General features: G+C 41.3%; 1 protein-coding gene across 3 annotated transcripts; it reads left to right on the forward strand.

Moving 5' to 3' along the window:
- Positions 1 to 3,177: 3,177 nt before the first annotated feature.
- On the forward strand, positions 3,178 to 20,082 carry MXRA5 (matrix remodeling associated 5). 3 transcript variants are annotated; one of them, XM_076358092.1, is made up of 6 exons: positions 3,178 to 3,365; positions 5,736 to 5,865; positions 6,183 to 6,573; positions 9,262 to 14,283; positions 14,934 to 15,834; positions 17,375 to 20,082. In XM_076358092.1, the coding sequence occupies exons 1-6, from the start codon at positions 3,178 to 3,180 to the stop codon at positions 19,284 to 19,286; spliced, it is 8,544 nt and encodes a 2,847-aa protein (XP_076214207.1). In that variant the 3' UTR covers positions 19,287 to 20,082. The 3 variants fall into 3 exon arrangements, with proteins under 3 accessions (XP_076214207.1, XP_076214215.1, XP_076214223.1); XM_076358100.1 differs by having other exon boundaries at positions 17,378 to 20,082; XM_076358108.1 differs by lacking the exon at positions 3,178 to 3,365 and adding an exon at positions 4,008 to 4,164.
- Positions 20,083 to 72,089: the final 52,007 nt, after the last annotated feature.

A 72,089-nucleotide genomic window follows, 5' to 3' on the forward strand; every position in this document is an offset into this window, starting at 1 on the left:
CACCACCCCCGCCCCCCGGCGCGGGCCCGCCCGCAGCCACCACCCCCCACCCCCCCCGCGGAGGGGCCGCCCACCCCGCAAGAGGAGCCGCTCCGCCGCGCCCTCCCCCTGCACAGCGCCCGGCGCGGGGAGGCGGGCGGAGCGGCGGAGCGCGGCGCCCCGGCACCCCGCGCCCCTCGTCCCCATGCCGCGGCGGGCGGCGGGAGGCTGCCGCCGCGGGAGCTGCGCGCCCAGGCAGCCCGGCAAGCGGGGGGGAGCCGCCGGCATCGCCCGCCCGCTCGCTCGCCCCCGGAGTTCCCGCAGCGCCCGGAGCGACGCGCTCGGCTCCCGCCGGGGCTGAGGGATTGCGGCGCCCCGACTTTCCACGGGAACGTGGGGCACCCAGAGAAGGCGAGCGCTCGGAGAAAATAAGAGTAATTAAAAAAACCAACACCCCAGACGGTGTCCTGCCCGGCTGCCGCGCATCGCTTATGCTTATTCGGGGGGACCCAACCGCGGCGGCGGATCCCGCAGGATGACGGGCGATGAGGAGCCCTAAGGCGGCGTCGAGGCTGGCCGCCGCGGGCTGCGATGAGCCTCGGCGAGCCGGTGCTGCAGGGGAGGCCGGGAGCCAGGTAGCCGCCTGCCGCCCGCCGTGCCGCCCCGCGCCGCCGGCCGCCCGCAGCCCCCCGGGGGCATGGGAGCGGCGGGCAGCGCCTGCTGAGGCCGCGGCGCCCGGCTGCAGGTAAGGAGCCCGCGCACGGCCGGTCGCGGCTGCCGGGGCCCGGCTGGGGGGCTGGGGTGGTTTGGGGTGGGGGCTCCCTCGCGGCTCTGTGCGGGAGGAGGAGGGGAGCGGCGCGGCTGCCTGGCCGGCGGGCGGCGGTCGGGCGCCCCGCGGGCCGTGCCGCCGTCTGTCGGCGGCCGCCCTCAGCCCGTCCGCTCCCGTCGCTCAGCCCGGCGGGGACATTCTTCCCTAATGGGAAGCATCTGCCCTCCGGTACGGTAAAAAGATACACGGGGGGGGGGGGTGAACCGCGCCTCCCCCCCCAGCCCCCTCCACCATGGCCGCGGCTGGCGCACGGCCCGGCCCGGCGGGAGGGGCAGCGCCGCGCGGGACCCGCCGCCCCCCCCCCCCCCCCCCCGCAAACCTCCCCGCGGGGTGGGCGCGGTCCCCGCGAGGAGCCGTGAGGGCAGCGCCGCCGCCCGAGGCCCCTCCCCCGCCCTGCCCCTTGCCCCGCCTCCCGGCAGGCCGCCGCCGCACCCGCCGCCCTTCCGCGGCCGCTCCCCGACGGCGGCGGCGGAGGCGGTGGCGGAGCCGCAGCCCATTGGCTGGCGCGCTGCGCGGCGGAGGTGGAGGCAGCCAATGGCGGGCGGGGCGGGGGGGGGGGGGGGGGGGGGGGGAGAGGCACTCGAGGGCGCCCCCGGGCGGCGGGGCGGGGCAGCGCGGAGCCGGTCCGGCCTTGCCCGGGTGTCTCCTGCCGAAGCTCTGGGAGAGCGGCTTCGGCTTGGGTGTCGAAGGCCCCGCACCCGGCCGCCGGGCGAAGCAGGGAGAAGCCCCTCTGGCCTGCTCTTCTCCAGCCCCTCGCCAGTCACTGCTATTTCCTCTTAACCTCGGCGAGCACCTCCTGTAAGGAAATGCGGTGCCCCCTCCCAGGAGGAATTGAAATGGATAGGGTGGTTTTCAAAGGGAGTTTTCATTAAAGAGAACATTAAGGAAAACGGCACCTGAATATTCTTAAGCAAATTAAAGGTATTTTTCTTGTAAAGAATGGTAAACATCCCATTAACGTGACCACAGATATTTGAGAAGCCTCTTCATCCCGATGAGCCTCTCCTTTGAACTGTAATGTTTTGCACATGATGGTCTTAGGAAAAAAAATGCGTGTCTCGTTGCTAGCAGATCTGAGAAAATCTGACTTTTATACTAAAAGCAATAACTAACGGAACTCATAATATCTAGTAGAACTGAATGCCTTTCCGTCGTTGTCACGCAGTTACACAAGAGCAGGAATACTAAATTTCTGCTACTACTAGTAGCCTGCATTCTTGTATGGCTTTAATCCGAAGAGCTCAAATTCTTCTGATGGTAGGGTTAAGCATAGGGACGTTTCAAATTCATTTCTCCAAAGTTAGGCTGCGTAATCTGTAATCAGGCATCTCCATAAATTATGTTATTTTCAGAAATGATTAGTGCTCAGGGTCAATAACAGTTGTGTTTTCTTGTCTGTTCTAGCACAGTGTGCATCTTTGAATGACTCTCCATGGTTCTAGCTGCCCAGGTTTAGACACGGAGTTCTGAAAATCCGAACTTGAGTGTTGGTAGACATGGCAAGATTATAAATATAAACTTCCTTGCTCACGTTTCCTCTGAGGTCTGTGCTTATGCTTCTAAATAAATTGTGGAGTTTTATCAGTTCTGATCATTCATAGCTCCTGTTCGGTTAAGGTTACCATGTAAAAGCACATCCGGCATCGCACGGCAGTGCGTGGCAAAGGATGGCAGAGTCCAGCTCTATGGCCAACCAATTCTTTCTTTCACTCACTTTCTCTCTCAATGATGCCGTTTCCCATATACATTGTGAACGGGATTCGTTCAGCCAAATTTTACCCTCCTGGAAGTTAGCAGCCTGCCTAAAAATTAGGTAGCTGGGCTAGGTGAGTTAGCTAATTAGGGACCTAATGAGGCTGATTGGTACTATTTCTGGGTATCCCATCAGGTAGATAGATACCCGATATTATTCACCTTCAAGTGACTATGGGTAGCTTTTTTTTTCTTCCGTTGACTGTAGAGGGAGCCATGGCAATTTGCTTGAAGCAGATGCTTCCCTTGAAGTTTTCTGGTTTTTAGGTGAGACAAGTACTACCCTTGGCTATAGAACAAACCTACAAAATTCATCACCGCAGGGAGACAGCATAACTTTAGTAGAATAGGTATGTAGTAGAATAGTGGAAGTGAATTATGGGGGGAAAGTTAACTTTGAGGTAGCAAATGACTTGGAAGAAAGAAAACCTCTTTCCGACTGAACTTTGCCTTGATTGCCTACAGACCTTCTGGGACGCTGCAGAGCATCGCTAGCTGTATAAAGCTTTTTAAAAGGCTTAAAAAAATCACCGTCTCTTCTCCCTTTTTTCCTCCCCCCCCCCCCCCATGTTTCCCCCGGACGACCCAGGAGGAGCGAGGCGAGGGGAGGCGACAAGATGGGGGAGCGGGCGGCGGCGGGGGCACTCTCCGTGGTGCTGATCCTGGGGCTGGGGCTGCCGCCGGGCGCCCTGGCCTGCCCCCACCCCTGCGCCTGCTACCTCCCCACCGAAGTCCACTGCACCTTTCGGTCCTTAGCAGCCGTGCCGGCAAGGATTTCGAAACATGTGGAAAGAATCAATTTTGGGTTTGTATGGCAGTTTGTAGCAAACAGTTTTATGTTCTTGGTGCGGAATCCTGGAATGCTTCACACACGTGCGGCGCGCCGGGATCTCTGCGTGTGCTTTTTAAGTAGAATTGCAGAGATGGGTGGTGACTTGCAGGCGCTGTATTTCAAACGCTACCATTACTGGCATGGAGAAAGTTTTAGTGTAGTCCTCGTGTTTCAACGAAAAGTTACTATTATTTTCAAATAAATATTTATAGCATGGTGTCAGTTCTTCTTGGCAAATAGTACGTGTAGTCTTTTATAGTGTATAAAATACTATATTGAATTAAACCCGCTATGGGATTTCTACTAAATGTTGAATGTTATACCTGATGTAAAAAAATATAGTAGGAGTAAAATTCTATAATGTGGCCAGGTAGCATTTTGGAGAACAATGAGATATAGCATATCTTAAAGCAATACAGTAAAAACAAAGCCATTCCATTGCATTTGGAGTTTCGTTTGTTTTCGAGGAACTTAAGCGCAATATAAGCAGACACCAATGTTTTGGGGAGAGATTGCTCAGGCTCCAACTCACTTTCCTCTGCCAGGGTATTGCCAACTCACATCTATCTGTCAGATTGTGAGACGAGAAGGCAGGGACAGTTGGTAGGCTGCATATCACAAAAGTGTTGCCTAGGGTCATTATGTGACGTGGCGTGGTGCAAGAGTCACAGTCCTCGTCTGCTTGATGTCAGAGCTGCCTCACTACCTGGTATGAACTCACCCTGACCGCCCCAAGGCCTGTCAGCTGCGATTGATCATGCGATGACTGACAGTAAGGACCTTGATTTTTTTTTGCTTCTCTGCAGTTAAAATGTCTATCCACCAGTACTTTATCCACCTAAAGCCTGATTTTAGTCTCAAAATGCCCTTGTATTCAGCAAATCTGTATTACAGCAATCTGTACTTTCATGCCATTTTTGAGTCAGAAATGCCTCCCTCTCCTCCCACATTCAAACTCACACATATTCACAGTCACCTCTCCCCCATACGTCAACATTCTGGGGCAAATTCCATCCCTAAATTGCTTTTGAAAATGGGATGCAGGCTTCTAAGTTATTTAGGCGTTTGGGCTGTTTTTTAATAAAAGTACATTGTTTGATACTGCTAGCATAGAAGCCCTTTCCTATCTTTGTATTTCATCACTACAAATGACATTGTCTGAGTTGTGTCCTTTCCCAGGAAGAAATAGTCTTAACTATCTGATGTTGCATTTCTTTCATTTTGGAAAAGAGCTTTTACCATATTTTTATTTTAAGATGCTATATATTTAGGAGGTAAAGATTATTTTCCTAACTGGAAATAATTTAGGAAAATTTCTTATTTAGAGAAGTTCATATTTTTTAGAAGAGCTGATGATAAAATAGGGGAATTTAATAGGATGACTGCTATAAGCCTAGTAGATCTATAGTAGGACTAAAAATATCAAAACAGTAGCCTAAATTTTTAGAAAATTCAGAATCTTCAGATAGATAGCATGGTGAGGATCTAAAAGTATTTCCTCCATATTCAAAGTATTTTAATTTCTCATTGTCTCTTCCCTTGCTTTCTAGAAAGTGTTAAAAAACGGGAAAAATCTTTAAAATTCAATGCTTACTTTAGAGACTTCATGCCCAGATTAGCTCACACGTTTAATTTTATGTCTACATATGGAAAAACCCAAATGTAGAGCTAGGCCGCCAAACTTAAGGCTTCCATATTGGCATATAAAACCTGACTTATTTGTCCAAAGTGAAATTGAATTGTTTTCAAAAGGTAGATTTTCTGTATTCCTTCTGTAAAAGGAGTTTCAAATTATACAATTGGAAGGTCAGTTCTTACATCTTATGTAATTAGTTGATGTAGCCAATTACATGTTGTAACAGTAAGTGAAGCAGGATGTGACTTCCTGCTTCTTGTGCTGTTTGGGAGATATCCATCTTTAATGTCCTCTCTCCAAATCTTTATTCATTTATTGTTAGATGCTGTTTTGGCAACACTGCAGCCCGTCTAGTTTGCCAGGCTCCATAGCATCACTGGTTGGCTACAGGCCATTAATTTATTACCATGCCATAAACTGAGCTGCATGGAAAAACATACTGACAGCTATTAGAACTTAAACGCCTATTTATTACTCTTACTCCTAAATTATAGCTAAAGTGCCACAAATTGAGTTAAAAGAAATCTTAATATAAACATGAACTAAGTATACTTGGCCTTGTAAAAATGTTTCAGTAACTTCTGGCCCTTTGACACTGCATTAAGATCCTGCCAATGTTTCCTGAAAGTTAGGTTATACTAATTTTACATTTGCAGTCCATGACAGTCAGTGCATAAAATGTAACTGCACATGTGATTTTTTTCCAGGTTTAACAGTATACAGTCTATATTCGAAAACTCCTTTGCAGGACTTACGAAACTGGAATTGCTCATGATACATGGAAATGACATTCAGAATATACCTAACGGTGCTTTGAAAGATCTCATGTCTCTACAGGTAATGCTAAGGTCTTCCTAAATTTCATAACTTCCATGAATAACAGAAGACAATAATAAGCGGTTTTTGTAGTGCCTTTCTTAGGATTAAGATACCATTTTCCCCCCAAATACACTGGAGATGTGTTAACTATGCCTATGTCATATTTGATAATGCCAACTAATATTCAGTTGTATTCTCCCTCTTTGACCAGCATAGCATTTTTCAGTGGTGCAAAGGATATTTGAATGCAGGGGGAAAACTTCTGCATGCTTGCTATTCTGTTTAGATTTAGATCAAAAACCGAAATTAATCTCTTATTCTTTTTTTTTTTTTAGGTTTTCAAAATTAGTTACAATAAATTGAAAGTCATAACTGGCCAAACCCTCCAAGGACTTTCAAGCTTAATGAGACTGCACATGGACCACAACAGAATCGAGTTTATTCATCCAAATGCTTTTAATGGATTAACTTCTCTGAGACTGGTCCACTTAGAAGGAAATTTGCTCCAGCAGCTTCACCCCAACACCTTTTCAACATTTATGGTCCTTGATTATTTCAAACTGTCAACAGTAAGACATCTCTACCTGTCTGAAAATGCTCTTAGGACCTTGCCTGCAGGGATGTTTCAAGGCATGCCGCTGCTGGAAAACCTTTACCTTCATGGGAATCCGTGGGCCTGTGACTGCAGTTTAAAGTGGCTCCTTGAATGGAATGAAGTTTCCGGAGGTAAGAGCAAAAATACCAATGCTACTTCAACTCATAATGTTAGATCCTTTTTTTCCTGTTCTGCATATGGATGGTTTTGTTATTTCCTGAGTATTGTTACTTATATGATGTCTATGTACACTATTATGTTCCGTTACCATTCTATAAATGCATGTATTTAAAAAGCACTGTAAAGAGGAAGCAGTTGTGTGTCACTAGCTGAAAATCTGTATTCGACAACAAAGGAATTAGCTGTTACATTCAAGACGCAAAAAGTGATAGTAAAGTTTATAATTGGAAGGAGGAAATAGGTTATAACCTGTTAGTGTGTTCCTTTTCACAGCAGAACACCTTTGACTAAGGGCTGGCAATTGTCCTCAACCAACAACGCTAGTAATTATGTGCTCTCGTGGAAGGTGGGAACATTGGATTTGAACTTGTTTGGCTAAGGAAGGAATGGAAATCAGGTTTCCAAATTCCTGGATGAGTCCTTTAACTTTGATGCTATTAACGTTAAGGCTGTTACATAATATTCATGCATTCTTCATGTCTATCTGTGTTTCTTCATTCACCACATCTTCCTCTTATGATGGAGCAAATCTATTTTAAGTATTTTCAGAGAACACCTACAATCCTGCAATTTTTTTCCTAGAATAACTGGTCTATCTTCTGTCAGGCTTAGATGTGAGATAAGTACCACACTGCTTAGGCTGAAACACTTCTGGCCATGTGCAGAAGCAAAATACTAGAAGCAAAGAAAAAAACCAAAACAGTTTTATAACGCCTCTATATCAGGAATATACTAAATGAGGGGTTTTTTGAATGTCGGTTTTCGATTTGGGCATCTCAGTTCACCAATGCCCCATCTCGGGTAGCTAAGTGCTTACTATAGTAGGCCAGAGGGACTGGTGTTACAGCAGAGCTGCTGCTAAAATATTAAGAGGGAATTGTCATTTAATTGCAACTGAAGATCTCTCAAACGAGTGCTGGAGTCACAAGATTTATATAATGATTTGGAGCACATATGGTGGATGATGGTGGGTCTTGTCATCATAGAATATGTAATTCATCGCAGTCTTGCACTTAGCTATAGGACAATACTTTTAAGAGTGCGTGATATTTGAATGTGTAGTCAGTGTTCCTGACTGAACTGTTACTTGAGGCATCTAACTTTGATATTTTTTCTAACGTACATTTTAATATTTTTATATACTCTCCTTGATCCAAATGAGTATGTGTATTGTGTACTTAAGTTGCACTGTAAGTTGTAACAATGAAATATTAGATGAACTTTCTTTCCTTGCGCATTGTTGCTTGTTAGCATTTTTGTTCGATTAGATTCCCTTTTTACACTACAACAGTAGTGATTATTGGAAAGAGAAGAGAATTTATCCATGCCATTTTCATGTATGACTGCTTTTGTATCTTTATATAACTACAACATTAACTTCTTTGGGAATTCTGTCCAGATAAGAGTTATAAAAGTGCTGTTTCATAGATCACATTAAAGTTCTTCAGACCAGTGTGGCCACTGCCAGGTTGATTGTGGGCCAGTTCTGTCATGAAGCGTGCTTTCCTTATCTTTGAAACATCATATTTGAATCTGCAAGTGATAGACTGGTTCAGTTAAATATTCCATTTGTAAGAACTTCTCAAGAAAATTGATTTGTCAGTCTGGCAAAGCATATATTTTTCAATTAAAAAATGGTATGAAATTTTGCCACTCTTTTCCCCTTCTCCTAGCATTCTGCCTTATAACCTACCCATATATTGTTCATTCATTCAAAGATCCCTCATTCCTCAGGAGTGATCAGCATGACACTTATTCCTAGAATAACTGGAATATGTTTTATTTACAACATGTTTCCAAACTAAGTATGTAAGGTGACATTCGACATTCTAGTGAGCAGAACAGTGTAATAAATATATAACTGTTATTTTGCAGATAAGAGTCTTTCTGGCATTGATAGAAAAGAGGAGTCAAGGCTATAATTTCCTGTCTTAGTGCTTCTTCTCTGTTTTAGTTTTTATTTTATCATTACAGAGTTTACAGTTATTTCAGAGGTCAGGGAAGAAGTGGCACTTTCTTTTTTTTTTTGCTGCTGACAAACAGCTTGTAAGTGCGGGAACTAGTCAGTAGATTTTGGTACCTACAGTAGAATGTTTTGTGTATTGCCAGTACTGTTGTTAATGAATAGAGAAAAACAAAAAGCTTCCTGGATTATTTAATGAGGAAGTCCAGCATTTCTCAGGTAAATGCTGCATTTTTGAAAGCTGAGAAGACCCAGTCCTCTTCACGTTAGATCCACAAGTTAGATGGGTAGGCTGTCACTGTACAGATGCAGACTTTTTGACACAGCATAGCTTTTTACTCACTTCTAAAATGTTGCTTTGAACTCTTCAATTTTATTGAAGCCATTTTATTCAGAGGCAGTGAATCTAATTTTCAGAAGGATGGAGTATTCCATCCTCTCATGAAATCAGAAGAAATTGTGGTCAGTTTGAGAATCAGGCACCCATTCGACTGTGAAAACAAAGAGGTGCTATTTTAAAAGCCTCGCTTTATGTGTCATGTGCCATAATGCGTTCCTCGTGCGGCCCATTTCACACTTTTGAGAGTTCTCTTAACTCTAGAACAGAGTTCTTCAGCTTACCTATCTTTTGTTTTCCCCTTTTTTTTTCCTTTCTTTTTTTTTTTTTTTTTTGCAGGTGTTTTAAAATGCAAAAAGGACAAAGCCTATGAAGGGGGACAGCTCTGTCCTAAGTGCAACAGCCCGAAACAGCTGCAGAAAGAAGATATTCAAAACTTGAAAGATATTTCCTGTAGGAATCCTGTCATTCAGTCCTCACTGAGGCACAATAGCAGCACTCAAGATGAAGAAGATGGTGACAGTTATGAACTCCCTCTGGAAGAGCTTCAGTCCTCTCCATGGAACATTACTCTAAATATGACTGATGAGCATGGCAATGTAGTCCACCTGAACTGTGAAATCAAAAAACCAACAGGCTCTACCAAAATTCAGTGGAATCAAATCCAGACTCAGGAGATTGATATAAATGCTACAATTTCACTGGATTTTGAGTGTCCAATGAATCGAGAAAACTATGAAAAACTGTGGAAGCTTATAGCTTATTACAGTGAAGTACCTGTCAAATTAGAGAGGGAACTTATGCTCAGCAAAGACCCTAAAATAAGCTATCGGTACAGGCAAGGCTCAGATTATGATGCTCTTTACTACACAGGTGTAAAAGCACAAATACTGGCTGAGCCTTCCTGGGTGATGCAACCTCTTATAAACATCCAATTAAACAGGCGCCAGAGTACAGGGAAAAAAGTGGTGCTATCTTTTTTTACTGTGTTTTCTCAGACAATTCATACCAAAGACACCGGGCAGCAGAGAAGCTGGGTAATGATAGAGCGAAACCAGAGCACAAGGACAGCGCAGAGTGTGGTGGAAGGGTCAGAGTGTCAGCTGAGCTGCAGTGTGAAAGCCTCTGAGAGCCCCTCCGTTCAGTGGCTCTTTCCAGATGGGACTAAACTGCAGGCACCAATTAATCAGAAAGACAGCAGGTTTTCCGTTCTCAGTAGTGGTCAGCTAATAATCAAAGCAGTGAGTTACACTGACAGTGGTTTGTACCACTGCATTGCCCAAGTGAGAGATGATGTGGACATAATGGCTTACAGACTTCTAGTGCAGCCTCCAGCTATTCAGGTAGCTGATTCAGATGTAGTGAGAGTTGAAAAAAATGTTGGAGATCCAATAGTTTTGCCGTGCAATGCAGTTGCCATCCCAGAGCCACAGGTGAGCTGGATTCTTCCAAACAGCCAGCTACTTAATGATTTATCAAACTCTTCAAAAGGATATATGTTGGACAATGGTACTTTGCTTATTCCAAAAAGCCACGTCAGTGATAGTGGCCATTACAGATGCGTGGCTGTCAATCAGCAGGGATCAGATCAGTTTGTTGTAAGGGTGACAGTAAATAAAATGGTGTCTGACAGGTCATTTAAAAGGGTAAAGCTAAAAAAGCGCCCAGGCTCAAAAAGTTCGTCAAAAACAAGAGGGCGGGTCATAGATGATGGAGAGGGATCAGGGGCAGGAGAGGTGGATGAGTTCCCACTAAGAAAGAACCACCTGAAAGACCGGGAGATATCCTTTAAACAAAAAAGTGACCAGGTGCCAGAGGCTCAAATTAAAAAGGGGAAGAAAGGCAGAAGGAAAATGAAAATCTGGAAAAGTACTGATAGAACCCAAGACAGCAATGTTGCTGAAGGCCGGAGGGTGTTTGAATCTCGAAGGAGAATTAATATGGCAAGCAAGCAGATTAATCCACAGCATTGGGCTGACATTTTGGCAAAGGTCCGTGGGAAGAATCTTCCTAGAACAACAACAGCTACAGCCATTTCTTTAACAACTGCACTGCCATCAGTCATGCAGAAAACTACTCCAGTCCCTCATCCGGTAGCCAGCCCTCCACCTTCAGAGGCAGCAGCTGATGTGGTAGATTCCTCTGCTGATGCATCACCTGTGGGTGAAGATGAGCCATTCTCAGTCACTGTTTCCCACAACACTAAAGCGTTTTCAGTCCAGTCCATATTAACAAGGTCAGAAACAGAACCCTTCTCCGACCACAGGGCTTTAGAAACACCTGCAAGTATATACTCTGTAGAAATCCCTGTATCAGGTCCATATTTGACTCCTGTGTCTGCAACTGTGCAACCCGAAGGCCAGCAGCATCTTGATGTCAGGACTGATAATTCAGCTGTAGTCAAAGAAAATACCCAGGCTCTAACTGAAGAGCCTCAAACCAGACAAATTGTAACAAACTTTCCTAAGATTCAGAGCAGTTCATTCACAGTGGAAAATGTAGATAGAACTGTATCTTCTACATCAGAGGAAAATTCTGCTTTTGCTGAGCTACCACTTGATGCTACTGTTCTAGCTGAAGCTCAGACTGTGGATCTTCATAGCATCTTGCAGACAAGCGTGAAGTTAAATGAAGTGGACCCAATGAGTGTTGACACCATAATTTTAAGACCTTCTCAGTTGGATGAGATCATTCCAACAGATTCTGCAGGCACTACTAGCATTCCTTCATCTGTTTCTCCATTTGTTACAGAAAAGAGCAATGACTTGATAGACCAGCACAAAGAAGTATCCACAGGTCAGACAAAAATGGCAGACTTAAGTACAAGTTTTCCAGCTGTCACATCCCTCAGGGTTCAAAGCAAGGAAGAACCTGAGACCCACAGGAATACAGTGACTCAAGAAAGCATGTCCAGCAGTTATGCAGAGAGTTTTCAGGGAGGAGAACATAAAAACCTGGCTACTCCAAAACCAGATCCCACATTCATTTTGCCAAGCACTAATGCTCTTCATAAAACAGCAGAGGGGGTAAAAACTGCTTCTTTCATCAGTAGATTCACCACTGTGGCCACAACAACAACACCCTATAGAAAGACCATGCCTTCACTTGTTACTCAGCATGCTAGAAAAAGGCCTTATGGGAGAAGAAGATTGAGGCCCAACAGAATCCGGCAAAGACCAAAGCCTTTCCCCCCTGTTGTTTTAACCACGGATGCAATGCCTGTCATTCCAAGGACACCTGAAGTTGAAGCTGTGACCAAAACTTCTTCTGCAACTCTTGAAACTCCTGATCTTAAAAACAATGTCAAAGTACAGGCTAAGGAAGAGGAGCATATGGAATTCACTCCTCCATTAGTTACTGATCCAGTTGTCTTAGAGAAAATTACCAGAATCAGAGAGGTGGTCACAACTTCCTTCTTTAGGCCTACTGCTTCTCCACCTGAAGCAAAACATGTGACACTCTCTACTGCTGCTGAAACCTTGGCACTTCCAGTGACTGCACCTATTACAATTTTATCATCATATGTTGTACGTGACACAGTTCCCACAAAAGAGTCAAGTGCACCGCTGAAACCAGAGCAAAGTGAAGTGCCAACATACCACTCATTAGACAATATATCTGAGGAGAAGGGCATTAAAGCAGATTCTAAAACTATGCATAGTAAGGCAGAACAATCAAGCACAACAACTTCTCCTGAGCGTATGAACAGCTTGATACTATCTACAAAACCAGAATCTCAAGAAGCGCCTATCCTATTTGACTCAGAAGTTGTGGTTAATGAAACAACGGCTGGAACTTTCCAGCTGATATATCCCACTATGACTGACTTAATTATTCCTGTTGGCACAGTGGGAGTTTTTAAGGGCCTCTCAGTTTCAAAAGAGCCATGGAAGCCCACAGTATCTTTAGAAACACCAGCAATAACTGAGCCACCTCAGCAGCATGAGATGATTACTTTGTCCTCCTCCTTCAGCACGACAGAAACTCAGACTTTTCCACTTAGAGAAACAAAGAAATCTGTTGCTTCTCAGGCTGGGACAAAGCCATCTTCCTTGGATAAAAAGGAAACTATGTCACATGTATTTCATCATGATCCCACTTTGCAGACAACTGAAAAGCCTCCAACTACATCCACTGTCTTTATTCCGTTTATAAAACTTGCCACTCTTCCCCCTTCCATTTCAAGCACTTCACATCCTTCTCTTCATTATACCACCGAGGAAAGTAATGCCTTCAGTCAAGAAAGGTTTCCAGAAGCAAAACAAGTTGAAGCAGATGGTGACAAAATGGTGGTAAGCTCAGGACGGAATGTACACCCTACTCCTTCCTCTAGCCAAAACAGGATTAGCATACAGTCGAAAGCGGAGCAATTCAAAGAGATGTATAGTAGCAAGTCAAACAACAGTTTACTGCTAAATCCAAACCTTCCCCATCCACCCACTGGAATGATACCAAGTCTAAACCAAAGACTGCCTGTTGTGCCTCCAAAGCATGTTCCAGTAAGAGGCACAGTGAAGCCTCCATATATTGTAACACAAGGTTCATTTCGCTATTTTATAACACATCAGCCTCTTCACTACACAAACAAACCAGAGATAACAGCATATGCGGCACATACCATCCAGGACAAAAAATCTTTTGCCTCTCATAGAGAAACAACTACCCCAACACAAGCCTCCCCATTTCACAAAACAAATCCATTCACTGCAAGCAAGTTCGGTACTCAGGGTCAGAACAGATACAATATTAACTCAAGATTTTTTGGAAATAATTATGTTCCAGATAACAGAGGCACAGTAGGGAGACTACCAAGTCAAGGGATCCCATATTATCCCAGTTCCAGAATGCCATTCCTTTTCAACAGAACAAGGCTATTCCCTCACTTAAGTAAGCATCCTAAACCAGCGGTCCCTAGTCAACTAGTCCCAAAAGACACAAATGAGAAGAAGGTTGCCCAGGTCTCCCCTACTAGGATTACAGTGCAGAAAGCTACAGCTATTCCAGTGCCTCCAATGCCTCACACCACAACTACCACATCACCACCAGCGATTTTGAAGATTACCCCTCCAGCCTTTCTCTCTCAGCGCACAAAACCACAGATATTCACTACAGTTCATCCTTTTAAAAATGTCCATCATCGTCATCAAAAAGTTCCATCTGTGCCTTATATGGGAGGCATTATGCCACACAATTCAACTGTAATTCAATCTTCCACTAATTTCAGGATACACGGAGAAAGACCTAAAATTATCACAAAAGGGTCTCAGAGTATCTCCATCCTTGCCGAAACAGATGCTTTTATCCCTTGTGATGCAGTAGGGGAACCCAAGCCTTTTATTACTTGGACAAAAGTCTCTACAGGTAAGACAGAGTAAAATGTGTTTCTCCACACAATTTTTTAAGGGTACAAATGGTTGTTGCATAGAAATGCAACATGATTGCAGGAATAGTCCAAAACACTGAAGAAAATTTATTTCTCTTTTAATCATTATAGATAAAATGTCACTAATTGCAACTAATCATTACAGGTAAAAATGACTTTGCAGCATTTCTTGTAGTAAAAGAAAACCTCTACCACCTAAAGAGTTTATTTTTTGAAGGAGGAATAGCAGCCAGCTCTGATTATTCACAGCAGTTAGAATTTATGATGACAAGACTTGTGAGTATGGGTTTGTTAACATTGCTGCCTTAAATATTGATGTGTGTGTCATCTCCATAAGCAAAAGGAAAAGAGAAACTACGTAAAGATTTAAGAGGAGTCCTAAAGCATAAAGCCCTTAAAAGTTCCCACACTGTACAGGCTTGCAAGCTAGTATGGTTAGTTCTGCAATAGAAACAAAGACCAATTTAAGCTGTGGAGAGTGTCAGAAGATGTCATGTGGTCCATCTGAAGTTGTAGTTTGTGTTAAATCAATCTAAAATCTTCCATAAGCATTTTTCAATGCAGTGATGTATGTCTTAAAAACAAACCTTTTGACTTTCCATTTCTTTCTTTCCTCTCACCTTCCCAGGAGCTCTAATGACAGCCAACACCAGGTTACAAAGGTTTGAAGTCTGGAAAAATGGTACCCTCCTTATCCGAAATGTTCAACTTCAGGATCGTGGACAGTATTTGTGCACAGCTCAGAACCTGCATGGCATAGATAAAATGATCATTGCGCTCACAGTTGTAGCCTACCAGCCCAAAATTTTACTTTCCCGCTACCGAGATGTCACGGTCTATTTTGGAGAGACCATAGCAATGGAATGTCAGGCTAGTGGGACTCCAAGCCCACATATTTCATGGATTTTCCCAGATAGAAAGATTTTGCAGACAGTCACCACCACAGAAAGCAGGATAATGCTTCATGAAAATCGAACCTTGTCTATCAAGCAAGCAACTTTTTCAGACCGAGGAGTTTACAAATGTGTAGCAAGCAATGCTGCAGGAGCTGACAGCATTGCAGTGAGGCTGCACATTGCAGCCTTACCCCCCATCATCCAGCAGGATAAGCAAGAGAACATTTCCTTGCCCCTTGGTAGCAGTATTAACATCCACTGCACTGCCAAAGCAGCACCTTCTCCCAGCATCCGCTGGGTGGTCTTTGATGGCACACAAATCCGACCTTCGCAGTTTGTCAATGGGAATTTATTTGTCTTTCCCAATGGAACTCTTTATATTCGCAATGTCTCCCCCAAGGACAGTGGGACCTACGAGTGCATTGCTGCTAACATGGTGGGAGCTGCCAGGAGAACAATACAACTCCATGTGAAGAAGCATGCCTCTAATGCTAAGATCACTGGGAGCTCTCCTCAGAGGACAGATGTAACGTACGGCAGCATCCTGCATTTGGACTGTAGTGCTTCTGGTGACCCCTGGCCTCGGATATTATGGAGGTTGCCTTCCAAAAGGATGATTGATTCCCTACACAGGTAAATTACTATTTGAGGTGTCACAGCTAAATTACAGTTTAGATGAACTTAGAGAAAAGAACATTCATATCTGTACAAGTTTCATTATTGACTTCTGTGAGTTTTGAATGAGGCCCCCAATCCTTATGGAAGAATTTGAAATTATGTCAAAAGATAGCCAAGTCATAACTTAGCATAATTTTCTTGAAAACAGTAGTACTCTTGAAAAGTCAGCTTCAGGTGTTTAGGATAAGCTGCCACTATTTGTCCTTTACAGCCACTTGTAAATGTAGTAAAAAGTGCAATGGCAAAAGTTAAGACATACAACTCGTGTACTGCTTGTTCCAACGTGCCTAGTTTGCATAGAGTTGCATAGATGTCTGCTCTTCCTCAGGAGAAATGGGATCACTGAATTTTGTTTATCTGTTGTACAAATCATTATACACTGTAAATAAAGGGCAAAGAAATCATCTTATAATGATTTAAGTAAGCATGATCTTTTTAACATTGTTGTATAAATAAATGTTACCTTGCAATAAGGTCTGTGTAAACCCAGTTGCGTATAAATGCTTAAAACAATACCTTCTCCAATGTTCATGATATCAAGTAAAATATCACTTCTCCAAAACTACAATAACTGTCCTAAGACTTTGCTGAAAACATAATTTCTGCTCTATAAATTATTCATTACTCACTTTTTGAGCACTATAGACAGATGAAAAATGTACTGAAATTAAAATGCACACTTATCAACAACTTTCTTGATAGCTGAATGTAGTCGTCATTTTTTTCATACTGACAAAAAATACATTTAGGTAGCCTGTAGATAGCACAAAATCCAGATTTCATTTTATGCTTCATATTGATAGCAACAAAATACTGGTATTTTTCATTTTCCCTCATGATCTTTATGTGGGCTGTTTTTCAAATACAGCAGATCTTCTTTGGGGAGAAAGCTGGGGCTACTGAGGAAATTAGTTTTGACCACAATGCACCAATTCCATAGTGAAGTGGAAAGGTATAATAGCTTTTTAGCACATTGAAAATATTTTTTTCCATATTTCAAAGCTTAGCAATGTTTGGCTTCTTTGTGATTTTTCTAAAGATTACCTGAGACCAGAGGAAGTTGCTCATGTTGATTTGTTTTTAGCTGAGGACCAAAGTGCCATACTCCATAGTTATGGTTCGTACAGGTTTGTGTTGCATATGTCGTTCAGAGATGCTGTATTTGAATGTTACAGAATACTGTACATGCAGTTAGAAGAGCAAAAAATACCACCATTTGGTATTTACGGTTGTTTACTGGTCAAGAACACCATTAAAGTCATTGAATGCAACAGAGTAGAATTGCTTGGTTACAAATAAGTAGAGTTATTTTTTTCCGTTTGCTTTTTGGTGGAGAATATCTTGGACGTTTCAGACCATCTAATTATCTAACAACAGCAATGCTCCTCTCCTTTTTTTCAATATTGTTGGGTTTTTTTCCCAGGTTTCACTCAATAATTAATAGCTACAATGTGATTTTGGAGCTCATGTTCTGTTCTTTTTTCTTTCTTTACAGTAGCTTGGAGACTAGAATCAAAGTATTCAGCAATGGGACTTTGGTTATCCATTCAGTTACAGATAAAGATGCAGGAGACTATTTGTGTGTGGCCCGCAATAAGATCGGGGATGACTACGTGGTCCTCAAAGTGAATGTGATGATGAAACCAGCAAAAATAGAACATAAGAGTGAGAATAACCATAAGGTCAAGTACGGAGGGGACCTGAAAGTTGACTGTGTAGCCACAGGTCTGCCAAATCCTGAGATCTCCTGGGGTCTCCCAGATGGCAGCATGATCAATACCTTCATGCAGTCAGATGACAGCGGCAGCCGGACAAAGCGATACGTGGTCTTCGATAATGGAACCTTGTATTTCAATGATGTTGGACTGAGAGAGGAAGGGGACTACACCTGCTATGCTGAGAACCAGATTGGGAAGGATGAGATGAAAGTGCGGGTCAAAGTAGTGGCCGAGCCTGCAACTATCAGGAACAAAACATACGTCATTATTAATGTACCTTATGGTGATGTTGTGACAGTAGCATGTGAAGCCAAAGGAGAACCCACTCCCAAAGTGACTTGGCTCTCCCCAACCAACAGGCCCATTCCTGCCCTATCTGACAAATACCAGGTATATAGGGATGGCACCCTCCTCATCCAAAAGGCCCAAAGATCTGACAGTGGTAACTATACTTGCGTAGTGCGGAACAGCGCTGGAGAAGATCGGAAAATCGTCTGGATCCATGTTAATGTTCAGCCTCCCAGAATCAATGGTCATCCCAGTGCAATAACATCTGTGAGGGAGACAGCCATCAGGGATAGCCGGAAACTTATTGACTGCAAAGCTGAAGGCATCCCTGCTCCACGGGTCCTATGGGCTTTTCCAGAAGGAGTAATCCTGCCAGCTCCCTACTATGGGAACAGGATCACTGTGCATCGCAATGGTACTTTGGACATCAGAGAGGTGAGGCAGACAGATGCAGTGCAGCTCATATGCATCGGACGGAATGAAGGAGGGGAAGCGAGACTGATTGTGCAGCTCCTCATCACAGACCATTTGGAGAAACCCTCCTTCAGAGACCCTGTCAGTGAAAGGATCACTGCCATTGCTGGGCACAGCATCAATCTGAACTGCTCAGTCCAGGGGAACCCCAAGCCCAGCACAAGCTGGATCCTTCCCAACGGCACTGAAGTGCTGAGTGGCAGCCGTCTCCACAGATTTTACCATAAGAGGGATGGGATCTTACACATCAGCAGCCTCTCTGCGGGGGATGCTGGGACTTACCGCTGTACAGCCAGAAACCCAGGAGGTTATGTGGAACGGGTAGTCTTCCTGAAGGTGGGACTCAGGCCAGAAATCAGCAACCAGTACAACAACCTGGTGAGCATCATCAATGGAGAAACTCTGCAGCTCCATTGCATCACCCAGCCAAACCAGCGGGCGCAGATCTCCTGGACGCTGCCCAATGGAATGGTCCTGGATGCCCCCCAGGCTGTGGGTCGCTTTTCTCTGCTGGAGAATGGCTCACTGACAGTCCGCGAGGCTTCTGTATTTGACAGGGGCACTTACCTGTGCAAGGTGTCCACGGAGTATGGCACTTCTGTTATGAATGTGCCTGTCATCGTGATAGCCTATCCTCCCCGGATCACCAGTGAGCCAGCACCCGTCATCTATGCCAGGCCTGGAAATTCAGTAAAACTGAACTGCATGGCCATTGGGATTCCTAAAGCAGAAATAACATGGGAGCTTCCAGACAAATCACATCTGACAACAGGAGCTCAATCCCGTCTGTATGGAAACAAATTCCTCCACCCTCAGGGGTCATTAGTCATCCAGCAGTCTACTCAAAGGGATGCAGGCTTCTATAAATGCACTGCTAAAAACATACTAGGCAGTGATTCGAAAACAACCTACATACACATATTCTAACACTAAAACAAATGCCTTTGGTTGGATACTAGTGTTCAAGTCACTGCCAAGCGAGTGCAACAAGGAAAGTACTGCTTGTAACAAAGCCAGGAAGGCTGAGGGCAGAAAAAAAAACTTATTTTCATGCAAAGGGCATTGCTTTTGTACTCAATACGGTAGTACATCCCTGCAATAAAAGGAGGCAGTAGACATACTGGAATTGAGGAGACTAACATGTTGGAAAAGGTCTTTAAATTGTTAAGACAGCATAGTGTGGTTTTTCATGCTATCCAATAGCATCTGAGACCTAAAGTACTCTATTCTTGTCAATAGTCCAAAGCTATTCCTTGTTTTAACAAGCACCTTAAAAGTACCAAAGAAGTATTAACTGTTAATAAATGAGCTGCAGTGATAGAAGTGCTTTAGTAAAACATAATTTTCTTTATACCCTGCAGCGCTTTTACATAATCTAGCCTTATAGAATATGATTACTAACCTTTCTGTTCATTCTTCTATCAGTACTTCAAAATCAAAGACTAACCTAGCAAATAAGAGTGATCTATTTTAATAAAAATACATTCAGACATTAGTTACCTTAACATATGAACAAACCTTTTCCAGCTACTAAGGACACTACAGTCAAGTCATTCATTATATATTTTATATATATTTTTAAATCAGACTATGAGACTAGAAAGATAAACAATGAACTTGGTCTCATTTTATAAATTATTGGTCTTTACAAGACTCTGATACATTACAGTGTTTTATAATATTAAGGTCAATATACTGTACATTTTATAATAAATATTTTCCAAAAAATATATTCACTGTGGTTTTCATTTTGTTTTGAGAAAATAGGGAACTCCAAACAGTGAGAGTATGAAGTTAAATCAAAAAACAGAAGTCATGTAGTGTTATACATACTCTTTATTTTTCTAAATGTGATTTTCTAATAAAAACTTAACACTTCTGTTATGTATATTTCAGGATACATTTGCAATTTCAATACTTTTTCTGCAATCAAGGATGGTTTATTGGGTAATGCCTGTAATTTTAATAAGATTTATCAATTATGCTGTAGAAATAATCGCTACAAGATGCTGAATATGCCCATGTTTCAGCAAACGACTCCAATCAGAATTTTGCGAATGTTAACTCACCTTTAAAACATATGAATTCTCTGAGATATTCCTGAATGCTTGAAGTTCTGATTGTTCATAAAACTTATGCTCATTTTTTAGAATATGATGAGAATAAAAGCTTCATTTTTATTCTCTCTATTGATCAAAACATGGCAGAAATTAAAGTGTTATTCTAATATTTACATTTTGTAAAAACTGTAAACAAAGATTTCCTCACCCCACAAATTTATTCAGTTTAGGAAAATTGTAAGCTGTTGCAAAATGTGTATTTATCATCATGGTAAAGAGAACTGAACTACTTGAAGTAAAAAGTATTTGATTAGAACAAGGATGTTGAATTAAATGACAAGGACAAGGACATTGCTGAAGATTCAAGGGGCGTAATTTATATGATGGAATATTTTATAAAACTTATTTTTTAAAAAGTCAGTGCAGGCTAAAAAGTTATGGTTTGTACACAAGCATTTATTAAAGTTGCAGTTATCTTACTGGCCCAATAAAATAGCACTTAATTATGTTTTAGTTTCTCTTTTATGGTTGAAACCCTTGGGCCCTAAATCAGCAAATAAGTGCTCAAAGTGAAGCATGTGCCTGAATATCTGGCAGGGATGTTGCTGCTGAGAGTAGTTAATGAAGAAAGGAACAAGTATTCAAGACTTTTTACTAGATTGCTCAGACGGTCTTTTCTAATCTGGCTATTTTCCTTGAACATGTCACAGATTAGATATGTCTTTAGTTCCTTTACTTAATTTTAGCACTTTTCTATTTTATAGTAGTTCTTGGAAAATGGTAATACAATTTTTAATAATGATACATCTTTTAAAAGAGTCTGAAGTCAGCATTTTAGCATTGGAGTAGGAGTCAAGCACTTTTATTCAGTTGTCTGTCTAGTCTTCAGTTAACACTTAGATGAATTTAGAGATATTCTTGAATGCTGTATGACTTCTATATATATTTCCATTAAGCAGAATTTTTTTTGTGTATAGGAAAGAAAATAGAATCCAAAATCAAACATTTGATCTGTTGGGATCAAACAAAGCACCTGATAATGTTTTATTCATCAATCCAGAATTTCCACTGCTGCCAACTGAAGTTTTGGAGGCACAAGAAATGAAAGATTTGGCTCAAAACCTTTTCTTAATTCAAGTCAAGACTTGCATGCTTGCAAAATTCTCTCAAAATTGGACTTAACATTTTTTTATGTATTATAATTTCCATGACGTTTGCCTTTACCCCTTTTATGAAAGCATACTCCCAATGAGAGGCCTATAAAATATAATTCTCTTCCAAAATAAATGTAACTACAGCTTAACAAATATCATATGAACACTTTTTACACTCAAGCAGTGTTTGGCCACATGTCCTGTCTGTCATATTCTTTCTCTGCTGAGATACTAGTTGTCCGGGATACCCATCTTGAGTTCCTTTTGTGGAAATAAAGAAGTTCACGGGGAAAGCAAGTCTGTTCCAGGACTTCTATTCTTAGGCCTGAATCTACATGTCACTCCATGTGCTGAATCATCCGTCAATCAGTCATAGGACACTGAATTTAAATCATAACTTCTTCCTTTATTTCCATGTAATTATCTGCAAGTTGTGTTAAATAAATCAATGACAAATTTGCATTACTTCAAGAACATAACTCTTCATTTTTTTCAGAAGTCTTCATTCAGATCCTTCAGATCAAGAAGGAGCCATGCATTCAAAGACAATGGAGCTTGTTCCTTTTCTGATTTTGAGAGGTGCTGGGAAACGAAGTACTTGCTCTTGGTTTGACAAGGTTTCACAATTTTTCTTTGATCAATCAAAGCAGGTCCTGGATAGTTTCCATGGAAAGGAAAACTTGCCATTCCTTGCTTTTTGCTTTGAAAATGAAGAAAAAAGATTTGTTTGATGTCTTTTTTGGAGAAGCAGAGTAACAAGATGTCTCATTACAGCTGTGTAGATTGCAAATGACTGGAGTTGTATATACATTTTTTGCTTTGGCCTTCACAAAAAGAGGTTCACTGTGACCATATCCCTAACACAACTAACAACTAATAACAAAAATGGAGGTAGGAATATAGGCCAGAAAAGCAAAAAACAGGGAATTAAACCGGGTATTCATGTCATCAAGATCTGATAAAATTCCTAAAACACTAGCCAGTTCACTTGCACGTTTTAGTGATTATTTTCAAAAGCTCATGAAGACCAGTTGAGGTATAAGACTGAAAAAATGCTAAAGCTGTAGATGAGGAAACATAAAACAGTGAAACCCTGGTATCAAGAGAGGTACTTTTTTTAATTCATTACTACACAATCAATCTAAGACCATCTGTAGAATAACACAGTGACAAGAAGCAGCTGCTCTGGAAGTTTCCGCAACAAATCATATAATAGCAAACTAGTTACCTTCTCACAAAAGTAATTAGTCCAGAGTATGGGAAGAGAGAATTGGTATGGTATATCTTCGGCAGAATTTTTTATGTAGTCACACAGGATGTTCTCACGTCCAAACTGAAGAAATGTGATTTATCTATTATAAAGTGGGAGAACAGATGTTTTCAAAACACTTAAAGAGAAGTCATGAGTAACTGGTTGTCAGTTAGGAGGACATGTCAACTGAATCCAGCTTAGGTCTGGTACCTTTCCACATTTTCATTAATGGCTATCAGGTATAGAGAAGACACTTTGAAAATATGTGAATAATACGAAACTGAAAGAGAATAAAGCACATAGGACTGAATTGCAATTCAGAGTGATCTTTCTGGATTGGTGAAATGATTGGAAATAAACAAAAAATTATTCAATAAATACAAATGCAAGAATTATATTCAAAAGGAAGAAATTGAATACATATGCAGCAAACAACTAGTGAAGAAGGAGTAGGAGTTGTACAAGTTAACAACATGATGCCATTTCAAACAAAACATTGCCACTTTGAAATCTATTCACATGGGGGTTGTGTGAAGCAACATAATGGAGATAACAGAGATAATTACTCTCTTTGCAGCCAGGCCCAAATACAAAGAAATTGGAAAGAATCCAAAAAAGTGTTTTAGGAAAGATAACCTATAAGTTGAAATAGGAGGAGTTTGTTCTGCCTAAGAAAAAAAGGCCAAGTATTAAATACAGCAGTTAATCAAATGTGTAGGAAGTCCTTATAGAGACAGTGGTCAGTTGTTTTTCAGGTTCACTGAGGTTAGTATGAGAAATAATAGTGTTAACTTACTCCAAGCAAGCTGTAGGCTAGATACTAAGAAAACTTTGTAACTGTAAGAACAGTTGAATAATGTATTATTTTTCTTGAGAACATTTTGAAATTCCCATCTTTGGAGACAGTTAAAAACAGTTTAGTCTGATATCTGTCACAGGTAGTCAAGATCCTTGTCCAAGAAAATGAGAAATCTTGGGGTTCCTTCAACATCTACATTCCTATCTCTCCTAGATTTTCCTAGGACTATGGTAGATACTAATTCTATACACCGGTAAAAGAAAGATTTGTTGCTAATTTTAGGCTATGCTTGTGACTTTTATTTATGTAATCTTCATGATAATCTATGACAGATTGTTAACTGTTTAGTACATGACCGATATGGGCACATGACAAATATGGGCACATGACAAGTATGTCCACTTTGACCACATCTTTATGGTGGAAATCTCATGGAGTGATTTCTAGAAGCAGCTATGTCACAGGATCTCTTTATCATTCAAAGAGTTTAGTTTAGAAAGGCATCTCGCACCAGACCATTCACAGAGTTGCACAGAGCAGAAATAAAGAACTGCAAGGACTTTAGGTATTTATTTTACCCAACCTGGGTTTTATTTATCCATATGTTTTCAAATGAGTATTCACCATCTTTCAGTGTAGCCAGCTAACATGAAAATATCCTAAAAGCTGCACAAGCACATGTATAGCTTGTACTCTCATTCCCTCTCTTTTTTTGTTTGCAACTTGACCATAGTGTATTTTGAATGATGAAATGCAGTGTAAGTCCTTGCAGAGAACAATTAACACTACTGAAAAAGATAAACGATAAGACAGAAGCCACTGCACACAGTGGAGAAACTCATGAAGTAGATCATGGAGGATTATCATCTTGTGGTAGAAAGGGTGGCTTGTTAGAGCTGTTGTCGTTTCTTGATGTATAAAGTTGAAGATTGGTTTGTGTGCCCTAGAGCTTTGTATAATTTTTGCAGCTATTCCTGTTGGCCTAACAAAAAGTATTGTTTTTCCCTGCAAACCTTTTCTTGCTGGTTCAGTCCAGTAACACCAGCACTGAACAGTTAGTTAGCATAAACATTAGTAACTTTGGTAAATATCTGGATTAGAATCTCACCTGCCATAAATTGGCTGATCCTGGCTGAAGAGCCACACAAAATATTCACCCATTCTGTGAGCATCCTCACCTCTTGCTTTGGAAGGAAGTTGAGTTTCATAGGTGATGTAATAGTGAGAAAAAGAGAGTGCAATCAATAGAGTGTGGCGGTAGTTGAGGACATTCCTATTTTTCAACAGAGCCTTTTGCACATGGCAAGTTCTGACCCTCCGCTCACTCTTTCTTTTGAGTGAGCAAACTTTTCTTTGCCTGGGAGGTAGACATCTCATGTTTCTTTCCTTCCCATAGGCAAGACTCACTGTTACTCTTCATATGGTGAGAGTGATGCATCTGACACCTGGGGTAATGCAACAGGGCAGATGCTATGACATTGGACTGCAGCTGTGTACCACCTACTAAGCACTTCTTTGAATGTGGGGCCTCCATAAAGGGAAATGCATGTTGGCAGCAGTACCGCACTATGGCTTCTTCCCTACTCTATGACCCCATTCGTCAAGCACAGCTGGCCATAATATCAAAGAATTCATGGACTGGCCACATCTGATGTGCCGGATCACTAAGTGGGAAAGAGGCATAAATACGTGTTGTCTCCCAGCTGCCAGGGACTGGAGATGGCAGCCAGCAGTGTGAGTCTTGACAGGTGTGGGGGTGGAATGACATGAGATGGATAGTCAGATTATAAAATTAAAAGAATAAGTGGTGCTGTCACATCTAAATACGTCCTGTGGTGCTCTGTATCACTCAAAGCACACCTGACATCATATGCGTATTCCATAACCCTTGAATTAACAACATATGCACAAGCTTCACAGTTACCTTTACTCCCAGTGTTAGTTAAAAAATCATTAAGGCTCTGACTCAAAACTAGATTTTTTTTCCTTGTTTCTACCACAAATGCTCAATGGACTAAGCCACTATACTCGCCTACTAAGAACTGCTCTGTGCTTTTATGAGTTTCTCTGGAATATTATGATAACAGACCAAATGAGCAACATTTTATAAAACCCTATTTACTAACCTGGGGAAAGAGGCCTGGTCATCAAGGATGACAAATGCATGCAGCTCCTGTAGATTTAGCAAGCAAAACATCCCACTGAAATAAATTGGAAAGTACTTGGACTCCAAATTGTCTATAAAAAGAAACTCCTAACAGTTCCTTAACTGAATTTTTTTTTTCTATAAAGTAGGCCTTGGAACTTTTAAGGAAATTGAAAATCTGAGTATTTTGAAAGCAAAGGAAAAATATGGCAAGTGAGACTTGGATATTTGATACAAGGGACCTTTCTTATATAAAATGGAAGTTAACACTTAATTGTATTCTTTTAAAAAGCTAACACCTTGTCGAAGGTTCTTCACACTGTGCAGGACAGGTACTAGCCTGTTCAGCTGTTTTTAAAAATCCTGCTAGTATCTTGGTTAAAATCTGAATAAAACCCTTACTAAGCAGTCACATTGACAGTATTACTGTGCTGTTATTACAGTATCCATGGAAGGTGTGTGTACATACATAAATGTACATAGTTATTAAGAAGCTATAACAGGCATGTTATCATAATACATTCTTAGTAAAGTATTGTAACCTGCAACACTGAAATAATTAAAATGTATTTCTAATCATCTTTAGGTCTCACATCTGTAATGCAATATGGTATGTGTGTGGACAAGAAGATTGCTTACAATGCAGCCAGGCAAGGTGGGGTGCACCTTTGTTGCTGCTACAAACCCTCCCTCACGTTCTGCTTTCTCTCTTCCAGCAGTAAATTCCCCTAGATCCCTTACACCAGCTCTTTTGTTAATGTGAACTCCCTGTAAGCCAGTTCAACTCATTAATTTGCTAAAAAACTAAGGGGGGAGGGGGGGGAGTGTATAGTTTTCTGCCTGGTTCGTGAGCTGAACTGGCCTATCCAAGAATGGTTACTAGCGAAAGACCCATGAGAGAGAAAGAAAATACATGGTAATCTGGAATGAAGTGAGGCGAAGCAGGAGCACCTCCTCCAACAGCAGTAAACTGTTAAGTTTGCCCTGGCATTTCATCTGACTTTGGCCTGTGAGTAACTGGGAAAAGAAAATCTCTTAGAATATAATGAGATTGCTGTAGAATACCTAAATTGTTCGATATACATGCTTTTGTATAGTCTTGTGAATGCTTTCCTGCAGCATATGTAAGTGTACGTTTATAACTGTATGTAGTGACCCTGACAAGAAGACCACTGTAGATGGAGGAGTCAGTGACCTACATCACAGCTAACCTGAGCAGGTGCAGGCCTGTGCTGCACTGTGCTGCACATACAGCGTGGCCTTCAGACCCACCTTCTGCTGCTCACATCCCTCGGCCGTAGGATAAACTTGGCCAGTAATTATAACAGAGGAGCCTGCAGGCAGCTCCCACTCGGTACTGGTGATTACACCACCTGCGTGGCCTTGCCTTTATCTAACAGTGCAGCAACAAGTTCACACATGAGTATCTTCTTTGTTTGACAGTCGAAATGATGAATAGAGTTGTTTTGTTTTAAAAAATAGCTCGAATGACCAAATTGAGGCAACCCTACCACGGATGGGCTCTGCACAGCCTGCTGCACCCTGATTAGAGGCCCATTAGGTACTGCACGACTCGGGGTTTCCAGCACCTGAAGGGAGACAAGGTTATCTATACCACCCTCTCTTTCTTTATAGTACTAGCTCTAATAAATGGCATTTTAAGCAATACTTTACAGAGTGCCTTTCTTATTGGGATCATAATGAACCAGTACCTCCTGGTGCAAAGCACAGTGTATTCATTCCTCTTGATAGCATGAAAGCTGTACAGTCTAATAACCATTCTAGTGAAGAAGTGTTATCTTTATAAAAGGCAGAGTTGGTAAGAAAGAGAATACTCAGGCAAATTATCTTTTACAATAGTTTTCATTGTTTTTCACAAACTATGACTTGATTGCACATTCTCTAGACTATAAAGGAGGAACTCTTTGCACTGAATCTGTAGCAGCTTTCTAAGGCCAGAGGAATTTACGCAGGTTTTTCCCTGTATGACTTGAAGACTTGCCCTCAAACAGACCATATCCCAGCATTTCTCATAACCTTGCACAACAAAAGAAACATTAATCTATACCCTAGCCACCTCAGCACATTGAACACACAATTATGCTTAATAAAGGTCACGAAGCTAACAATAATGAGAAAAGCAAGTGTCTCAAGAAAATTCCTTTTCCCCTCACTAATGAACATTTTGCATACCCTGGGAAGCACTGTAAGACGCACACACTTACAACAAAGTTCCGCTTGGCCCCATGAACTTATGCTGTATGTCATGCTGTTCCATCAATCATAGTGTTTTGACTCATATAAATGGTTTCTTGCTGTGTTGAGAGAAAGCCATGTAAATGGTTAAATGGAGAGGAGACACGAGGTGAGAGTCTGGATACATGACCCCACAGCATCAAAATTATCTACAATAAAAGGTTTGGGGGACTGAGTTTTGAGTTTTCTTTGTTGTGACCTTTTCTGGTATTTCAGACTTCATTTTGAATGTATTTGGGCTATGTGGTGCCAAGCTTTTAAAACAAAATGTATCCTGTTACGGTTTCCTCTTACAGCCTTCAGTTCCATTCTTAAACTGCTGGACAACATTTAAGAGTTTTCAGCTTATCCAGTTCAACCTTTAGAAAAGAACTATTATTAGAATAAAAATAGTCCTGGTGATTCATGCAACACGTCAGTGAATCTGAGGGAGATTTCCAGCTCATAAAAACCAAAACAAATAAGAAACAGGCTCTTTTTGCATAATCACACACAGCAAATGCTGAAAGGCTTAATATTCTTTAGTTAAGGGGATCAGAAGACTTCTTTTTTTTCTCTCTGATTAACCTCACATAAAACAGTGTAACACATGCATACATAACATACAAAAATATAGGAAGGAAAACTACTTGATCATGGGAGACTTACTCAGCAAAGATTGGCTTGAGCCCTTCCTCATTAGAGATTTCTTCATACTGGCTGACATAGCCCATCAGCCAAATTCAATTACTGAAGACTAGAACTGTGCTTCCTGACACTGTATGGGTTTCCACCAAACTGAGGAAAACAAAAATTAGCTGTAATTAGAGATGTCAGACCATCCCTGAGAGCAAAATGTAGCTCAGAGTAATTTCTTATACTGAGTCATACTGACAGTGTCCTAGCTTTTGCCACCCTTGCTACAACCTTTCTGTTAAATTCAGTTGAAGATGATAAACTTCATGCAGCGAGATATTACTAAATACTGACTGAAATGTAAAAATCTGGTCCTGGCAAAGGGAAAAACAAAATGGCTAAGGTCTGTCTCCCATTCAACAAGACCCAAATGGACTGTGCCATCCCCATTGTTATAGATGTTCTGTGAGTCTAAGTGCCCTTGGAAAAAAAAGGAGGTAAGAAGCTGATGCTTATGGCCAGTTTCCTGTAGCCTGGATCATAGTGAGCTACTCCCAAAGTAAACCTACGTCATGCTATTCAGCATGGCTGTCTGTATCATCATCTGCTTTCAATCTTCACCCAAACCAAATGCCCAGACAGATACCTCAGGATTAAGCCATTATGTCAAATTAATTATAAATCAAGGGTAACATTCTGCACGTATATCCATTTTCTCCAAAGGTGCAGATCCTGGTATGTGTACATGTGTTTGTATGACCCTCTCTCTTTAGATAGATAGATATGTTTGTGTGTGCCTTTGTGCCTGTGTATATTTTATGTGGTTTTATATATACATTCTCTCTGCATATACATGTATATATAGATGTGCATACATACGTTTCTGTTTATGTACACTCTGCCCTTTCTGTGTGGATAAATGAGGAAGTGATAAACCGAAGAAATTAAAATAAAGTTTGTCCAAACTTATTTGGCTTGATAAGAAAAAGCATGTCCTTTTCCTTGACTGCAAAGCATGAAGTACTGTACAGTCCTGCAGAATGAAATCTCAGATTCATTTCAGACCAGCCAGTGCTCTGACATGCTGGAATACCACACTCGCCTCAGGTTAGTTGAGGGACCATTTCTGATGATGTTGGAAGTACCTGGATATTCCACCTCACTCAGGGGATCAGTTATTGCTTTTCCTGGCAAACGAGTATCTTCCAGCACATCTTTGAATAGCCTCTCTTTATTCCTCTCAGCCAGCATAAGATGCTTTAGAAATTGATGCCCCAGCTGCAGATGTTACAGTGAAACAGCAAATTTTGCAATGCTTTGATCATCTCAGGAAAACTCACAGCTCTGGAAGGCTTTTATCTTATATTCTGCCAGCATGATCCAGAGAAGACACTAGAAGTAGCTAGCAGTAACTAACATCTGCTAATGTTACTTGAATGAGATTTACAATCTACATAAAGAAAAGAGATTTTTAAAAAATCCAGCTTGATTTTCCTTAGCCTAATATTAATACAAATGAGCTGGGAAGGATCACACTGTAGATTTAAAAATACATATTGATGAATTTTTTAACTGATTGTTTTCTGGGTCTTGCTACATTTCTCTTAAAAATGCAAAGCTCCCCATTTTCAAGACTGCCAAAATCTGTATCTAGCACAGCAAGGGAGAAACAGTGCCTGTTGAACTCAAGCATGTTTGGCTGATGGTGGATATTTATACAGCACTTCCTATTTAACCTTTCCATCTACTTTTGTACTAATCTGCAAGACATGCTGAGAAAGATAATAAGCAAGATTACAAGATACAACATGCAAGACATGCAGAAGTCATCAAAAGAATTATTGCCGTTAGAACAGAGGCAAGTGAATAAATACTGCTTTGTTTTGTGTTGGTGTAATCCTATTGACTTTGGTGAGATTAGATGGTTGATATTAGGAAAGATTTTAGCCTGTGGTCTCAGCTGATGCATAAATATGGAACATTCAGACCTTGAAAATGACTCTTCAGTGAAGAAAAATTAGGAGGATGCAGAAAACTAAGGACTTGCAGATATAAGGTAGCAAGATACCTTTTTTTGGAGGTTACTTTTTATTATGATTATTATAGCATCAAGACTATCCTCCTAGTTTTTAGTTCAGGAAACGTATAAAACAATCATTATGTTTGGCACCCATTTTTAAATCACAGGACAGTAGCTGGCAGATCTTTGTGTAAGAATAGTACATTGAAAACAAGCACTGAAAAAATTGGAAAGAATTATAAGAAAAAGAGAACTGAACATACAAGGTGAACAAGAATAGCACCAGAAACCACTGGATTGTTTAAGTCAAGTTAAACTTTGAAAGATTTATTTGCACAGTAGTTCAAAAGTGAACTGCCTAAACTGCCTGAACTTGCTAGTGTCTGATTATTTTATTCCATGTGTTCATTAGATTGGAACAACAGTCAGACACAGAGTCTCATTTCTACATCAGCTGCATAAAGACTGAAAGAGTTTAAGTATGAAACCATCAACTAAGTAATTCAGTAACTGCGGCCTTTGCATTTTTTGGGGGGCAGGGGTGTGGGGTTACATTATAGGCATAGCAAGCAGTAATGTCTAAATTAAGATTGCCTAACTCAATGGAAACACTGAAAGCCTCAGTTTGCAGATATTTATAACTGTGCTAAACTAATTGTTTGGACTGAAATTTTCCATGCTTGTCCTTTGCTTCTGATTCAGGATTTATGTTTTTATTTTGCTTCTTTGTAATTCTTAAAGGGTATTGCTGAAAATGGCTCAGTTGTTTCCAAAAATGAAGTTAAGGAAAACTTTCTGCCAATATTGCAAACATTTTCCAACTATTTCATTGAAGCGTTTGGTGAAAACTATGATGTTTGGAAGAACATAATTCCAGGATCAAAGAGGTGTGTCTGTGTGTTCTGTTTTACATCCCAATCTCAGTTGGCTCCTTCTTACCCCAAGTGACGCGTATAAGGGTAGAACAACACATTGGTTAATATGACTCCCAGCAAGAAAATGCTGTGAACTAAATTCTCAGTGGTGCCCCCACATCCTGTAAGGATTCCAGATTCCAACTTGGGGAACAAGAACCTAAAATTAAGTTGCCACATGTACAGATGTTCAGCATCTTTCAGAATAGGCTGGGCCTCTTCATTGTGCCCAAATAAACCTCAAGTTAAATTGAATAATGATTTGATCTGCTTACGAAGTATGACGAACTTTGAAAATGTTGAACTAGATTATAAGGGGGGAAAAAAAAAACCAAGGGAAAAAAGCAACAAAAAAATCCACATGGGAAATCAAGATGAACACATGATACCACAGGAATGTAGTTTTTAAATTACTTGACTGATGAATGTAGTTATATTGAAATCAACATCTAGTACATTGCTGGTTAAGAGGTCACCATGTACAAAAATCAAACAAATATCTAAGTAAAACATAAAGACAGCCAAGTGTCAGAAGACCATAACCTTCCAAAAAGTGTCCCACATCTACATGGAGATGAAGATACATGTGATTCAATAATTTTACTTACAACTGTTTTGGGAACCTCAACCTGAGATAGCAAGAAGATGAAATGGAGGCCTCAGGTCCCCAGAGAGTGTACTAATTAATTGTAAAACCATATTGCCATGTTGTAAAATTCTGGGTAAGCATGATATGCCTAGAGAGCTCACTAAGTTTTTCAGACATTTGAGAAATAATTATCTTGGCAGAATAGCTCTTTTAGATGATATTATAACTCCTTCAGGAAAATGCAACCAAATATATGGCAATCAAGATCTTCCCCCCCGTCCTAGTTTGATTTCCAGTGAGACTGAGGGCTTGGAAATGAAGTAGAACTGCTAGAGTGATCAAATCCCTCCTGCTTTATAATACAATGTGCAATTGAAAAAGGAACGCGTTGTCTAGACTTACCTGCTGGGATTCACTGCAGTGAAAACTGAGGTCCTCATCTCCTGGTCTTCCAGTTCAGACATCTGTCAGAGCATGTCAGGGATCCCTGCAAGCTCACATGCTCAGGCCTCCTTTCTATAAAAAAAACTCGAATATGGATCAGAAAGGTGGCTGACACGCCAATATCTTGCCTTGATATGAATATAGGATACTGGGAATTTGGAACCCTTCCTGGGCTCAGTAATGTAAATAAATGTGTTCATTGTCGAACAGACTAAGAAGAAAATATTGTTACTTTAGAAACTTTCCGGATTCTTTTTTTTTTCTTTCTTGATCTAAAATAGGCCCTGCTTGGCTGACAGGCAAACGCAATAGGGCAGGAAGGATATCTGCTTCAAAAGATTAAGTTTACTAGGTGATGACTACAATAGTAGCCATACATTTGGTTTCCTTTCTTTCAGGATGGTCTGCAGTGAAACCTAGCTGGAATTTAGCTGCCATTTACCTAAAGTGTAAAAGATGGGTGCATGTTTTATGCCCAGATCAATATCTAAATAAGCAGATGGACATACCAGAGAGCGAAAACTGAAAAGAATATCATTACATAATTGTGTCCTTGTTCTTTGGGTATTTTACACAGTGGCATTGAATCAAAGTGAAATGAGCTGTCAGTGCAAGTACTTCTGTATGTCAAAAAAAGACTTCATATTTCACTTTGTTTAATGATTCTTTGGAATAAGAGATGCATTACATGTATCTACTAAAATAAAGCAGCCTAAAACAGTATTTGCTAGCAATGAGAACAAAGTTGGAAAATAACTCACAAGTGTATTAGCAGAGTACATAGGTAATCACTGCCTTTGATTACCTTTTTTTTCTAATTCAGACTTTTTATTTAGTTGTGGTATTGTTAGTGCTTCCTGTTTATTATTTCTCATCACACTGCATTTACTTCTGTTTCAAAATCTGCTTCTGCAAGGTGGTAATTATGGGCAGGATGTTACACTGGTTTATACTGACATTACGCTGGCATTAGATCAGCTCGCTGTCTGTTTCCAAAACTCTACTTCGGGAATGTGGGTACCCAAAAGTGAATATAGGATTTAAGACATGTATCATGACCTCAGGAAAGGCTTTTGGCTTAATGTATCTTTCAGTTGTTCTGACTGTAGTAGCTGGCCTTATAAAATGTATTTTCTCTTTCTCCTAACCTTGACTTGCTTTTGTCAATAGACCTTTATGGCTATAACACCATTCCCTTAAGCACTGTCTAAACCTGGACAAAATATATATGGTTTAGGTTAATATGAGGAGAACTCATGTTAATTGGAAAAATTAAACACTCCTGAGTAAATCTGTCACATTCTTTTTAAATTTCTCAGGACGGAAGATTTCAGGTTGTATTAATGATATTGAGTACTGTCCTTTTTTTCTTTTCTCAATTTGAGACACCTCTAGAGGGCATCAGTTTGAGGAAGATCATTCACGTTGGTCCCACCATTGTATTGCCAGTCTCAGCTCTTGAGTTGTACTTGTCTAAGAAGTCCTCTGAACTCAAAGTATGCTCTACATAAGGGGGGAGAGGGGGGGGGGAAGACTGATAAGATTCCCTTATGCTTTCTTTATGAGGATTATAAGAAATCTACTTTTTTGTGGTTTTTTACTGGAAGGAGTTAGAAATATTAGGGATAGCTTGTATTCCAGTCTCTAAATACTGGATTCAATCTGTATGGCTTTTTGAGACTCTGTTTTAAACAATTAAACACCAGAATACCAGAATTTCTTTCAGTTCTGTATTACTATTGTTCAGTTTATGGCTAGGAAAGTATTTTGCTACCTCTTTTAAACAAAAATAACCTCAAGCACTATGGAGCTGCTCGGTGTTCACCATGTAGGGATTCTTTCTTCAACTGTGTTCTGATGCAGTTGAAATCTGGGTGCCTACATGTGTCTCCTCGTCGTTTATTCTCTCTTTTCTCTTTGGGATATTTTTACAGTGCTTCATAATGTTAACCTAAGTAGTGGTTCTTTAATTACTATGACTTTTAAAATGTGTTAACATATATCTTGCAACACAAGACTCTTTCTAACCTTACTTTCTTTAGTCTTTGCATTTCTAGGACTGAGGGTTTCCTGTCTCCCCAGTCAGTCAAATTACGCTTTTCCTGGGATTCCTTATGACATATTTCTAATGTAGATCTTCAGTTTGATATCTTAGCCAGACAGTAATAATCTTCTTCTGAATGGGGCCAGTAATTACTGAATTTGGGCTTGCATTCTCATCAATTGATTTAAAAAGAATACTCAACAAAAGAAATATTGCTGACCAGGGTCTTAACGCAGGCCACTTGTATTTTCCTTTGAGGTCTTAGTGTCTTTGGGACTTGAACGTAGTCAACCAGTTTGCCACCACTGAGAGGACACAGGCAGCCAGAGGTTGAAATGACATGACGTTGCTCTCAAAGTGTGGTCTCACTTGGATACTTAAAACGTGTTTGTTTATATTGTACAGCTTCCTGAGCATTCGTCACCTTAGCAGTCCAGCCCTGCTGTCAGCAGTTTTGAAGTATTTGTTATTTTATACGCTGTGGACTCCTCTGTGCTCGTCCTCCATTTATTTTCCGTTGAAAGAATCCTTAGAGCTTTCATTTAAACTTGTTTTGATTTCTCCTACTGTATCTGCTGAAACTCGCGTCACATTCGGTAGCCACTGTTTTTGTTTACTGCTATAAAAATGTCCTTGATATTATATGTCAAGGGGATTGATGTATTTTTTTACAAAACTTTTTTCTCCTTTCACAATATAAGAAAGATTTTTAATAATGATTATAGCCATTGATATGTTTTCTTCTGTTATGAAGAAGAATGGATTATATAAAAACGTATTAAGGTTTAAAATGTTACCACAAAGTAAGGTAACTAGAGCATGTGTTGTTCAGCCACAGCAATAAGGAAGGGTCCTTTCTGCAGTTGTCTGTGCTTTTGTCTTCAGTCTAGTTCTGGGAAAAATTTTCAGGTTATTGACCCTGGGAAAAACATTTGAATTATTGACTCAGAACTTTACGTAGGTGACCAGTAGACCATTGTCAAAGAGGGTACCCACACACTTAAGTGCTTTGCTGAAATGCCCCAGCCTTAGGCATTTTTCAAGTCATCTGCCAGGACTGCATTTAGTACACTGCGATGCGATAGCCTTCCTAGCCTGAGCTATCCTTTCCTGACTTGGAAAAAATCCCTCCCTTTCCAGCCTTTCTTGGCAGAGACTCAAACTTTTTGGTTCTTAGCTATGTGAATCTCTCACAGGAAAACTAATGCGCTCCCCAGAACTTTTTTGCTTGGTTTGTGTCAGGTTTTGTTATCATTTTACCAATCAGCCAGTCCAGAAGCCTGCAGCACTTCTTTGAGCTTTGTTTCCTATCACTCCAAAATAAAAAGCAGATTTGGTGAAGGAAATCAAACATTTTTTATTTAAAAGAGAAAAAACATCTAAAGTAAACCCAGGCAAAATCAGAGGCAGCTTAATTCTTAATGAACTGATATAGCTTTACCTATAAAGACAAATGTTCTCAAAACTGCAAACTAGATCTATTGAAGCATTTAGCACATAGTCCTGACTCATATTTTACATTACTTCAGGGCTAGGCTGCAGCTAGGAAGATGAAAAATTTGATACCAAAATCCATATCTGATTTATGTTTGAGAAACTAGTTTTCCCTAGCTGACTGAAATTCTGTCCAGAGAAAACTCAACATGAGCAATGCTGTGCAGTTACAGTCTGTCTCTAATCCTAGTCCCAAATTAAAGCCCGATGTGCTTGTTCTAAGAACAAATACTTATTGATGTCTACAGAAACTTTAAGAAAAAGAGACAGATGGATAAATATGGTATTTTTGCATCCGTCTTCCCTCCTCTCTCTTCTCCTCCTTCTACTCCCTAACCAAAACATCTGTAATTAATACTGTCACGGAGGGACTTCTCTGTCTCACAAATATGATACTTGGTTCAGTTGCCCTCTCTTCCAAAAAAGGATTAACGTTGTATCTTACAGAAGTGCTCTAATTGAGGTCTTCTAGGGAAAGGTGGCTTTCTGTGTCCCTCTTATAGCTACTTTACTTCAAATTAAGAAAATCAGTGTCGTGGTTTAACCTCAGTCAGCAACTGAGCACCATGCAGCTGCTCGCTCACTCCCCCCCACCCCCGGTGGGATGGGGGAGAGAATTGGAAGAGTAGAAGTGAGAAAAACTCATGGGTTGAGATAAAAACAGTTTAATAACTGAAATAAAGTGATAATAATAATATGATGATGATAAAAATAATAATACACAAAACAAGTGATGCACAGTACAATTGCTCACCACCCGCTGACCGACGCCCAGCCAGTCCCCAAGCAGCGGCCCCCCCAGCCAGCTTTCCCCAGTTTATGTACTGAGCATGACGTCACATGGTATGGAATGTCCCTTTGGCCAGTTTGGCTGTGCCCCCTCCCAGCTTCTTGTGCACCTCCAGCCTTCTCAGTCGGTAGAGCATGGAAAACTAAAAAGTCCTTGGCTAGTGTAAGCACTGCTTAGCAACAACTAAAACATCGGTGTGTTACCAACTTTGTTCTCATCCTAAATCCAAAACACAGCACTGTACCAGCTACTAGGAAGGAAATTAACTCTATCCCTGCCGAAACCAGGACAATATCCACCCCTTATTCTATACCATCTACATCATGCTCAAGTCTCATATTTTCCAGTACATTTTCATTAATCCCCACCCCCCTTTTTTTTATATATATATACACACACACACACACACACAGAGATATCATTCCCTTAGTCTGTGAGCCATCCCTCTAAAATGTTCAGTGAGTTCATTTAGTCCATGACTTCGGGCTCCATCTGTCATAATAATCTTCCAGGGCAGGAAAAATGGAGATGGTATGTGGTGTTGGATTGTTTCATGTTGAAGTCCGTTCTGGTACCATCATCACTGTGCTTTGCTTGGTTTCACTGAAGTTATTCTTCATTAGTCTGGGTGATTCTTATTGTAATAACATTAGTATGGCATATAATATTATTAGTATTATTAGTATATCTATTATAACTATAATTAGTACTTAACATCACATAATTCAGATCATTGGCTATTCTCACCCAAAATCAAATCCCCTTGAGGTACACATCGGACTTCCCCATCCTCCCGCATTATCCACCAAGTGCACCCAGGTCCTTGAGCAAAAGCAATCCCACGGATGGGTTTGCCTTTGCTTGAGGCAGGAATAACCCAAACTGTTTTCCCCAACATATTTTTTATGTGCACTACAGGGACATTATTCCCATCTACAGTACGTAAAAGTTCTGACTGGGCAGGGCCAGCTCGACTGGCAGATCCCCTAGTGTTGACTAACCAGGTGGCCTTTGCTAAATGTGGATCCCAATGTTTGAACATCCCAGCACCCATTGCTCTCAGCATAGTCTTTAACAGTCCATTGTATCGTTCAATTTTCCCAGAGGCTGGTGCATGGTAGGGGATGTGATACACCCACTCAACGCCGTGCTCTTTGGCCCAGGTGTCTATGAGGTTGTTTCAGAAATGAGTCCTGTTGTCTGACTCAATTCTTTCTGGGGTGCCATGTCGCCATAGGACTTGCTTTTCAAGGCCCAGGATAGTGTTCCGGGTGGTGGCATGGGGCACGGGATATGTTTCCAGCCATCCGGTGGTTGCCTCCACCATTGTAAGCACGTGGCGCTTGCCTTGGCGGGTTTGTGGGAGTGTGATATAGTCGATCTGCCAGGCCTCCCCAGATTTATATTTCAGCCATCGTCCTCCATACCAGAGAGGCTTTAACCGCTTGGCTTGCTTGATTGCAGCACATGTTTCGCATTCATGGATAACCTGGGCTATAGTGTCCATGGTCAAGCCCACCCCTCGATCACGAGCCCATCGGTATGTTGCATCTCTTCCTTGGTGACCTGAGGTGTCATGGGCCCACCGAGCTAGAAATAATTCACCCTGATGTTGCCAGTCCAGATCCACCTGAGCCACTTCAATCTTAGCAGCTTGATCCACCTGCTGGTTGTTTTGATGTTCTTCAGTGGCCCGACTCTTGGGTATGTGAGCATCTACGTGACGGACTTTTACAACCAGGTTCTCCACCCGGGCAGCAATATCTTGCCACAATGCGGCAGCCCAGATGGGTTTGCCTCTGCGCTGCCAGTTGCTCTGCTTCCATTGCTGCAACCACCCCCACAGGGCATTTGCCACCATCCATGAGTCAGTATAGAGATAGAGCACTGGCCACTTTTCTCAGTCAGCAATGTCTAAAGCCAGCTGGATGGCCTTTACTTCTGCAAATTGGCTCGATTCACCTTCTCCTTCTGCAGTTTCTACAACTTGTCGCATAGGACTCCGTACAGCAGCTTTCCACCTCCAATGCTTTCCCACAATACAACAGGACCCATCAGTGAACAGAACATATTGCTTCTCATTTTCTGGTAGTTCATTATACATTGGGGCTTCCTCAGCACGCGTTACTTCCTCCTCTGGCGATATTCCAAAATCTTTGCCCTCTGGCCAATCCATGATCACTTCCAGGATTCCTGGGCGACTGGGGTTTCTTATTCGAGCCCATTGTGTGATTAGTGCGACCCACTTACTCCATGTAGCATCAGTTGCATGATGTGTACAAGAGACCCTCCCTCTGAACATCCAGCCTAGCACCAGCCTTCAGCAGGATTTTGACTATTTCCTTCCCTTTCTCAAAAACTTCTCTTGCTTTGTTGCCCCACACGATGATATCATCAATGTATTGCAGGTGTTCCGGAGCCTCACCCTGTTCCAGTGCAGCCTGGATCAGTCCATGGCAAATGGTGGGGCTGTGTTTCCACCCCTGGGGCAGTTGGTTCCAGGTGTACTGGACGCCCCTCCAAGTGAAAGCAAACTGTGGCCTGAACTCTGCTGCCAAAGGGATTGAGAAAAACCCATTAGTGATATCAATTGTGGCATGCCACTTGGCTGCCTTTGGCTCCAGTTCGTATTGAAGTTCTAGCATGTCTGGCACGGCAGCACTCAGTGGTGGCGTGACTTCATTTAGGCCACGATAGTCTACTGTTAGTCTCCACTCTCCATTAGACTTTCGCACCAGCCATATGGGACTGTTAAAGGGTGAGCGGGTCTTGCTGATCACTCCTTGGCTCTCCAGTCAATGAATCAGCTTATGGATGGGAATCAAGGAATCTTGGTTGGTGCGATATTGCCACCGGTGCACCGTGGTGGTAGCGATTGGCACCTGTTGGTCTTCCACCTTCAGCAACCCCACAACAGAAGGATCCTCCAAGAGACCAGGCAAGGTGGACAGCTGTTTAATTTTTCCCGTCTCCAAGGCAGCTATACCAAAAGCCCACCGGTACCCTTTTGGGTCTTTGAAATACCCTCTCCTGAGGTAGTCTATGCCAAGGATGCATGGAGCATCTGGGCCAGTCACAATGGGGTGCTTCTGCCACCCATTCCCAGTTAGACTCACTTCGGCTTCCAATACAGTTAGCTGTTGGGATCCCCCCGTCACCCCAGAAATACAGATGGGTTCTGCCCCTCTGTAGCTTGATGGCATTAGGCAGTACTGTGCACTGGTGTCTACTAGAGCCTTATACTCATGTGGGTCTGATGTGCTAGGCCACCGAATCCACACAGTCCAGTAAACGCGGTTGTCCCTTTCCTCCCTCTGGCTGGAGGCAGGGCCCCTCTAGTCCTGGTCATAGTATCCGTTACTCACTTCTTGTAAATGCAATCAAAAGTGCCTTTATTAAGATTGGAAGTAAGATCGACCCTTCTACTCTGTCTGGGGAATGCCCAGTGGAGACTGGAGCAGCAATTTTCCTGGAAGAACCTCTTTCTGTGATTGTTTTCCCTTGCAATTCACGTACCCGTGCCCCTAGGGCTGAGATAGATTTTCCATCCCACTTCCTCATGTCCTCTCCATGGTCACACAGGTAAAACCATAGGGTGCCCCGTGGTGTGTACCCTTTATATTCTCTCTCTTGAGCAAAAGAATGCTGACTCCTAATAGCTGAGATACTGGTCCGTACAGGTGAGGAGTAGGACCTATCCTCTTTGAGTTGCTGGAACTCCCAGGACAGTTTCTCCACAGCCGAAACAAGGGAGGAAGAGAGACTTTCCTCTATTGCCGGAGTTGACCAGCCAATTCATCCACTGTTTGTTCCTCTCTGTCTTTCCAGGTCATCACTGTCAATGAATTGGCATATGACGATGATGCGCTCTGTACAGACTTCCGCCACATGGGTTGTGTGTACTTGACTTCATCTGGATCTTTAGATAGTTGTTCATTGTTCAGGTCATCATAAATCACCTCCAGCACAGCTAATTCCCTCAGGAACTGGATACCCTTCTCCATGGTGGCCCATTTGCTTGGGCAACATATGACATCTTCCTTGAAGGGATACCTTTCCTTCACGCTTGACAAGAGTCACCTCCAAAGGCTGAGGACTCGTGTCCCTTTTCCAATTGCTTTGTCAATGCCCCCTTCCCTAGAAAGGGATCCCAGCTGCTTGGCTTCCCTACCCTCTAATTCCAGGCTACTGGCCCCATTATCCCAGCATCGGAGCAGCCAGGTGACAATATGCTCACCTGGACGGCGGCTGAAATCTTTTCATATATCTTGCAGCTCACTCAGGGATAGAGATCGGGTGGTCACTGCCTTGTTTATGAGTTCTTCCTCTTCTTTCTCCCCGATCAGTGGCCGGCTCTCCTCCTCCTGTTCTCGTGATGGCCCTTCTCCAGGGTAGTCTGTCTCGTATACTTCTTCCTCCAGCCCCCTTTTAGAAGAAGCTTCTTCCTCCCTTACTAAACGAGCCGACTTCCGCTTCCAAAATTTCTTCTTGTGCACAGGGGCGACTGATACCGGCACAGGCTGGTTCTTTGGTTCAGCCACAGGGCGTGTCGCCCGGGTCTGAGTGGCCATAGTGCCTGTTGCTAGGGTTGGAGTGGCCACAGAGCATGTCACCGGGGTCTGAGTGGCCATGGGGCCTGTTGCTAGGGTTGGAGTGGCCGCAGGGCCTGTTGCCGGAGTCTGAGTAGCCGCAGAGCATGTCACCGGGGTCTGAGTGGCCGCAGGGCCTGTCGCCCGGGTCTGAGTGGCTGCAGGGCGTGTCGTTTTACCATCAGATCCAGAGACCTTCTCTTCCCTTTGAGGGCACTGAATGGTGTTGAACAGGGCTCGGTAGGCATGGGCCAGGCCCCAGCACGGTGCAATGATCTGCATCTCTCTGGAGTTGCCAGGGTGACAGCATACTTTGTCCAAATAGTCTACTAACTTTTCAGGATTCTGCACTTGCTCAGGGGTGAAGTTCCAAAACACTGGGGGTGCCCATTGGCCTAGGTACTTGCCCATCTTGTCCCACACACCCTGCCACTCATAACTATCCAGCCTTGGGGCAGATCTCTGGATGATATTCTTAAATTGCTTACCAACTTTAGACAAAACTGAAACAATATTCCAAAGAAATACCAATAGAAGTATCTTAACTGCCCAAGGATGTTGAAAATACTGAAAAGTTACTGTAATGGAGGAGGAAACATCATAGAAGAAGGTAGTGACACTGCCATTCTGTATTTCCTCCGTAAAAAAACTCTCAGAAAAGTTACTGCAATTGCTAGTTGTCTCCACAAAATGGTCTCTGTGGTACAGTAATGGCTTCATTGCGAAATTTACATACCACACTAACGCCAAGGTCAATGTTCTAAAAACAAACCTCACAAGCGAGACATTACTATTCACTGCAGACCACAGCAAACTGCAAAAACCAACACTAAACTTTAACATGTACAGCAAAAAAAGGAGCACGATGCAGATTACACAAATCAATATCAAGAACAGAGAAACCAACATTGTGACCCACAACTATTAACAGATATAAGTTCCTTAATACACTCCAGTTAATCTGTTATTATCTCAAACCCTTCATGCCCCACGTTGGGCGCCAAAAAGGACTGTCATGGTTTAACCTCAGTCGGCAACTGAGCACCACGCAGCCGCTCGCTCACTCTCCCCCACCCCCGGTGGGATGGGGGAGAGAATTGGAAGAGTAAAAGTGAGAAAAACTCGTGGGTTGAGATAAAAACAGTTTAATAATTGAAATAAAATGATAATAATAATAATAATATGATAATAAAAATAATACACAAAACAAGTGATGCACAGGACAATTGCTCACCACCCGCCGACCAATGCCCAGCCAGTCCCCAAGCAGCGGCCCCCCCAGCCAGCTTTTCCCAGTTTATGTACTGAGCATGACGTCACATGGTATGGAATGTCCCTTTGGCCAGTTTGGCTGTGCCCCCTCCCAGCTTCTTGTGCACCTCCAGCCTTCTCAGTCGGTAGAGCATGGAAAACTAAAAAGTCCTTGGCTAGTGTAAGCACTGCTTAGCAACAACTAAACCATCAGTGCGTTATCAACTTTGTTCTCATCCTAAATCCAAAACACAGCACTGTACCAGCTACTAGGAAGGAAATTAACTCTATCCCTGCCGAAACCAGGACAATCAGATATTTATGAAATCACAGATAGAGCAGGTCCAAATGCTACATCGTATAACCTGTACCACTCTCCATTTTCAACTGGATTTTCCTCCTATTGTCCTATGGGAAGGTTGTTTCAGCATCTCACTCCTCTGAGGGTTAGATGTCTGCTAGCATCTATCCTAATACATGTTCTTCATCAGTTTATACATAATTTTCTCTTTACAAGATTCTCATTTAGAAAATTAATGTTAGGGATGATTTGAAAATACAAATTTGTTAATCTCCAAATCTTTCCTCTGAAAGATCTTAGGCTTTCAAAGGGCCAATTCAACTTGATTTTTCACAATTTTCTTTCCTTGACCTTTTACTTCCCTAAAAAGAAGCTTTCTTTCCTGAGCAGTTTGCTTATTTTTTGCCTCAGTTTAATAGGAACCTCTCTTATTCCTATTTTTTTCCTCCATTAGTTTTTAAGCAAGTTCTGTCAAGAACTCTTCCCTACCAAAGTTTTCCTGTGATTTAAATACAACTTCAAATAGAACAGTTTGGGTATTTTTTCTTTTTTAAGTCACTGGTACACAAGCTGTGACTTATCCCATACAGCTCCCTGATCTTTACGTTCTAGCCGATTCCATTAACTAGTTCTCACAGTTTACCAAGGCTTAATTTTTTTTTTTTTAAACATTGAATGTTAAATAATTTATACTAACTTATTTTAAATATTGAATGTTAAATATTTAAATATTGAATATTGAATCTTAGATACTTTTGTATTTTGGGGGAGGGTGGGTTGTTTTGTTTAATTTCTGCTGGTTTTTTCTTTCTATTTAAACTCAATTGGCTTGCTAGGGCCCTATCCAAAATTACTTTGTACATACAGTTTCTATACAGTGGCATCACTACTTTCCAACAAATCTTAAATAACTTCCTTTCTTCCCAGCTGTATAACTGGTGAAGATATTTATTATTTCCTTCACAAATATCCAACCACTACTAGTATCATTTGCTTCTGAGAAATTAGTGTTTTCCATAATTGCATAATTCTCAGTAGTACTTCTCTAATAATAGTTGACAATCACATTGACTTCCAGCCCAGGGGAGGTAAAGCAAATTCCCATATCAAGGGGTTTTTTTACACATCTTTGAGCCAATTAGTTTGGTTTTCCATGTTATCTCTTAATATCCCCATTTGAGACTCTCAGGACATAAATGTAATTTTTTACACTTTTTATGTTTTTTGAGAAGCCCTTGTGACTTATATTCAATAAAGACTGACCCTACACTGGCTGTTACTTTTCTTGGTTTTAGTTTTATATCCTGAAGTATCTAAGACAGTATCTACACTTTGATTCTTCTATAAATATCCCTTCATCAAAAGCCCTGACAATTTTGCTTTAAAAGGAGGTAGCTCCCATAAAGTGAGTAATCTTTTCTTAGCTTTGGCATAAATTTCACATCCTTTCTCTCTTCCACTTCTTCCTTCTAGATGTAAATTATGCTTTCTCTTGTTCTTGCTCAAGATACCCTAATTATCAGCTTTTCTCCCCATGGGATCCAGTCTCTAGTATCCTCATGCCACAGCTCTTCCTGCTTTCTTATGGCGGTAGATGAGCTCTTTTTCTTCTTTACCCCTGCATCTTCCATTTCCTTTGTGTGTCCTTCAGTGTACCAGGTCTTTCCTGCCACTCAGTTCCCCACCATGCGTTCCTGTGCCTTGATGGTCCCATGCTTACATATGTCAGTGCGCTTGTTCAGATAACAATACCTCCTGCTCATCTCATTCATGAGATGTCTGCAAATCCTCCTGGCCATCTCGTTCATCAGACTTCTTTCAATTCTGTCTCTTCTTTCAGATTTCTTTATTCCATATGCTCTTTCAATGAGGCAAAACATGCAAATGTTGCTCGCGAGGTTTTCACACGTGCTCGGCACCAGCATCCGGACCCTTTTGCTGCCTTTTTATTCTTCAGAATCTCTCACTGCTGCTCTTGGTTGTCACCTTTAAAAGAGTGGGATAAGGACATGTAAAACTACGTTTCTTGCTCTCAGGATGCTGGCAGTTTGGTTATTTGAGCCTTGACCTTTGGCTAGTCCTGCTGTCTGAATAGCTTTGGAATTAATTACAAAGCAGTAGTGAAGCCAGAGGGCTTCTCTCACATGCTGAGCTGCAGGGTATCTGTCCTCTAGGTAACACACAGCCCCCAAGCAGACTGCAAACTAATAAACTGCTTGCAAACTGCACACCTTGTAAACTGCATCAAACAAAACATCTTTGGATGGACAATTAATTTACCACCAAAATAACAACAAACACTGTCATCTTTCCCCTTCAAAACCAGATATTACATAAACTTTTACTATTTTCTCTTCTCTGTGTGCAGGAGAGAAATACCTATGAATATTGCTTATGCAGATATTTTACAGATTGATACTTGAACTGGGCAACAGTACTTCCATCTTGCCTTGCCTTCCTTATCCCCTGAAGTAAACGTCCTAACTTCTATGCTAACATCATGTATGAGCATACTTTCTCTGGGACCTAGCAATTACATGACCAGTCTTTGATTAGATGAGTAAGTTTGGGTCACACAGCATGGTCACAGAGCACAGAGCACTGATCCAAGGTGAGGATGTCTAGGAGGTTTGGATTTGTTCAGGCTAACTTTGCACTGAGAGGCTTTAAGCTGTATCAAGGACCATCTGGTCCTGCATACCCAGAGCCAAGCTGGGACAAAAGCACAGCCAGCCTGAGCTCTCTATCATGCACTCTAGCTAATTTGACAGGACAGAAATGTTGGCATGTGCTTACAGCATGATCTGGATCCTGTTTGTACCCATGGGTGATGCAGGGGGGCACAGACTGGGAAGCCCGAGCATATTCATACAAGGAGGAACAGCTTCAATGGGAGGGAAGGAGAATATTCTCCCTACCCCTCAAACATATTGGCTCGATTCAACAATCTTCCCAGGGTGGTTTGGCACATCACATTTTTCTCTCTCAGTGCTTGTGGGAACCAGAAGATGCTGTCTCCCAAGAAGCAAGACAGCAGCAGTCAGCAGCTGGAAACAGCTGGCTCTCACAAACGTCTCTCAGTGATCTACCAGCTGCTGGCTCTGCTGAATGTCATTCAAAAGCTGCGCTGTCTTTGGCCCCAGTGCCTTCATTGTTGACCCTGCTCTATTTCACGCTTAGTGTGCTTTCTCAGAACAAGGTATAGGTAGGGTAGGGCTGCAATGAACTGGGCCAAGTATTTCATAACTTCCTCCATGTGTTTTGTGAGGAGGGACAGAAGGTTATACCTCTGCAGCGCTTAAGCCTCTAACCGCAAATGACGGGTCAAGATGAATCCCAGGAAGAGGCAAGATAGAGGGAAACAACTAAGTTTCATATTTGGGGTGAGGCTCAGAAAGCCCAGCTGTCTTCATCAGCATCTGTTGGTTACTTCAGGAAAATTATCTTACTGGCTTTGGCCGTTCTTTAAATTTCTGTATTATACAGAGTTCCTGGTCACCTCATACAGGGCTTTAATTCTGCTGCTCGGGATAAGTCCATTTGTGCATGGAGGCCTGCATGTCTAAAATAGTACCACAAAGAAAAGTGAACTTGTCTGCACTTATTAATGCATCTCGAAAGTATTTGACTTGACCGACTACTCAGCAATCATCAGAAATCATTGATGGATTATGAAAAAATAAAACACTTTTCTTTCAGCATTGCTTTGCAGGTTTTCCTGTCATAGAAGCTGTGTTTTGCTTTGGGACACCGAAAAATAAATATCTCTCTTTTTTTGTAATTTAAACCTTTTGGACGAAATGTTTTACAGATCTCAGTTTCCAGCATATATTGGACCAATTTCTGACTGCGTGTGTATCTTTTCCACTAGGTGTATCTAATTAGCACCTCATATATTTGCATTTGATAGGTTACCTTAAAAATGATACAGTGATTACACAATTTCATTTGACATGAGTAACAGGTTTGGTATGTACAGTGAATCAGGCAATTCCCTGCTTCCCTCACAAGAGCTAAAGAAGTCACCCCATATTCTGGCCTTCACCAACGGATTGGCTGCCATATGACGAACCAGCCTGCTTGCCACCACTTTTCTAGGGCCATCGGTTGGTGGATTTCAGCTGGCAATGTTTTAGGGCTAGGTGAGCCACCCAGGGCGGGAGAAGATTTTACCCAAATGTAAAATAGGCCTCTTCCCTCTTGCCCCCCCGCCTCAGCCAAGAGTAGTAGAAAAACACTTTGTCAGTTTAGGGTTAGACAAAGAGAAAGAGCAAAAGAGAGAGACAGAAAGGCCTCTCAGAGGCAATCCCACCAAAATTTAGATGAACACCTCCTGGGGCTTGAACAGTTTCATTTCTTTCCTTTCACGTGGAAGCACATTTTGTTTTAATGTCTGTATAAATTTTCACCAACTTTATCCATTCCTTCCTCCAAAACCATTGTAGAGTCATACTTGATTATTTCCTTTGTTTACATCCATGATCTGCTAAAGATTTGAAAAGCTTTATAAATGGTGTAAGTCAAATTCTGGTCTCAGCTGTGCACATGCAATCCTTATACTCAGAAATACTACCTCATTTTCTTTCTGTAAGTCAGGTACTGTTTTACAACCTATTGACCAATTCTGAAAGCTGGATGGAAAAAAGCAATTAAACAATATGGCTCTGAAATACAGAAGAGAGACTTTTTTGTTTGGGTTTTTGTTTTATATAGGAATGAACGGTTAATTGAACTGACATGGTGCAAAGCCTGAGCGTGTGGCATGCCAATCAAGTTAGCTCAACTGACCTTGCCCTTTTGTGTGCTACAATGAATTCCGAAATGAAGCTGTGGTCCGAGGCAGTAGATCAAAAACCCTTATCCAGGCTCCCTGTGGGAATTAGGTTGGATCCGACCCAAGATAAGGCCCCAGCTGTGCCTCCCTGTTCCCATCAGACAGGAAACTCAGAAATCTCAGTTAATCTAGCCTAACCACGAAACTTTCATAGCTATATATTAAAAGCTTTCTCTTTGCAGAGACCTACCTTATTAGTCAAACGACATCAGTTAATCTCATATGAACAATTTTCCTGTTGTCTATCAAGTGTCTTTGTCTTCTGCAGAGCTGTATAGTAAACATGAACATAAGCTCTCCTTGAAGCTGTACTATGTAAAGGAACACTTTTGTAATATGTTTAAGACAAATTACCTGTTAATCTTTTCTTTGGTTTGTCGCACCTTTTTGTGTAAGCAGAAAAGGGAACTTTTGTAATTCTGTGCATAATGGCTAAGAAAACCTTTCTCTCGTTCCAAAATTAGCTGGGGCCATACCCAAGTATTGCCATCTGTAGAAGGCAACATCAACCACAGCAGTGCCAGCCAGAGCCAATACAACTATGTCTGAGGCAGGGTGTTTTTTGACAGATGGACCAAAGCATGAAAAAAAGAGGCAGGGAATTAAACGTTGTAGGAGAGGCTGTTCTAGCAGTAATCAAGTCTGGCAGGAAGCACGGATGTCTTTCAAAGAAACTTTACTGGCGGAAAGATTCAGCAGAAAAAAAGACATCTGGATACTACAGATAAACATCCAAAGCAAACTTTACAATCCTTGGAAGTTTCCTTGCCACAAGACTCCAAGGACACAGTTCTATTCCTATTTCTAAATGAACAACAGCCCTTCCACCTTAGACAGGCTGCAGAGTATGCACCCCGCCACCTACAGCAGCTACCTGCTGGACACTTGCCACAGAGCAATTGTTGCTTTACATGTGTAGCAGTGAAACACCATGTGGCTCCTGATGGGTTTTACATACTTACAATATATTCTGTTGGTGCATCTTCCTCTGTTATTAAAGCTATGATCCCTCTGTTTCCAGCTGTTCTGCATTTCCACCCCTGTTTTCAGGGCTTAATAACTCTGTCTCAAAAAAAGTTGCCACAGGCTCAGTTTTAGCAAATAAAGTCTCAACAGAAGTAAACACTGCAACATGAACTTTAAATTATCATCATGTTTATCTTCCATTATTTGTATGAAGTATTTCTTGCTTCTACTTTCCTAAAGAAGCCATTTACACAGTAAATCAGGATTTTGAAATGTGAGCTTTACTTTTACAGAATGACCGGTGGTAAAGATGTAAGAAATATGAGCTCTTCTCATTCAGTGTTGCAACCTCCTTCTATTTATTATGGGACTTATTATATACCTCACTATCCGAACAAAGAGTTTTCTCCTATTCCAAAGTTCAATTCTGTTAGTCAGTCACTTGCAACAGCAGTGGTATGACACCAAAACACATATTACTCCACGTAGATTTGGGTTTATATACACATTTCACCCTCCTTCTGTTGCCCTAATTATCATCAAACTGTATATATTACAGCATTACCATGGATATCATGGCTATGTCTCCATTGCCCCTTACCCCTTGAACTGCTATCTGGAAAAAAAAAAGCACGTTTCACAAGTCAGACTAGTAAATGTTTCATAAAACTCAGGTTTTAGACATTATAGCTGTTCTTTTTTGAATCATCTCTTACACATACCCTCAAATGCAGATCTGATCTTCCCACGTAACCCAGGAAGATACCTGTGTACTGTTCAAAACAAAACTTGCCAAATGACAAAATAAATTACAGGGAAATATTTCTGACATCTCAAAATTTATAGAGAATGAATGCCCGATGCAAATGTTGAACAGAGAGTCTTAGCTGGTCTTGTTAGGCCGCCTAGTAGGTTTATGTCTCTTGACAATTATCATGTGTCTGTTTCTTCTCTCCAGTTTTACTCCCACTTCCCTTTTTTTTTGGAGTAGTTCAAGAACCGTATCACTGACCACTTAGAATGCAAGATATTCTTAAATCACACTTAAAGAAGGAAAGTTCCCCTCTTCCTGGAAACAGATGTTTTGCTCTTTTGCTGGGTCTTGTCCAGGAAGTTGACTTTTATGAAAAGGAGCACTGATGTCCAGGAATGCCAAGACACAAAAAACCCTTTTTTTTCAGCTTTTAAACTACTTCTATAATGGATACCAATGGTATGGCAGATTACACAAGATTTACCTTCGAAGTTGTGGTTTTTTCTCTAGAAATATAGATTTTTCAGACATGTGAGGAACAGAGTCAAGCACACTGAAACACAAAATAGAGGTAGACCTATTTTCCTGGCCAGACTAGTTGAATTCTGAGCTTCACTGAGTTCTCCAGCAGGAGAAAGAAAAAGTCTGTTTTCTCAGTAATGGAGGGAGTCACAAATCTAGACATCAAAAGCAACAAAAAAAGCACAAACATTGGAACAGAAAACACTTCAAAAGGGAGAGTGAGCAGGAAACCCTCCTCCCCATGCCAGCTGAATGGTTTGAATTGAAAAATCCTGGTTTTAATAGAGCATTTACAAAACAGAGATCCTCAATTGAAGTTCTTCAGACAATCCCAATTTTGGCCCTGAATCCTAATCTATAGGGACCAGCACTGTGGCAGACATTTTATCCCCCACCAGTTCTGCTATATACTGCAAGAGAATTTCACCCCTGAGGGTCAAGGAGAGATTAAAAAGCCCTATTCATTAAATTACCTGTAAATTGAAGTGCCAGATGTAGTGTATTTCTTTTACTTTTTTTTTTTTTTTTTTGGTGTCATGTTCTTTGTTTGCTTTTAATATGAACGTTATCCTCCTAACATTGTGCTAGCTCTCCCAAGTGATATTTCCATTTAAGGACCCTGTTTGATAGTCATTAGTTTTCAGGGCTACAAAAGGCATTGAGTGATCAGCATTATAGGTCATTTATTTAAATATTTAAATTTAGATTTAACTCTATAAAATTTAGATGGTTTTATCCATTTAGGCCTGCATACATAGGCATTGGTTTTCAATTCTGTTTTGTTTAAATAACAAATTTGCTTAAATTTTCTAGTTTTTGTTAACTGTATTGTGATTATGTTCTCAAAAGCCTCTAAGGGGAAGTAGAATAGGCATATGGATTTTAGTATACAGGATAGCCAGCCTAGTCAATGATTGCATTATGCTTTTGGCAGGGTTGAACTGACTGCGCATTAAGAGAAAGCAAAATAAGAACAATGCTGTCTGCATTTAACATTAATTTATTAATAACCAGAAATTATTATTAAAAACATGTTAGGTAATCAAAATTAATGAGCAATTGTTGTCTTTGCTGGTCTGTTTGAACTTACAACTTCTTTATGTACACATAGACATCCTTTGAGTAAGGCCCTTGACATTTGCTCTCCAAGTGCCATGCCACAGGATTTTGGTTCTGCTCCCTGACTGGAAGAGCCAAGCTCTACAGCTGCTCCACCCACAGTGAATTTTGGTTCCCTGTTTATTGGAACACGTTTTGAGACAAAACTGTGACTTACAGATCTGGAATCTGCTGTCTGAAAGCATTCATAGGAACAAAAGTTTTCTCAGATTATTCACAAATGTTACTGAACAATGAAACTCTCTGCACAGGCTGAGGCCACACCCAGCATCTAATTAGTTTGAAATGTTTTTTAACATTTTTTTACACTGTTTCACCACTTCTAATCCAACACATTGTGTTTTTTCTCTCTTTTTGATATACTTCCTTAATCCATGTGTTCTATTAAAATGGTTCATCTAATGGTTTCTCCCTTTGAGCCATTTTGGGTTTTATTTTTTATTTCTGCCAAGTTTATGTATAAAAATAAATCACTGAGCTTAGCTAAAACAAACGTAAGGAGGAGAAGAGGTGTGACTCATAGGTTCATAGGATAATTCAGGCTGGAAGGGAATCACATGTATCTCTTCTAGACAGTCTCCTGGCTATGTCGATTATTTCATATTCCATTAGCTATCTTACATTCTGGAAGTCATATAACAAAAGATGCAAACATCTGCTGCACTTCATACAGGTAGTAGCCCACTACTGCATTTCATAGATTGTACCTCCAATATCACTGAGGATCATTTAAATTAAGATAAATTTAAATAAAATTAAAGTAATCACAAGATTTAAGAGCTTATTTAATCAACATCTGGGTGGCATCAAGATGAGAGGAATTTTTTTCCTTTAAGAAAAATGTTTAATATCAACAGTAAATAGAAAAAAATAGCTTAAGTTTTTCTGAATTGTCATTCAGATTGTAGATTCTGCAGTTCTCTATAAAACAGGCTACATTTCATATTTCAGTTTATTTTTCAATGTTCCATCTCCTTGATGAGGAATATAGAAAGTATTTAAGGTAAGTAATTGTCAAATCTTTAAAGAGTAATGCAAATATGTATAACAATTAAGTACCCTTTGTCTCCTCAAGATGTCTTTCAACTCATTCATTTTCTGGGTGTCCATTTTATTTCCAGAATATCTGCTTTAAACAAGATGTGCTCAGAGCTGAGCGCACCCTGAATTTTTCCATTGGCATAAAGTATAAATCACAGCTATAGGCATAGATGCTTGTTATTTTTAAGAGGTTGAGAATCATGTTTGAAAAACATCCTTTTCTTTTCTTTTTTTTTTTTTATTTCAGTCCCTCAAGTGAAGTTATGGTGTTTTGGTTTTTTTCCTGTGTTCAACAGCATGCTTCGATTAATTCATTTTACACTCCATTTCTCATGTATCTTTGCTGAATGAGTAAGCATATATCTAAACTCCAATACTTGAGAGAAGGTTAGTAATAAGGAGATGAATTCTGTATGTGGTTCTGGCTGGCTAATCATCTAAGGGCGGATAAGGGCCAGATACTAAACAGAAGATCCTTAGGGGCATATTCAAAGTATAATCATATATTGTACACAGCATCTGCCATAACACAGCCCTTGCCTGGGTGGGTTTTATGTGTCACAAAAGTAAAACTATTTAACAAGTATCACTTCCATGCAGTCACAGAGCTGCATGACAGCTCAGATGTGATGTCCACGGTATTGGACATGACGGTGTTTGTTCACAGATGATAATCTAAGGTTATTGCCAGCTTCTCTGCTAGGGGAATAAGTGGGTTAGAAAGTTTTATTTCAAACCAGATGCCATGGCTATTCATCTCAAGAACTTATATTACTCTGCCAGAAAGGAAGAAATGGAAATAGATTAATCAGTGATCACATGGATATTAGGCTTCCAAGCGATAGTCTCTGACACCTGGAATTCACTTGTGAAACTTGCCTGCACTGTAATTTGCCTCTCCTGAAATGGAAAGTGAGGGAACCACAGAATTGCTATGTCTGAGATGACAGACTGTGGAGTAAGGGAACCCATATTTGAAGGAAGTTTATATTTAATGATTGCATACCTGCCAATGTGTTAAAGCCAAATTATGTGTGACCAGTACTAAAAACAGATAGGAGGTATGCACAAAATGTTCATGTAAGAGATCTAAAATACTCTTGAGCTTCTTTTAACTTGTTAAAGGACCTTTCTTCACATCCCCAGGATCATTATAGATCATTTGACAAATTTTGTTAATAATTTTCAACAATAAGAGAGCAGTACCTGCTTAAGGGGAAGGGAAACACTTTCAGTCTGAGTAGGGCACCATTCCACAAAACAAAAACAGTGACACTGGAGAAATGTGGACTCATCCTTATTTATTTTATGCAAGCATTTGCATCTGCAAAACTACCCTGAAAATTTCACAACCAACGGGCTTGAGGAGGATGGTGTCTAGGCATTTCTTGCTCCAGTTGGTCTGGAAGTACTGCCAGAAATATCATGGTCGTCTTGTGTTTCTGTTTCTACATTAAAACCGATCCAGGAATTGCACCAGAAGACAGAAAAAGAAAGACAGCTCAGTGTGGAGAGGAAGCACGACATGCAAAAATGCAGACTTGATCATTTTATTTAACATGTGCGTAAATGTTATCTTTGGAGGGAAGTATAAATTATTATTAATCATCTTCCTCCTTCTTTTGGTCTAAACCACATCTTCGGGATTTAGTAATTATTTTTTAATAAGAAGTAAACAGGAAAGTTATTGTCTTATGTAAGTGTCCTGGTTTCGGCAGGGATAGAGTTAATTTCCTTCCTAGTAGCTGGTACAGTGCTGTGTTTTGGATTTAGGGTGAGAACAATGTTGATAACTCACAGATGTTTTAGTTGTTGCTAGGTAGTGTTTACACTAGTCAAGGACTTTTCAGCTTCCCATGCTCTACTGACTGAACAGGCTGGAGGTGCACAAGAAGCTGGGAGGGGGCACAGCCAGGACAGCTGACCAAAACTGGCCAAAGGGATATTCCATACCATGTGACGTCATGCTCAGCATATAAAGCTGGGGGAAGAAGAAGGAAGGGGGGGACGTTCGGAGTGATGGCGTTTGTCTTCCCAAGTAACCGTTACGCGTGATGGAGCCCGGCTTTCCTGGAGATGGCTGAACACCTGCCTGCCGATGGGAAGTAGCGATTGAATTCCTTGTTCTGCTTTGCTTGCGTGTGTGGCTTTTGCTTTACCTATTAAACTGTTTTTATCTCAACCCACGAGTTTTTCTCACTTTTACCCTTCCGATTCTCTCCCCCATCCCACCGGGTGGGGGGGAGTGAGCGAGCGGCTGCGTGGTGCTTAGTTGCCGGCTGAGGTTAAACCACGACAGTAAGCAATGTGAGAGATCAGATGTGAAAGATAAATGAGTATACAAGAGTTCAAGAAGTGTAAAGTATGCTTTTTCAAATAAGTAGAAATCCTGTAAGCAATACTAGTAGTAATAATACAAAATTTTTAAAGCAACAGTTTGTTTCTAAACAGTTTATGTGACTTGAGCCAAATTCATTCCTTGTGTATGTGTACTCGCACAGATTTGTTACAAAGACGAGTAAAGCCAATGGCAGGAAAACTCCCACAGCAGACCTCTGATCAGGACCATTAGTCAGTGTAGTTTTGACCCCATCTGCTAACTGGTAGATTTGAGGCATGATCATTACTTTTTTTCACGAAAAAGTCTTCAAAGCAAATGTTCTGTGCTACCAATTCACAAATGCTAACCAGATCACTCTGAAAAAAATGACAAAGTAGGATTTTTAATTTAGTGATGAATTACATATGTCCCTGTATGGTAATATGTTACATGGCAGGCCAGAAACTTTTATCACTTTCCAGATTAATTTAAAAAGAAATAACATTTATGTATTCCAAGATGGAGGAGTTAATCACAGCATACAAAAACCACACACATAAAGTAAAAATACGCGTATGGATCCTATTCACATGCCTATTTATCTGCATTCTTTTAAAGAGATGGTGTTATGGTTATAGCTTCTTCACAAATTTCCTGGGCCTGGTCCTCAGCTGTGCTAACATCAGTGATCCACTGACCCCTTAATGGACCTACTCTAATTGTGCACAAGGTGAGGGCAATAGTAGTTAGCCTAACCATGACACGAGGCAAACGGATCATTGAGCAGAGCTGTCAAATTCACTGTTTACAAAAAATAAAGTGGAGTGAATCTGGATCTTCAGCTATGGTGGGTGAATTCGTCCCCCTGAAGATAGTTACAAAACATTTCTTTTAACTCTAAGCCAATGAAAGGCTGTAATTACAAGAAGAGAATGAGAAAATGCTAAAAATGTAACCAAGCTGCTGCTCTAGTGGAAGCAGGAGTAGAATTCCTTTAAAGTAATCTATAGAACTATACAATACATGTCAATCGTTACTGCCTATGCCTGAAATAATGGGTGTCAGATGTAAAATATGTGAAGTTACAGCTGTAACTAACTTCCTCTTTGTACCAGAATAAGGAACTCCTGTGTAAGAGAAAGGGGAGAAGAGAAGTGGTCCAGCATTAGATGGGAAAAAAGGACTGTTTTCTCACTAATAGCAAGACTAACAGAGCTGCCAGTAGAAAAACTCTCCTTGATATAAGCAAAGATTGGCCTCCAGTGAAAAAAATGAAGTTAATTATTCATTGTTTGGGAGTTAAAGCAACTGATTTAGTCAAATGGAATGCTTTTAAAATAAGCTAGTAAAAACAAGCAGTACCACCGCAGCAAAAGTGTTTGCATAGTATAATTTTGGAGACACATATGGTGTAGGGCCAGGACTGCAAAGGGAACTAGGGGAAAACAAGAGGCCCAGTCACCACCTTGGGTACCCTGTTGAAAATGCAGATACTTAAAATTCCCCTGCAATGATTGCCTGACCTAGGAGATGATTAAGGCCTACAGGCTGCCATGTTGTCATCTGTTCTTTGGGATGGTTGAGTATCTGATGCTGGGCATGTCCATAAATGCTCAATAAATAGGCCTAAGCTCTACCAAGATTCACTGATGATGCATTTCTCCGTCTTCCTTAACTGGGAGTCCAGATTCAATAAGCATGATTAGACAGAGCATGGTGAATGAAAATATGCCCAAGTTAGTTGTGGCTCTGTTCAGGGGAGAAGAGATGGAAACGTTGCTCTGTCCTTGTTGGTTGACAGCCCTCATAATAGACTCATCCATTCACTCCTCCTCTTCCTCTGAGCCTAGTGAACATCCATGTAATCCACGCTAACGAGAAGCGATTCAGGAGGAGAGGGGGAGAGTAATAATTTTTTTCTCATACATCACTTTTTGGTGCCAGGATGCCTCCAGGCAGAGAAGGACATACATGTCTGCATCTCCCACATTCTCACCTCCAAGGTGTGGAATAAAAAAGCAGTGCTGTGGTCACCACTTGCATTCTTGTGAGTCTGGGAGGAAGGACTGGTCATGTACACAGACATCCAGACAAAATCTGGAGATGTGAATCCCAAGTGGAAAACGACATTTTTTACAACCCAAAATATCTTCTTCTCCGCTCTGCAGCATTGGGTATTGGCAAACAGCCCCAGGACCAGAGCTCTGGCTTTCTTCAATGCCACCACTACCTCAGCACCATAATGCTGTCCACAGGCCCTATGGTCCACCCACCTCTTGAAATACTTTAGGGCGCAAGATGCCCCTAAGAACCTGATCCTTGGCACTTACCCCAGAGCCATGAACTACACTTGCTGGACAGAACATAACAGTTAGTCCCCAAAGCAGAAAGATTTATGTTGTCCAAGTTCTTTCTCAGCCTCTTCCTCTTTCTTTGTTGGAGAAAAGACTTGAAGACAGCTATGTACAGACTAAAAGTAGCATGGGGAGCATTTTTAGTGCCATCAAATCACTGCCTTGCTAGAGTTCACAGAATTGGTCAAGTAAGTAGAATATTCACCTGAAAAGGAGACATTTCTTCCATCTTCACATTATTTCTTAATGTAAGCCAGTCCTCTGGTGTTGTGGAAAAATAAAATAAGAGATCCAGATCTGAATGGCCTTAATGTCCTCAGGTTGAAAATCTATACTGCTGTGAGGAATTGTACCTTACTTTCAACTTCAGATAGTTTTTAACCGAAGGTGCCATATTTGGTCCCTATCCATCAGGAACAAAACACTTTAACAAACAAAAATGTCTCAGGGAATGATAGGCATCCTTAACCTACGTAAGGAACCCACAAAGCTGTGCAGGCATGCCCATATCTCATGACAGTATAGATGCTTTAATAGGCAGGGATAGACTAATGGACCCCTTTGCTGGCCCATTAAATACACTTCTTTAATAACAGCATCAAAAATAGAGCTAAAATGTCTACAGTTTATATATTATATGAATAATGCTAATTTTTTTTTTTTTAATTAGGTCATCGGACAAAACTACAGTTAAGCTGAATTTCCTGATTAACAGTGTTTGAATTTGGTCAAGGAAGACCCAAATCCATTGTAGAAATACTATCACCAGAACTCTGGTACATGTGAAGAAAAGAGTGTGGGTAAAAGCAGAAATGTATTGAAAAATGCACTCTAAACTTTCCCTTATCCCCCACCCTTTAAAACCTTGTTCTGCAATGTTTGCTACACAGAGCAGCCTAAGAACCTCACTATAGGGTCTTTAGAAGTGCATAAAGAGACTTAGTAGGTAATACGGGAAGTAGCACAGTGGAATGTCAATGAGGATTTAGGTTAATGCACAGCATTACAATGCCTCCACTCTACGCACTGCTCCCAGACTAAGCCTATTACTGTGGGGTATCTGGCTTCAAAAAAACAGGGACACATAACATTCCATCTGCTTTTTTCATTATGGAAAACAGCTGAAATATTATATGTACATATATGAAAGGAGAAATGCCATAATTTTGATGAAACTTTTGAAAGGTGAAATTTAAATCTCCTTTTCACAACTTCATTTTTGTGGGAACAAAAAGAACTCTTTCTCAATCTCTTTCTGCCAGACATTTTAATCCACTGGAAATCAGGCATGAGGGGAAATTTTTAAAATTTTTGTTCTAATACTGAAATGAGATCTTATCAGTATTTTGAAACTTTTATCAATAAATGATTTTTAAAATTAATTCTTTAATGTTTTGTAAAGCTGTCATAGATTATTTGACTTTTGTTTTTAATTCACTCTGCTCTGCCCTGCAAGAACGGAAGAACTGATGGATTTTTCTTTCAGAATTCAGGAGGCCAGCCTTTTCTCCTTTAAAATAAAAGCGAGAAATCCTAGCCTCTCTCATTGTTCCTCAGGCATGGCTTTGCATTTGTAAATACTGACCAGTGAAAATGCTTGTATGTAAAAGTCCACATGCTATTTTCTTCCATGCGCTACATAAGCACAGCTCTGTTGAGTTACTAATTTACAACCATAGTGAGAATAGAAAGGAGGTAGTGTTAGCAGCCCTTTGCTTTCCAAACTTTTCTGAAAAGGGTTGTCTGACCAGACTCACTTCAACCAGCTAGACCTCAAAGCACCATTCTTCCTTTTCAGTCATAGAGGTGTTTCTTCTCACCAGATCTTGGCTGGGCCAAATTGCTGTTGCTCATTCCCTCCTTGGGAGGGAGACAGCAAAGGGTGATTCAGTTCCTAACATCTGTGGTTCAATTACGTACCTACATGTGGATGAGGTGAACCCAGACCTCAGCAAGTAATATGCTGGAGGCATGCTACTGTAGCACAAGTCTGTAGTCATTAGATACTCAAAAACAAAACACTTAAAGTTAATTCTAAGTTATGTACTAGCTCATTTTAATCAGCAGCTTTTTTAAGATCCCAGTTTAGCCTTTTTTCTCTTTTTTTTTTTTTTTAATCGTTTTTCGGTGGAACAAACTCTTATTATTTGTGTATGTGGGTTTGTTGTTAATGTCAGTGTGCATAATATCTTCTCGGGGTTTAAAGGATTTTGCTTGGTTGGTTTTGCTTTTGGTGTGAGGATGAGGAAGACGAGGAGGAGAGGACACCTAGTAGAATATACAATAGATCTGAAGACTTTAAAATTGTAAGCAATGAACAAACAAAAGAGACTAAATTCTGAACATGTGTTGGAGATAGGACAACACCTTCCCATCTGCTCTTCCCTGTCCATAACAAAGTAGAGATGTGTAATAAAGGAAACATCTGGGTTAGAAAATAAAATTCCCAAATTAGGTCACCACAAATCAGTAGTTAATGAAACACTAGGCTCTCCTCAATGTTGGAACAAATTATTCATTTCCAGTTAAAATTGTGGGGTAATCTTTTCTCATCTGAATGGAATGTTTTGCAACAATTATTTGTTTTATTTGCATTTATTCCCTTTTTCTATCTAAACTTTTAGTCCAGATTGAATTAAATAGTAAATGCTAGTAAATCAATTTCACAGTGTGCTTCATTGAAGTTCACTTGAACAATTACAGAAAATAAGATTTGATTTTAAATGAATGTATGTGGGACTCAAATGTTAATGTTTATGCAACTGTACATACCTCATAAATTCTGTATCATAGCACTGAGAGTGTACATGCTAGTTCTTTACCTGTCTCTGACTGTTCAGGACAGCTGCATCTTCTGTGAAAATGCCTGTTGCAGTCTACTCTTTATCACTTGGAAACTTTAAGAACCACAGCACGCTGTCTTACATGAACAGGAATATTTCCAGTTTGGAAACAATGTACCAGATGAACTTTAATTGCCCCATTCGGTTCAAATGAGCACAGTATTCCAAACAACCTGGTTAAACACTGATTACTCAAGCATCAGTGAGATAGAAAACAAATGAGTAACTGGCATGAGTGGCATAAATTACATGGAAAAAAAAAAAAAAACAAAACCAAAAAAACCCAGCAGCAGTTGTTCTTAAATATTTGTCCCAGATTCTTCATATGAGATGTATATTTTGTTTGCTGATGATTGCTGATCTTTTAATTATGCTTGATGAGAATAATCAGTGCATTAAAAAAGTAGCACACTAGCAAGTTTACCATTACCAGCGGATGCCTCGTTTCTGTGCATTTTCATAGAATAGTAAATTGCTTTACCATAGAAACATTGCCATAAAAGTTTTAATCTAATTTATATCTCACTGCACAGAAAGGACGTATTTTTGCATGACTTCAGTGAGTTGCAGAGGCCATACAGAAACTGTTCCATCACTCATACCATCTAAAATATCACACGCATCTCAGAAGGGTATTGAATCTCTCCTTCATTTGCCTCTAAGGTGGGTTAATCAGTGTTGCTCTGGGACCAAGGTATTCACTTTCTGCCCCTCTGGACTAGCCAGTCAGTGAGTGGCCAGATGAGACATTTAATGTCCAATGTTGTTCCTGATCAAGATCTCTGTTTACAAGAACAGTACTGAAAAGAAAATTGTGAGGGTGGTAATCATAACAGCCATCCCGGGAGTGCATACCTGCTGGAAACTTTGCTCAATTAGGGAACTGTTCTATTGTCCCCATAATTAAAAAGCAGTCGCTTTGAAGACACTGAGGTAAGGTCTCTTTTTTGCCCAAAAACATTTAACCCCAGATGCTATTGGGATGAAAGAGATGATCATAGAATCATAGAATCATAGAATCATTGAGGTTGGAAAAGACCTCTAAGATCATCGAGTCCAACCGTCAACCCAACACCACCATGCCCACTAAACCATGTCCCTAAGCGCCTCATCTACTCGTCTTTTAAATACCTCCAGGGATGGGGACTCCACCACTTCCCTGGGCAGCCTGTTCCAATGTTTAACCACTCTTTCAGTAAAGAAATTTTTCCTTACATCCAATCTAAACCTCCCCTGCCGCAACTTGAGGCCATTTCCTCTCGTCCTATTGCTTGTTACTTCGGAGAAAAGACCAACACCCACCTCGCTACAACCTCCTTTCAGGGAGTTGTAGAGAGCGATGAGGTCTCCCCTCAGCCTCCTTTTCTCCAGGCTAAACAACCCCAGTTCCCTCAGCCGCTCCTCAGAAGACTTGTTCTCCAGACCCCTCACCAGCCTCGTTGCCCTTCTCTGGACACGCTCCAGCACCTCAACGTCCTTCTTGTAGTGAGGGGCCCAAAACTGAACACAGTATTCGAGGTGCGGCCTCACCAGGGCCGAGTACAGGGGCACGATCACTTCCCTACTCCTGCTGGCCACACTATTTCTGATACAGGCCAGGATGCCATTGGCCTTCTTGGCTGCCTGGGCACACTGCCGGCTCATGTTCAGCCAGCTGTCGACCAACACCCCCAGGTCCTTCTCTGCTGGGCAGCTTTCCAGCCACTCTTCCCCAAGCCTGTAGCGCTGCATGGGGTTGTTGTGGCCGAAGTGCAGGACCCGGCACTTGGCCTTGTTGAACCTCATACAGTTGGCCTGGGCCCATCGATCCAGCCTGTCCAGGTCCCTCTGCAGAGCCTTCCTACCCTCGAGCAGATCAACACTCCCGCCCAGCTTGGTGTCGTCTGCAAACTTACTGAGGGTGCACTCGATCCCCTCATCCAGATCATCGATAAAGACATTGAACAAGACCAGCCCCAGTACTGAGCCCTGGGGAACACCGCTCGTGACCGGCCGCCAACTGGATGTAACTCCATTCACCACAACTCTCTGGGCCCGGCCATCCAGCCAGTTTTTGACCCAGCGCAGAGTCCACCTGTCTAAGCCGTGAGCCGCCAGCTTCTCGAGGAGAATGCTGTGGGAGACAGTGTCAAAGGCCTTGCTGAAGTCCAGGTAGACCACATCCACAGCCTTTCCCTCATCCACTAGGCGGTCTGCAGAATTCCATATGTGAATTAATTAGTGGCAGACTGAGTGGTTGGTTTTGGGTTTTTTTTGAGATTTGGGGAAGTACTTTTGTAGGTTAAGTTGCAGCTGCAATGTGAGGAGGTCTTGTAAAAGTAAAGAGGTCTGTTAACGAGCAAATTAACCAAGGAAAGTACAAAAGAAGACTGCAAACTGCTTTTAAAAAAAATCGTGAAGTATTAAAAATACATCCCATACAAACTGTTAAACTTAAAACTTTCTGCATATAATAATACATTTTATATAAATAATCTAAGAATTTACAATATGCTCAGGCTTTTAAGTACTCTGCTGGTGCACCTGACTTTCATATAACAGTTAAATAAGCAGATACAAAAACAGCAATATGTACACATAGGTTCACATGCCTTTCCTCCCTTTGTGGGTCCTCTAGATATTTTGACTGCATAAAATCAATCTTCTATTAGGCTTTTTGGAATAAATGAATTAGAGCTGAAACTGACTGTGACCTGTGGAATGAATTATCTACCTCAATAGAGATGTCATTACTTTTTCATCATATAGTCACAATATTCCTGCTTAATTACATGTTTATATTGTGGTTTTTTAATAGATGGAATGTCTTGATGAGAATTACTATTCATTCCATTAATTCATTTTTCATAGCTCAGTTTTTTCTTTCTCCTGCCTTACAAGATCAGACATCTTCTCAAGAGACTTTTAGTAGAGAGAAGTTCTTTCTTGAAAGAAATTCAGGGGCAGGAAATATTTGCTGGAGAAGGCGGCTGAAGGACGGTTCTTTTTTTTTTGCTCTACAAACCACTTTTGCATATTCTCATGCTGCTGCACTTGGTGTTTCCAATCAAGATCAAGGGGTGTCTCCTACTGTTTTGGACTTGTATTAATTATTCTGCACATCTGTTCCTCCCAGACAGAGAGCACAGATGTGAATGCTTGTAGAAAAGGCAAAAGTGGGGTGGTCTACAAGTATTTTAGATGTGTACTTGCCCTGCTCTCAGTAGGTAGACTACTTCAGGCTTCTCCATAACTCTTCCTAAGCTAAAGGCAACAGGGATCAGGCTAAGACTTCTTCCACCCTCCTGGAACTGTGACCTCTGAACTTTGCATTTTTCTTAAAATGACAGCATTCTCCAGTGAGCAATAACACAGATTACTTTCACTGAACTGTTATAAGACCACTTTCTAATCTTAAGCCTGGAGCGAGCTGTACTGTAGATGATAAAAGCCTTCCCATAATATTACAATCAAGTCAAACTGACTTAGTACACAAAGGAAATGAACAGAAACATATGCCTTATGTAATGGTTTCACATGTAATTAGTTTTCCATAGATTGGATTTCAGCCACAATTCCATCATTTTCTCCATCTTTTTGAATCCCTACTGACATCTCAATAACTTTCTTCCATCACGGACAGACATTTTTACTCTGGCTGGCTGGCGTAGCAGTATTAGTAGTTTCACAAGAGTTGCTGGATAGAAAGCGTGGATAGGAAGCGTGGCCAGCAGGTCAAGGGAGGTGATTCTGCCCCTCTACTCTGCTCTGCTGAGACGCCACCTGGAGTACTGCGTCCAGCTCTGGAGCCCTCAGCATAAGAAAGACACGGACCTGTTGGAGCGGGTCCAGAAGAGGGCCACAAAAATGGTCAGGGGGATGGAACACCTCTCCTCTGAAGAAAGGCTGAGAGAGTTGGGGTTGTTCAGCCTACAGAAGAGAAGGCTTTGGGGACACCTTATTGCAGCCTCTCAGTACTTAAAGGGGGCTTATAAAAAAGATGGGGGCAAACTTTTTAGCAGGGCCTGTTGCGACAGGACAAGGGGGAATGGCTTTAAACTAAAGGGGGGTAGATTTAGATTGGATATAAGGAAGAAATGTTTTATGCCGAGGGTAGTGAAACACTGGCACAGGTTTCCCAGCGAGGTGGTGGATGCCCCATCCCTGGAAACATTCAAGGTGAGGTTGGACGGGGCTCTGAGCAACCTGATCTAGTTGAAGATGTCCCTGCCCACAGCAGGGGGGTTGGACTAGATGACCTTTAGAGGTCCCTTCCAATCCAAACTATTCTATTCTATTCTATTCTATTCTATTCTATTCTATTCTATTCTATTCTATTCTAAAAATGTGTGTACAGTTGACCACAAAAACAAATAAAGAAAATTTTCTTCAAAACTAGAGATGTGTCAGAATCAATTTGTGCAGCATTGTATGAGACAAATTCACCCAGAGTGGAATGACTGCTCAACAGCAGAGAGGAGAAGATATATTTCCCGGACCAGCAAGTGGCCCAGCAATGACAGCACCCACCTGCAATGGGGGCAGCTGAGATTCAGTTTCCACTTCTGCTTGGTTTATGCCAGCAACTTCAGTTTAACTGAGCTACAAGACACTGATTTCATGACCACAGGACAATTTGGTACTTCTTAGGTAAATGGGTTTCTCCCCTCTTTCTCTTCTCCTGCTTTCCTCTTTTTCTCTCTCATCATTTTCAAGCCTTTTTTTCATGATACAGATGAAGAAAGAAGACAAATTCTCTTATCATTTTATTGTGAAAAAAATCCAATTGTAAAGAGATCTGCTCATCATCTTTGAAAGTCTAAAGATTTTCCTGCCAAGCAATTGACACGAAAATCTGAAGAAAAAGGAGAGGCTGATCCGAAAAGCTCCTAATATTCAACCCATCTTTAATTTAATTTTTGTTAACTCTACCATACAGACCTAAGTGAGTTTTAATGATTTAAGGCAGAAAGGCTGCTAAATAATCAAATTCAAGGTTTTCTACACTGTGCCCCACTGATGGTTGAGACAGTACCAAACCATATCTGTTGACCTGGCCAGCAGAGGAGAGAGATTGCTGCAGGTTCAGAGTAGAGCTATGCCAGATGGCATGTACTCAAAGTAATTTGCTGGGACACAGCACCACATTAACACAAAGGCATTTTGAGTACCTGAAATAGCTTAGGCACCTCTTACAATGTTTTCCAGTATGGAAGGGAGTCATGATCCTAGAGCCCTGTGAATTTTGTTTTCAGTGAAAGAGAAAAGAAGAAACGTTGGCACATAGAAAAGGTAATGCAACCTGACCCACAGGAAGAGGTGAAAGAAAGAATCAGTTAACAACTTTACTGTTTCCATGTTATGAAATAAAATGTTATGAGCATTACAAACAGACCACCTACCAAAATGGTGAATATTTACACATCAGCCAGAGACTGCAGTCTAACTGCGCTACAGTTTATTAGGAGGAGCTACTCCTGTCATCTCTAAGTTAGTGCAATATTTCAACCAGCTTTCAGTACTTAAATAAGTTCAATGTGCAAAATGAGTTTAAAAGTGGTTCATGACTTCACACCAGCTCATTCTCAGAAATCTACTTTATGTGGCAATATTCTTGCTTTTTGAAAGCATTGGACAGTATCAATTTGGCACAATGAAAAGGATATTATTTTTGGCACAGCTCCTGTTACCAATAACAGGATGAGATGCAGTGATGAAGCCAAGGGATTAAGAAAATCAGTTTTACTTACAATTGAATACCAGGGGTTTGTTCAGGATTTTTCCTACTTTCAGTAGCAAAAGAAGCCATGATGTTCTTCTTTAGACAAATGCTTCACAGATTAGATTATAACCCCAAACCTGCAGTAAGAATGCTGTCTCCCATAGAATAAAAGATATCTAGGGCCTCCATGTCATGCAAGAACTCAGTAGCACGAAAAATTCCAGTAAAGGTCCTGGATTTTAACCTCATGAAGAGTGAACTGGTGAAGAGGGCTTTAAACTAGAGATGGTGGGGGGGGGAACCTCAATCCATCCCACTCCTACCAGTTTGATGCCAAGGCCAGCAATAGATGCCCCAAACCTGGAGAAGGAGCACAGGTCAGCAGGAGAGTGCCTGAAGAGCAGCACAGAGGAACTCCAGCCAGTAAGACAGCTTCATCGGGGGCCCAACTTAAATGCCTCTATGCAAACGCACGTAGCTTAGGGAATAAACAAGAGGAGTTAGAGACGTGCGCACGCCTGCAGGGCTACGACCTTATTGGCATCATGGAGACGTGGAGGGATGGGTCCTATGACTGGAGTGTTGGGATGGAGGGATACAGGCTCTTTAGGAAGGACAGGCAGGGGAGACGAGGAGGGGGTGTCGCCCTCTATGTCGATGACCAGCTGGAGTGCATGGAGCTCTGCCTGGGGATGGATGAGGAGCCGACCGAGAGCTTATGGGTCAGGATTAAAGGGAGGGCAGGGACAGGTGACATTACGGTGGGGGTCTGCTACAGGCCACCTGACCGGGAAGACCAAGCAGATGAGGCCCTCTATAGACAGATAGGAGCAGCCTCACGCTCACAAGCCCTGGTCCTCATGGGGGACTTCAACCACCCCGATACCTGTTGGAGGGACAACACGGCAGGGCATAAGCAATCGGGGAGGTTCCTGGAATGCGTCGATGATAACTTCCTTCCCCAAGTGATAGAGGAGCCAATGAGGAGAGGTGCTATGCTGGACTTTGTTTTCACCAACAAGGAGGGGCTGGTGGGGAATGTGAAGCTCAAGGGCAGCCTGGGCTGCAGTGACCACAAAATGGTGGAGTTCAAGATCCTTAGGGCAGCGAGGAGGGCGCACAGCAAGCTCACTACCCTGGTCTTCAGGAGAGCAGGCTTTGGCCTCTTCAGGGATCTGCTTGGCAGAGTGCCATGGGACAAAGCCCTGGAGGGAAGAGGGCCCCAAGAAAGCTGGTTAATATTCAAGGATCACCTCCTCCAAGCTCAGGAGCGATGCATCCCAACAAAGAGGAAGTCTGGCAAAAACACCACAGAGGCCTCACCTCTGTGCATGGGAAGGTCATGGAACAGATCCTCCTGGAAGCTATTCTATGATTCTATACGCCACGCTTAGAGTGAGCAGTCAGGCTTCTCTTACTACTTCCATGCTCATTCCCTTTTCTGTCGGTTTTACCAGAGCCTACTTTGGAAAGAGCACAAAACATTTTTTTTTCATTTCAGATGGTCTCTGCTACTGCATTCAGTCAGAACAAGGCCACTATAATTCATGAAAGGAGAAGCAGTACTGGGGACAACCTTTTTCTTGGCAAGGGCCTTCTCAGTACATCAGAGCTCACTTTCCGTATGTGCTTCAAAAGTGATCAAGCAAGCAAATAGTGTGATAGCATCTGAATAATGAGTTCTGACCAGCCAACATTGGTCTGCTAACAATCTGACTTCTAAAAATGAATTTCAGGAGTTACTTCCTCCTCTACTCTTGCTATGCAAACATCAGAGCAGAGACTGTATGTTTGTTTTTTTCTTGGATGACTCAATTCTATTTTACCTGTTAATAAAATACAAAGAGCATTGCTATAGCTGGAGAAATATTTTACTTTGTGCTCTGGAGTACATGCTCATTTCCTTTCAGTTATATATACAAATTTAAAACACATGTTGTAAAAGTCAGAGTGGGTAACTGGGAGATCATTTCATACTTTTCAGTACGAGTGGTGGTGACTGAATTGTGTTGTTTGTTTAACATACTACTTGAACTGATAATATTATTTGATTTATGACCAATAAAGCCATCACAGTATTACCCTGAATATGAAAAGTATACAACAATAATTTCTTTTTTTCCCATTGATAATCTCTGAGATGACCCAAAGTAGCAAGTCTATAAGCGTAAAGTCCTATCATTAAAAAAAATTCCTCAGATAATGCAAAAAGGCATAACTGATGCAGGGTATTTAATTCTTACTATACCAAGAATGAACATATTTTATTTCTGTCCCCTTCCCTGTCTTCTACCCAGACCTTTTTGCTCCATTTGAACATTTTCTACTTTTCTGAAACTTGTCCCAGTCTTCCTATGTATGGTTTAGGGCATGTGCCAACTGCATATAAACAAGAGGGGCTTCTGAGGTTCTTCCCCAGTCTCTGAGAAGTGTTTTTTAAGATGACACAAGTATCAAATGGAGAGCTTAAGCTAATGAGGCAGTTTGAAAATTAGGGCTATAAGTACTTAGAATCATAGAATCATAGAACCATAGAATAACAGAATGGTTTGGGTTGGAAGATTCTTTAAAGAAGCTTTTTAAAGATCATCTAGCCCAACACCCCTGCCATGGGCAGGGACATCTTTCACTAGATCAGGTTGCTCAAAGCCCCATCCAACCTGGCCTCAAACACTTCCAGAGATGGGGCATTCACAATCTCTCTGGACAACCTGTTCCAGTGTCTCACCACCCTCATCATAAAAAATGTCTTCCTTACGTCCAATCTAAATCTGCCCTCTGTCAGTTTAAAACCATTACCCCTTTGTCCTGGTTTTGACAGGGATAGAGTTAATTTCCTTCCTAGTAGCTGGTACAGTGCTGTGTTTTGGATTTAGGATGAGAACAATGTTGATAACACACCGATGTTTTAGTTGTTGCTAGGTAGTGCTTACACTAGTCAAGGACTTTTCAGCTTCCCATGCTCTACCGACTGAGAAGGCTGGAGGTGCACGGGGCAGGGCTAGGAGGGGGGCACAGCCAGGACACCTCACCCCAACTGGCCAAAGGGATATTCCACACCATGTGACATCATGCTCAGCATATAAAGCTGGGGAAGAAGAAGGAAAGGGGGACGTTCGGAGTGATGGCGTTTGTCTTCCCAAGTCACCGTTACACGTGATGGAGCCCTGCTGTCCTGGAGATGGCTGAACACCTGCCTGCCGATGGGAAGCAGTGAATGAATTCCTTGTTTTGCTTTGCTTGCATGCGTGGCTTTTGCTTTCCCTATGAAACTGTCTTTATCTCAACCCACGAGTTTTCTCACTTCTACTCTTCCGATTCTCTCCCGAATCCCACTGTGGGGGAGTGAGTGAGCGGCTGGGTGGTGCTTAGTTGTCTGCTAAGGTTAAACCATGACACCCTTGTCCTGTCACAACAGGCCTTGGTAAAAAATCTCACTCTGTCTTTCTTATAAGCCCCCTTTATACACTGAAAGGCTGCAATAAGGTGTCCCCGAAGCCTTCTCTTCTCTAGGCTGAACAACCCCAACTCTCTCAGCCTTTCTTCACAGCAGAGGTGTTCCATCCCCCTATTCAATTTTGTGACCCTCTTCTGGACCTGCTTCAACAGGTCCGTGTCTTTCTTATGCTGAGGGCTCCAGAGCTGGACGCAGTACTCCAGGTGGGGTCTCACCAGAGCAGAGTAGAGGGGCAGAATCACCTCCCTCGACCTGCTGGCCACGCTTCTTTGGATGCAGCCCAGGGTACGATTGGCCTTCTGGGCTGCGAGCGCACATTGCTGGCTCCTGTCCAGCTTTTCATCCACCAGTACCCCCAAGTCCTTCTCGGCAGGGCTACTCTCAATCCCTTCATCCCCCAGCCTGTGTTGATACTGGGGGTTGCCCCGACCCAGGTGCAGGACCTTGCACTTGGCCTTGTTGAACTTCATGAGGTTCACATAGGCCCACTCCTCAAGCCTGTCCAGGTCCCTCTGGATGGCATCCCATCCCTCTCGCGTGTCGACTGCACCACTCAGCTTGGTGTCATCTGCAAACTTGCTGAGGGTGCACTCGATCCCACTGTCTATGTCGTTGATGAAGAAATTAAATAATATTTGTCCCCGTACAGACCTTGAAGGAGAGCACTCGTTACTGGTTTGTATTTGGACATTGAACCATTGACTATAACTCTTTGGATGTGGCCATCCATCCAGTTCCTTATCCATCTAACAGTCAATCCATCAGACCCATATCTCTCCAATTTAGTGGCCAGAATGTTGTGGGGAACTGTATAAAAGGCCTTACAGAAATCTAGGTAGACGACTTCTGTAGCTCTTCCCTTGCCCACTGATGCAGTCACTCCATTGTAGAAGGCCACCAGATCAGTCAGGCATGATTTGCCCTTTGTGAAGCCATGTACTTCTAGTGCTTATTAACAGTACTTGTGAATATTCTTATAAGATGGAAATAAACATTACTGATGCAGCTATGTACTAAGAATGACTAGAAGCAACCCCAGCTGCCATTTTTAATTTTATATTTATTTAAAGTACGCATGTAAATCTGTTAACAATTTAGAGAATTAAATGACATACAATTATTATTTGTCAGACATGATCACAGAACGAACCATGTAGGAATACTGCATGATTTTTTGGAACTTACTACTCCAAGACAGGGCGCTTCAAATAAACAAACTGCTCCTTCATGGCAAAATGTTACAGATGCATACCATTAGTAATATATTATATCTGTTTCCTTTAAACTGCCTTTCTAAATAAATTTCTGCATTCCAAAATTATTTTTGTGACTGAAATGTTGCAGATTTGGAAGGTGATAAATAAAAAGCAGCAAGAACTGTTTAAGCTTAGGGAGGAAGTCAGGAAATCAAGGGTGAAACTAGTGTCTTGCCAGGTTGTCTTAGGAAATGCACATCCTGCAGTTATCCTGCAAATTTTACATATGTGAGTTGTCCTACTAAATAAGGTTGTGGTAAATGCTATAAATAAACACTGCAGGATCAGAATTTGTATGTGTAAGGCTGATCTTGTCAAATTGTCAAATACATGCACTTCTGACCAAACACACATACATTTTACATCCTCATAGAAACTATTCCTTCCAGATAGCTGTTTTGCATCATCTTGAGCCAACCCTTGATGCTGTGTACAGAGATTTATATCAGAATCCCTGCATAGATTTCATCTGTGTTTGCAGAGTGTGAATTACTAGTTTCCTAAGAGGCCGTATTTTCTCTGAGTCTCTTCTATAAGAACAATTGTGCTATCTACCTTTATAAATACTCCTTGAAATACTGTAACTGGGAAATCTGAAAAGGTCACAGAATATGTCTAAAATTTAATTCTAACTTTGGAGGTCTTCCATGTCATTTCACTTCTCTGTGGTACATAACAAGTTTAATAATTGTCTTCTGTTACAGAGAAATGCATCAACATGAACTTCCAGTAACCTTTTAATACCTTATTTTGATAAAGTGTTGGTTGCTTCTTTTGAATTAAAATGGCTGGAGGTTGATAGGTTGGGGTTTTTAATATGAAAATTTATCTTAGATTTCTCAAAATAGAAGTAGTATGTACTGGACTGAGTAGAAATAAATGTTGCAGAATGTTTCTGGCCTGTATGTATATCAAATGGAAACTTCAGTCTGAAAATTTGACCATATTTAATTTACTTTAAACAAGTATAACTTCAAGGGACTGCATTAAATGTATTTATCTTCCGTGGAGAACAGTTTTCCAAGTCTTAAAACAAACATCAGGCTTTTTTTTCAAAATAGATACTGGGAAGCAAAAATTAGGAAGAAAATACTTAGTTTCTCATTTAGATTTCCCCCGTCTATCTAAATGTACATACATAATATTAAGTAAAGATACCTATAGACTGGGAAGTACAAATAATCTTTTCTATATAGGAGATTGCTAGAAACACATTTACTACATTTCCAGTGTGATTCAGTCCTGGTGGGTGCTTTAGTTGTTTGCTTTTAAAACAGATGTTCTGTAAACAATTTAATTTATCTCTTTGGACTGTTCAGCTTTTTTACAGAGTAGGTAGATATGATAGCTTCACTCCTAATAGTCTGGAGTCTCCAGGGGTTTTAAAATATATCACACATTCTAGCTAAAATAAAAAAAAAAAGCTCTTTGATTGATTAAATGTGGCCCACAGTAAAATATTTTTTTCTTGTGTTCAGCTGGAATATCATGTGTTTCAGTTTGTGCCCATTGCCTCTTGCCCTGTCACTTGGCACCACTGAGAAAAGCCTGGCTCTGACTACTCTGCTTTTCCTGGTAAAAAAAAGTATTTCTGATACTGAATATTTTTTGCTTCATAGTTAGTTCCTGAGAATCAGACTGCTTGGTACCAATTCAAAATATTTATTCTCACCTGACTTAGGACATCTGAGAGATAACTAACTCAGACTTGGAAGCTTACCTTCTGCAGAAAATGGAGGAAAACTGGGAACCTTTGGAAGGAGACTTCTCACACCAGAGCATGGCAGGCAAGCCTGGACATACCTTGTTCTTTCCACTGACTACATGGAAGCGCCTGTGTGGGAC

The sequence above is a fragment of the Aptenodytes patagonicus genome, chromosome 1, assembly GCF_965638725.1.
Source record: "Aptenodytes patagonicus chromosome 1, bAptPat1.pri.cur, whole genome shotgun sequence".
Lineage (NCBI taxonomy): Eukaryota > Metazoa > Chordata > Aves > Sphenisciformes > Spheniscidae > Aptenodytes > Aptenodytes patagonicus.

Coding starts and splice junctions, on each gene's coding strand:
- MXRA5 (XM_076358092.1), top strand. CDS start 3,178: ATGGGGGAGCGGGCGGCGGCGGGGGCACTCTCCGTGGTGCTGATCCTG. Junction 5,866..6,182: donor AAGATCTCATGTCTCTACAG/GTAATGCTAAGG, acceptor TTTTTTTTTTAG/GTTTTCAAAATTAGTTACAA. Junction 14,284..14,933: donor TTGGACAAAAGTCTCTACAG/GTAAGACAGAGT, acceptor TCACCTTCCCAG/GAGCTCTAATGACAGCCAAC.